Source organism: Quercus lobata, chromosome 3 (genome assembly GCF_001633185.2).
Source record: "Quercus lobata isolate SW786 chromosome 3, ValleyOak3.0 Primary Assembly, whole genome shotgun sequence".
In the NCBI taxonomy this organism is placed as follows: domain Eukaryota; kingdom Viridiplantae; phylum Streptophyta; class Magnoliopsida; order Fagales; family Fagaceae; genus Quercus; species Quercus lobata.
The window spans coordinates 49,650,199-49,721,779 of record NC_044906.1 but is presented as its reverse complement, the minus strand read 5'-3'; the positions used below and the strand labels follow the sequence as shown (position 1 = coordinate 49,721,779).

The following is a 71,581-nucleotide window of genomic DNA, read 5'->3' as shown; positions in this document are numbered from 1 at the left end:
CCTTGTTGCACTTATTTGTATTTTGCTAACGAGTGGTGATTTCCTTTGCAGTCTAAGCGCAAGTCTGATCACAAGAAGGGTAAGAGCCAATCTTCTGGAGACGACGTGGTATATGTGTTCCCCCCTTTCTTTTGTTCTTTCCCTTTTGTTCTGACATTGTGTTGTTAGCATTTCCCGCTGTTGTGTTTTTTTTTTTACTTGGCACTGCCTTCTCCGCTTCTTCTTCCTTTAGGTGGAGGTATCCCCTCCTATGACTGACAAGGCTCCTGGGGAGGAAACTATCACAGCTCTTTCTGTTGTTTTTCCTGCTATGGGGGAGGAGCCCCCTACTGGTGATCCAGCTGAGGAAACCGGGCAACCGATGCAAGGTTCCCAGGATTCTCAGGATCCCAAAACTTCTAGGATCCCTTCATCTCAAAGTCCCCATCTCGAACGCACTCCTAGTCCTATCAGGACTGTGTTTCCTCAATCCTTGTCAGATAAAGGTGCTTTGGGAGACACTCCTTTGTCCAAACAAACAGGTAAGCCTTGTTTCCTTGAAATAGCGTTATATTTTTTTATTTTCTTTTCCAGTTTTTTTTTTTTTTTTTGAGTTCCTCCTTTTCTTTTTCCTTTTAGGTCAAACCAGTGAGAAATCCGCTCCCAGTGTTGCCTCTTCTTTAGAATCAGAAAGTTCAGAAGGTGAGTGCAAGCTACTCCCATCGTGTTTCCTTTTCTCTTTTTCTTTCCTTCGCCCTTCTCTTTCCCTTTTTTTTTTTTTATATGGCGAAGCCCCCTGCATCTATTCCTTCCTTTAGCCACTTTGCCATTGGCCCTTCACCTTTTCTTCAACTTGCCTTATGTTCCTTCCCAGAATCCTCGGGGAAGTCAGGGTATCAGGAAGAAGAGGTTCTGCCCCAAGAAGCTGGAACTGGTTTGTTCTTCTTTTTCCCCTTTTCTTTTTTTTTAAAAGACTAAATCTGTCCTTCCTTTTCTTTTCTTCTTTTTTTGAATATTGACACAGGCTTTGCAGGTTCTGAGCCTGTTATCCCTGAAGGAATTGTGAGATCTGTTCAAGTTGCTGACCTTCAACCAGAGTGAAAGGCTGCAAGTCCTCCTGTCTCTGCAAGTGGTGACACAGTGATGGGGAATGCCTCGAAAATGGCTGCCTCAGATCTTGATTCAAGGCTTTCCTCCTTCCTGGCTCGCTTTGATCTCTTGGAATTCAACAGTCTTCCTGCTAGCCACTTCCATGTTTTTGGGTCTTCTTATGGCAGCTTCCTGCGCTTCTCTGTTCCTGTGGAAGGCCTGTCGCTGCTAGAGAGTCTGCTCAAGAGTCACGGGGATTTCACCAGTGGCTTCAGGGGAGGCGTTTTTCTAGGAAATATTTTGATGGAGTTGCTGTGTGCTGTGCTGATTTCCCTAAGGAATTCCTCTGTAGATTCTTTGTCTGAGGAAAAGCTTCTGGAGTGGAGAGGGGTGGTGCAAGACCTTCTGGAGGCCAAGTTCAATTTGTCTTTTCTGCTGGATCACTTGCGTCTGCTGGCTCATATGCTGTTTCAGAGGCAATCATTCAAGAGTATAGACACTGAGATAGCTGCTGCCGAGGAAGCTTTGGCTCATGCTCACAAGGTTTTACAAGACTTGAAGGTCAAGCGGCAGAGGATCCTTTCTACTTTGACTGTGCCTGTTATTTCTCCGGATGCCTACCTGTTGGCCGGCCTCATTCCTTAGCTTATTTTAGATTTACATAAACAATTTGGGGTTGTATAAGTTTTTTTTTTTGAACATTGCTCTACTCTTTGCTTTCTTTTTTTTTTTGTGTTTCAAAACTGGTTCTCATTTCTTAGTATGTGAATCTGTCTTTTTTCTTTGATATATTGCCTTTTCTTTCCTATGACTCTTTTCTTTCCTGAGTCCTGGACCATGGTTTCCATAGGTTTCACTGTAAGTTCTGGTCCAGGTACCCGGTAATCTATTATGCAAGCACTGAACTGGGTACACTGGTATCCTTTCCTATGTATATTTTTTTTTTTGAGATACGGTCCCAGTTCATGAACTTTGACAGGTTCCCTTTTTGCCAAGTGCTAGGCTAGGTATCCTAGATACTTTTACTGTGATCCTAGACCTACGCACTTGGAACTGTTTGTGGGATATCTGAAATTATTTGTAGGATGGATCCTGGGCCATATGTAAAAGGGTATTACATACTCTCTTTTTTTTTACTCAGGTATCCTTCCTTAAATCTATCCAAATTTGGTCTTTGCAGTATTTAAAGAAAGACTTAAATGTTGAAGAAACAGGAACTTCATTAAAGCATGGTCATTTTTAAGGAACAAAGAAAAATCATTTGGTGCAGTATTGACCACAAAGTGTCAATCTATCACATGTTCCTGAACAAAATTATCTTAGACCAGAATTCATGATAAAGGCTGAAAAATAAAAAGATAAAAATAAAAAAGAACTTAGCAGATAGTGAAGCTGGTAAAAGGACCCTGAGGTACCGGGATCCCCTTGTCCTTATGCATAGTATTGCTTCAGCCATTTCCCGTTTATGGGTTCTGTCAGGACTGTCCCTTCTTCTTTGGCAAGGTAATAATACCCACTCTCATGAGCTGCATTGATGATGTAGGGTCCTTCCTATTTTGGAATGAACTTGGAAGGCCCTGACAGGTTCCTCCTCATGTGCTCCGCCATCCTTAGTACTAATTGCCCTTTAGTGAACACTCTTGGGCGTACTGCTTGTGCATATGCTTTGGTCATTCTTTGCTGGTATCTCTGGCTCATTTTCTTGGCCAGCTCTCTTTCTTCTTCTACTCCTTCCAGATCTGCTAGCCTCTTTTCATTGCTTGCATCCTTACTCTCTCCTTGATTTTCCTCCAGAACTACCCTTGGTGTAGGAATGACTAACTCCACAGGGCTGATGGCTTCTGTTCCATAAACCAGGGAGAATCCTGTGGCTGTCTTTACAGAGCTTCTACATGCCCAAAGCACATCTGTCAAATGGTCACTCCATTTCCCTCCATACTCATGCTTCATTTTCTTAAGGATTTTCAATATTACCCTATTAGTAGCTTCAGCTTGGCCATTTCCTTGTGGGTAGTATGGGGTAGATCTTCCATGCTTGGTGTGGTATACTTCAGTTAATCCTTTCATATCTTTGTTTATGAATGGGGTTCCATTGTCACTGATCAATCTTCTGGGGATCCCGAACCTTGTAATGATGTGGTCTCGAGTGAAATTTGTTACAGCTGCTCCAGTAGCTTTTTTCAAAGGGATGGCCTCTACCCATTTTGTAAAGTACTCCGTTGCTGCCAGGATCCATATATAACCGTTGGATGGAGGATTTATAGGCCCTATGAGATCGAGCCCCCAAGTATGAAAAGGCCATGGCGTCGTCATATCCTGTAGGACATTTGGGTGAGTGTGAATTGCATCTCCCAGGACTTGGCAAGCATGACATGTTTTGACCAGCTCCTCAGAGTCTCTTTTCATCGTTGGCCAGTAATATCCCAACAACAATAACTACTTGTACAGCCTTCTCTTCCCTGGGTGACTTCCACAATCTCCAGAGTGCACTTCACTGACTACTTCTCTAGCTTCCTTTGGTCCCAGGCACCTGAGGGGATCCCCATGGTATCCCTTTTTGAATAAAATGTCATTCTGCAAAAAATACCTGCACGCTAGCTTTTTGAGCTTGTGGGCCAGTTTCCTGTCGGTTGGCAGGATCCCCTAAGCCAGGTATCCTATGAAAGGAACCCGCCAATCTTCTGCAATAAACACCGCGTAGCTTTCTTCTTTATCAATTGCCAAACGACATTCCTGGCATTTTCCCTGTATGATCGCTGCTTCCTTGTCCATGTCTGGCCAGTAATACCCCATGCGTTGCATCCTTCTGTATAGGCTGACCTTTTCTGCAACTCCACATGCTTGGGCATGTAATTCTTCTAGTTTCGACTTTCCTTCCTTCTTGGCGATACATCTGGACAATATTCCTCCTGGCAGCCTTCTATACAATTCTCCTTCTATCTGAGTGTAATCCATTAGTTCTTTAATGTTCCCTCTAGGGCCTACTTCTTTCATTTTTTCTTTGACTTCATCCCTCCAGTCCCACTGTTTGGACTCTCCGGGGTACATTCCTTGGAGGATCCTTACAATAGAATGTTCCTGCCTTCCTATTTTTATCAGCGTATCCCTCCTATTAAATGGTATTTGGGATCCCAGGGTGGCGAGCGCATCAGCAAACCTGTTTTCACTTCTTTGAGTGTACTCTATGCTGAAGGTTTGAAATTCCATCTCCAGCCTTTGTGCCCAAGTCCTGTAGGCTGCTAAGCTTTGTCCCCGTAATGCAAAGTCACCTTTCACTTGGGAGACTACAAGGTTGGAATCTCCCAACACTCTCATATGTTTCACTCCTATGCTGAGTGCTATAGTCAACCCAGTTAAGTATGCCTCATATTCAGCTGCATTATTAGAGCATGAGAAACCAAGCTTGAAAGACAGGGGCATGATATCCCCATTTTCACAGCTTAGTACAATTCCTACCCCATTTGAAGTTGCTGTAGCCGACCCGTCAAACCTCATGGTCCATTTCTTCCCTGGGATCTCCATCACTGCTACCTCACCAGGGATTTCTTCGCTCAGCGGGCCTTCCTCCTTTCCTGGGAATTGAGCTAGCAAATCTGCTATGGCCTGACTTTTGACAGCCTTGGGAGTTCTTATACCTATATCATATTGTGAGAGCAACACTAGCCATTGTGCTATCCTTCCTGTGAGAAGGGGCTGGTGCAAGAGTGCTTTTATGGGGTGGGACTTGGTTACCAAGAGGATTTGGTGAGCTGAGAAGTACCTCTTCAACCTTTGGGATGCATAAATGATCACTAGGCAAGCTTTCTCTATTCTGGGGTACCTGGTCTCGGTATCCTTGAGTGTTCTGCTTACATAATATACGGGCTGCTCTTTTCCTTGGTCATCTTCTTGCGCCAGCAAAGCTCCTATTGCCTGAGAGTTTGATGCTAAGTATAGCAACAGAGGTCGCCCACGTACCGGTGCCTGGAGGGTGGGCAAATGATTCATGATGCCCTGAATTCTTTGGAAGGCTTCCTGGTGCTCTGTCCCCCAGGTAAATTCATTCCCCTTTTTCAATAGTTTGGATAGGCCTGCTGTAGCTGAGGCTAAACCAGGCACAAATCTCTTAATATAGGAGACCCTTCCCAGGAAGCTCTTGAGTTCCCTAACAGTAGTTGGTCTTCTCATTGTGGCAATAGCTGTGGCCTTGGCTAGATCCACGTTTATGCCGTTGTGATGTACCAGGAAACCAAGGAACTTTCCAGCAGACACTCCAAAGGCGCACTTCATGGGGTTCATACGTAACTTGTACTTCCTGCATCTTTCAAAGACTTGCTCAAGTACTTGGAAATGTCCTGTTCTGGTTTTTGACTTGACCACAATATCATCTACATAATCTTCCATCTCCTCATGCATCATGTCATGAAAAATGGCTGTCATGGTCCGCTGATACGTAGCCCCCGCATTTTTGAGGCCAAAGGGCATTACAGTGTAGTAAAAGTTCCCAATCGGAGTTCTGAATGCCATCTTCTCCGCATCTTTGGCTGCCATACGGATTTGGTTGTATCCACTGTACCCATCCATAAATGAGAACATTGAGTTTCTTGCGGCTGAATCTACAAGGAGGTCGATATTGGGCAAGGGGAACTCATCTTTAGGACATGCCTTGTTCAAGTTGCGAAAGTCTACACAGCAACGGATCTGACCATTTTTCTTCTTCACAGGTACAATGTTGGAAAGCCATTTTGGGTGTTGGATGGGTTTGATAAAACCAGCTGTTAGCAATTTCTTGACCTCTTGAACTATTTGAGCTTCTACCTCAGTGTGGAAGACCCTAGCTGGTTGGACTACTGGCCTCATCCCTGGGTCCACATTAAGAGAATGGACTACCAACCCTGGGTCTAGACCAGGCATCTCATCATAGGTCCATGCAAACACATCTCTGTATTTTTGAAGCAAGGTTACCAGTTGTTCTCTTTCTTGAGCCACCAATTGACTGCTAATGAAGACAGGTTTTCGGGATCCTGGTTCTGTCCCCAAATCTATTTCCTTTAATTCTTCCTCAGGCTAAATCTAGGCCTCCTTAACTGGTTCTTTTGGGATTTCTTCTTGGGCCATCATGCAGCTTGGTGGTCCGGGACCTTCCTGCACAATGCATTCGGGTCCCGCGCACCTTCACAAACGATAGATTAGCCTTCCTCCAGGTTCCCGTACCACCACACATTCTCGGGATCCTGAAGAGCTGGACTCACTCTTTTGTCTTTTTCTTTCTAGAAGGTTCCTCAGGTCACGGGTGCCCCTCCCTCCTTCTTCTTCTTCTAGGATAGGTGCCCCTGGGGTCCCCGGGGTGGGGTTCTCATCATCGGGCTCCAACTCATCATAAAACATCGTTTCTGCAAAGTTCACTTCTCCCTGGCTGAAAGGATTATGGTTGGCAGGGATCCTTATGGGCCTCCCATTCAGTCTTCCTTTAATGCATTGATAGAACGTGAATGGAATAAGACGATGTTTATGAAGCCACGGGCGTCCCAGCAACACGTGATAAGAAACTTCTGCATTAATCACATGAAACCTTGTCAGAGCTACTATTGGCCCCACCCTTAAGGCTAGCTGCACGTATCCTTCTATTGATTCCACCGATCCTCCAAATCCTGTTATTTCCATGGGAGCCCCCAGGATCATTCTATCAACTAAGCCGACAGCTTCCAGGGTACTCAAGGCTATGAGATTGAGTGATGCCCCTGTATCCACCAGTGCTCTTCTGACTTGAACGCCGTTTATGGTGGCCATTAGATAAAGGGGTCTACGGTGGTCTAGGTGCTCAATTTCCATGTCTTCATCAGTGAAGGTTATTGCATTGGTTGTCTCCAGGAAAGCTCGACTAGCATGTGACTCAACTGTAAAGCATTCCATCCCTGAATCTGCTGCTATGCTCATGAGAGACTCTGTGGCCACCCTTCTTGCTTTTGGTCCGAATCCTTATTGATTGAATAGTGACTTGAACTTAGGATTCTTCTGAAGGGTCCTGACTGTGCTCGAGTGGAAGGATCCTTCAGATTCTCCTGCTTCTGCCGGGTTCCCATGTATTACTACTGCTACCACCCCTTTTCCTTTGTGGTTAGGCAAGGGGTTCCTCTGCACTTCTGGCTCCTTCTGAGTGAGCTCCAAGGTTCCTTCTCTCAACTTTTTGTGGAAGAGTCTGTGAAGGGTCCAGCAATCCTTGGTGGAGTGCTTGACATAATTATGGATTCTGCAAAATAAAGGATTCTTCCTTTCTTCTTCAGTTGGTGGCCTGGACACAGTGAATGGCCTAACAACCCCATCTCCAATCCATTTGTCTAGGACATGGCTTAACTCCTCAGCTGTACATGGGATCACTGGTGGTTCCTCGAACACCTTCCCATCTGGTCTCTTCCTTTTCTCTCCTACTGATGTTGTCATAGCTTGGGATGCGGGCAGCCTTTTTGTTCTCATGGTTTGCGCCGTCCTTCTGGTTCTCTGTAGCAGGTCAGCAAACTGTGTGATACATAGATTTTCAAGGTTGAGCCTGTAATCAAAAAGCATGTTGGCTATACAGGTTTCCACGAGCTCCTTTTCTTCATGGTCTCCATAGCAGTCTAGGGACACATCTTCGAATCTTTTAATGAATTGAACAGGATCTTCTCCAGATCTTTGCCTCACCATTTGCAGGTTCTGGAAAGTGATTTTGTCTTCACCAGGGTAATATTTGGCGCAAAATTTTTCCATCATCTCATCCCAGGTTTTGATGGACCCGGGTCTCAGCGTGGTGTACCAAGTGTATGCCCTATCCACTAAGGATTTGGCGAATTCCCTTAGACATAATTCTCTGTCTCCTGCATAGGGGCCCATAGTGTGGACAAACCTACTCACATGTTCCATGGCACTTCCATTCCTCCCATCGAAAGGATGGAACTTTGGGGGTTTGTACCCTTTAAGGTATGGTTTGCCAAGAAGTTCTGGAGGGAACGTGGGATCTCGAGAGAATTGCTTGGGGATCCCTGAAAGTTTTTCCCTTTCTTGCTCCAGGAGGGCATTGACATCTGCCAGTGTCAAGTACTGACGGTTGGCTCTTCCTCCCACTGCTGACCCTCCTTCTGGTTGCGTCCCATCTTGGTGGCCAGTAGGGGGAACATTGTCTCTAATTTCCTGTGTCCTGCCCTCTTTGAGAAGACGAACTTCTTGCTCTAGATCCTTTAACATTGCTGTCATCCTGGCTATGAGGTCTGGTTCCTGCCTTGCGTGTCTTTGTTCTGACACAACCTCCTGTTCTACCAAGGGTATCCCACCTCCTTGCTTGGAAGCTACCTCGTTTTCTCCTACGGGCTCAGAGGCCGTAGGTGGCACATTAGTTCTTTTGCTGTTTCTTTGTCTTGGAGACATTCTCTGTGAAGGGGTTGCTTCTTCCTTCTTCTTTGCCCAGTCCCCAGTGGAGTCGCCAAAATGTGAGAGTGCCTTTTTCGTTACACTCAGGCCCAAGGATCCCGGGCCTAAATGAAAAAGGAGGATTTGGTGGACCGGGCCTTGACTCACCGCAGCTAACGAGCTGTTTAAGAATCAAGTGGATGCAGAGAATACTCCTGACAATATAAAGAAAATAACAAACAAGGATATCGAAGAATGCCAAAAATTAACAAGGTAAATTCAGAAGGAAAGAAACAGGATTAGCAAAGCGATAAAAATTAGTGCTGTGGGGATCCTGGGAAATATGAAGCAATGTTTCATTAATACGTTGTCTGTTTGATTACAGAAAGCTCACTAGGACGTGATACAAGGTTCAGTCAAGCTCAAAAATTGCAGTCTTGAATGGCTATTTCAGCCTTCAAAACTTGCAAAGTTTGATTCTCGTTGAATCCGAGTAGGTGCAATAGTGGCTTTTATAGGATGCCGGGAAGCAATCTTTGTTTTTACCTGAGTGTTTTCTTTCTACACAGATTTTTTGATAGTTTTTCCTAGAGAATTTCTTCTTTCTTGTGTTTCTTTCTTTTTTTCTCGCTGCCTTCTTCACAACCCATCCCCTCCTTTTATAATGGAGTTTTCTGGACTTCCCGGGGAACCGTTGGTTCCCTTGTTTTGCTCTTTTGCAAACAGAGCATGTTCTGTCCCCATCGTCTCGGTAAGTCCCTTTTCCATTTTTTCTCATTCTTTCCTTCTCTCAGTTCTGATTCTTTTGAAAGCTTCTGGTTAGCAATCTTCTTCGGGACGTGCTGAGGTATGCCCTTCTCGGCATCCCCATTTCTGGCGTCTTCCACTTTTCCCTTTTCTTTCCTATTTGGGCGGAATCCTGTTCTGCCATTTTGAAAGTCATTTGTTATCATTCTTCTTCGCTGTCCTGATTCCCCGAGGCCTTTTCTGTCTGTGCCATGAGAGGTCGCTCGCGTTTTTTGCTTTTATTTCTTGTTTTCTTCTTCTGTCTTCTTTCTATCGATCTGTCCCAGTCTTCCTTTTTCTTTGTGCCTGAATGGATCCGTGCTTATTGATGGTTCCTGAGGATCCTTGCTTCTTTATACTTTGCCGTGGTCTTCTTTTTTTTCGGATGCTTCTTTTTTTTCTGGGCTTCAGGATCCTCTGGGCCTTTCTTTTATTCCCTCATGGGTCTCCCATATCTATTACTTTGGGCTTAGCCTGAATTTTTCCTTTTGGGCTTGACTTGTTCTTCTTTTTTTGGGCTTATTTCACTATGACCCTTTTTAGACCTCAACAACTGCTAAGTCAGTAATTAATTTTTTTTAAAAAAAATTTATAACTAACAATTTTAAATAGGTGGAAGTTTTTTAGTGGAATAGTGGACCGCATCAATTGTCCACCATGTGGATCTTATAATTTCTCAAGAATAAGGCTGTAGATAAAGAAAATCTTGTCCCTATTATCACGGACTTAGAGGTGGGGAATTCAAAATCCAGTATAGGGCCTGTACAAGAAAAACAAATTGATGGGCTGAATGGGCTAAACTCCACTAAGTCAAAATCCACATGGACTAGAATTATTAGAATGGACTATGGGCTTGGTGGAATAAGGGCAACAGACATACCTCTATTAGGGAAAAGAGCTTGTATGCAAGTTGATTCCCTTTCCAAACTTCAGGAAGAGGAGACTGCACAGACTATGAAGAGAGAAAGTGGATGGGGGAAAAATGAAAATTGATGAAATATCGGCGGGGGTGGACTGCCACCCTTGCCGGAAGCAATGAGGCTCCTAAGTTGGAACTGCCAAGGGCTTGGGAACCCTTGGACAGGTCGTAACCTTCGCAAAATTGTGAGGGAACAAGCTCCTATTGTCTGTTTTTATGGAGACACGATTAGATAAAGAAGGATTTGAGAAACTGTATGGTGAACTACCTTTTCCTAATAAAATTATTGTTAAACAACCTGACCAGGGAGGAGGTTTGGCATTAATTTGGAAGAATGATGTGCTGTTGGAATTAATAAATTTCACAGCAAACCATATTATGGTGAGAGTGCCAGAAGATGATGGGTTTATTTGGTGGTTGACTTGTTTTTATGGTTGGCCCGACGCTACTCAAAGACACAAGTCATGGGAATTGTTGTCCCATCTTAAATCTTTTACGGAAGGCCCATGGCTTTGTATTGGAGATTTTAATGCAATACTTCAGTCCTCTGAGAAGCTCAGTAAACGACCGGCTCAAGTGAATCAGATTGATGCTTTCAGAACAGTTTTGGAGATTTGTCAGCTTGAAGACTTGGGATATAGGGGTTATCAGTATACTTGGAATAATAAAAACCCAGGCGAGGCAAACACTAAACTTCGATTGGATAGGACAGTAGCAACAAAGGCGTGGAGAGAAAAGTTCCAGCTTAGTACCGTGACTCACCTCTCTCCCCATTCCTCAGATAATCTTCCTATAATTCTCCAAACTCAGAATTATAGAAAGAATAGATCAAATAGTGGAAGCGGCTTTAAATTTGAGGAAGCTTGGTTGTTATTGGAGGACTATGAGGATGTAGTAAAAGATGCATGGAATGTTAATGGGAATGATGTAAACGGGCTAGCCATGATTAAAGAGAAGATTGAAGCTTGTGGGGGTTGTTATTGGAGGACTATGAGGATGTAGTAAAAGATGCATGGAATGCTAATGGGAATGATGTAAACGGGCTAGCCATGATTAAAGAGAAGATTGAAGCTTGTGGGGAAGTGCTAAGGGTGTGGGGATCTTGAAAAACAAACCCGAATATTGATGAGATTAAGCAATTGGAGAAGCTAAACATGGAAGAACCCACTGAGCAATCGAAAGCTGAATTTTTACGGGTGAGTAAAGCCTTGGATGAACTACTATTGAAGCAGGAGATATTTTGGGCTCAGAGATCTAGAATTTCTTGGCTGAAATATAGGGATAAAAACACTAAGTTTTTTCACTCTAAAGCAACACAACGAAGGCAGCGAAACTACATACAGGGAGTTAAAAATTCAGATGGTATTTGGGTTGAAGAGACGAAAGAAATAGCTAACATGGAAATAACTTATTTTAAGAGTTTGTTTAATGCAAGTACATGTGATCAGATTGATGATTGTTTGAGTGCAATACAACAGAAGATGACATACAACAAATATTTTCCAGTGATTTTACAACTAATGAGATTAAGGAGGCGTTGTTTTAGATGGGGCCAACTAAGGCTACTAGACCTGATGGTATGAATGCTCTCTTCTACCAAAATTTTTGGCATGTTGTTGGTGATAATGTAGTTACTGCTGTATTGGATTATTTGAATTCTGGTATCATGAGTCCTAGTATTAATCATACTAATATTGTGTTGATTCCTAAAGCGAAGACACCTGAGAAAATGTCTGATTTCTGGCCTATTAGTCTTTGTAATGTCATTTATAAAATTATCTCTAAGGTGTTGGCTAACCGGTTGAAACAGATCCTCTCGGATATTATCTCCCCTACTTAGAGTGCTTTTGTTCCAGGGCGATTGATTACTGATAATGTGCTAGTGGCATATGAGACTTTGCACACTATGCACTCCTAGAAAAAATGTAAAAAAAGGGTCACTAGCATTGAAGCTTGACATTAGTAAAACATATGATACGGTTGAATGGCCTTTCTTGCAGGGTATAATGGTTAAATTGGGTTTTCCTGAAAAGTGGATCAATTGGGTGATGGGGCTGTGTAACTACGCCTTCTTTTTCTGTCCTCATTAATGGTAAACCCTATGGCAATATCTATCCAACTAGAGGGATTTGCCAAGGTGATCCTTTATCACCATATTTATTCCTTTTGTGTGCTGAGGGGTTTACATCCTTACTGGCAAAGGCAGAAGTGGAGGGGCGTATTAAGGGTGTTTCTATATGCAGAAGGGCGCCCAAAATTTCAAACCTTATGTTTGTTGATGATTCTTTGCTTTTTTTTTTCCAAGCCACAAATAGTGAGGTTGTTGTGGTCAATGAGGTTTTGCAGACTTATGCCAGTGCATCTGGCCAATGTATTAATATGGAAAAGTCGTCAGTCTTTTTCAGTAGTAATACCCTTACTAGTCAAAAAGTGGAGATTGTGTCAGTCCTAGGCATGAAGGAGGTAGAGCGGTTTGAATCCTATCTGGGATTACCAACTTTGGTGGGTCGAGCAAAATACCAAACCTTTTCTTTTTTAAAGGATCGAGTTTGGAAAAAGTTGCAAGGTTGGAAAGGCAAGATGTTGTTTAAGGCTGGAAAGGAGGTGCTCATTAAGGCGATTGCTCAATCCATTCCCATTTATGCTATGGGAGTTTTTCAATTGCCATTGAAGTTGTGTGTTTTTCAATTGCCATTGAAGTTGTGTGATGAGCTAAATGCTTTGTGTGCTAAATTTTGGTAGGGAAAGTGGGGGATGAGAGGAAAGTTCATTGAAAGATCAGGGATAGCTTATCACAACCAAAGAATGATGGTGGGATGGGGTTTAGGGATTTGAGAAGCTTCAATCTTGCTATGCTAGCTAGGCAAGGGTGGAGACTACTGCAAGACCATGATTCACTCCTTTTTCAGTGTTTCAAAGCTAGGTACTTTTCAAGGTGTCATTTTCTAGATGTTGTGGACTCGCCTAATAGTTCTTATGTGTGGAAAAGTGTGGTGGCTGCACTACCAATTTTGAAGAGTGGCTATTGTTTAAGGGTAGGGAATGGTGTGTCCATTAGAGTGCATAAGGATAAATGAATTCCTAACTATCCAGCTAATAAAATTATTCACCCAGCTCAAGAGGAAAGTGAGGAGTGGCTGGTGTCCGAGCTTATTGATTCAGTATCACACTATTGGAGGCGTGATGTTATTATGTCTAGATTCCATAGGGAGGATGCTGAAGCTATTTGCAAAATTCATTTAAGCTATAGACAAGTATCTGATTCTGTGGTGTGGCTGCATAATAGGAAGGAAGTGTATTCAGTCAGGCTCGGGTAGTATATAGCAAGAAGGGTGATGCGAAAAGAGGATTGGGCAGAGAGTTCAAGGGGTTCTAGTGGTTTGCAGATTTGGAAGAAGTTGTGGAAGCTATGGGTGCCTAATAAAATTAAGGTTTTGGATAAAGGGCCTGCCATGAAATTCTACCAACTCATGTCAACCTTGCTTGAAGAAAAATCATATCAGATTAGATGTGTCATTGCTGCAAATCTCTTCCAGAATCTACTATTCATGCTATATGGGAGTGTGTTGTTGCTCAAGATGTGTAGGCAAGAAGCGCAATCAATTTGCAAAAGTGCTCAACTAACCAATGTGATATTATTCAGCTGTTTCAATTTCTTTTTGACAATTTATCTTATGCAGATTTTGAGATGTTTCTTGTTCAATCATGGCTTATATGGAATCAAAGAAATAAGGTGGTGCATGGGGGACAGATGGTGGATCCAAGGTGTTTAAACAAAAGAGCACTGGACTACCTTGATGAGTACAAAAAATCACAGGTTCAGCTAGCTGCTATACTAGCCACAACACCTACTAGAATTTCCTAGAAACCACCACCTCCGTCAGCATGCAAGTTGAACTTTGATGCAGCAATTTTTTTGATTTGAACTGCTTTGGATTTGGGGCAATTATTCGAAATGAAAAGGGTGAGGTGATGGCTGGGATGTCGGTCAAGGGTCCTTGGGTTCATAACAGAGCATAAGCTAAAGCTTTGGCATGTAGGAGAGCTGTTTAGTTCTCCATTGAAGCTGGTTTTTCAAGATTGGTCATTGAGGTTGATAATGCATTAGTGATGAATGCAATATCTTGCTCTGAAGAGAACAACTCCTTGCTGGGACACATCTTTGAAGACATCCAACACCTTGTTCGTGGGCTGCAACATGCTTCAATCAGCTGCATTAAAAGAGGTGGTAATATGGTTGCACACTCTTTAGCTAGACATGCTAGGACTATTAGTGATGAAACGTATTGGATTGAAGACTCTCCACCACCTGCTGTGGATGCTTTGTATCAATATTTTTTACATATTAATCAATGAATGAAGTGTTTGGTTTCAAAAAAATTTCCATGCGCACAATAAAGAGTCCTAGAGAGAAAAACAAGATTTTACGTCATAACATTTTCTGTAGTTTTTGTTTTTATTTTTTTAAGAAATAACATTTTTTTATTTAACACTCCCTATCACAAGAGAAATTATTCATTGTATAAGGAGACGACCTTATTGGGAATGTCTATTTATTATTTTTGCCTATCACATCTCTTTGTGTTATTACTTATAATTAGATCTACACGTTGATTTTTGCTTAATCACAAAAGTAAATTGTTAAAATATATCCAACAATCTTAAAGCAGATTTCGCTTATTTTAATTTATTTTTGTGATTGTTGTGTGTATCAACATGTATTACTATGTTATACTTAATCTTTGAGTCCTGGGCAGTTTTGTCATTTGTTTTATGATTGTGCGAGATTGGTTAAAAGTTTTTATTCGTGAAATTTCTTTGGGCTTTTGAGTTTGAATTTGTTTGGGTTTGTTTCATCACATATTCACCTGTTACAAGAATAACATCCATTCGGATGTTGATGGCTTTTGGTCACGAACGAAGTTTTCTCCTAATCAGCTTCGTGCATTCGGATTTGGTTGTACCCTGAGAAAGCGTCCATAAAGCTTAGCAACTGGTGTCGAGCCGTTGAGTCTACTAGGACGTCGACCCTTGGGAGGGGATAGCTATCTTTGGGGCAGGCTTTGTTAAGGACGGTGAAGTCCACACACATCTGCCACTTTCCGCTAGCTTTTTTAACCATTACTACGTTTGCCAGCCAATCGGGGTAGTATACTTCCCTAATGAAACTCGCCTCTTGTAGCTTGCGGACTTCTTCTACTATGGCCCGATCTCGTTCGGGGACGAACACTCTCTTCTTCTGTCGGATGGGTGGAAAGGAGGGCGATACGTTCAACCTGTGCACCATGACTGAAGGGTCTATTCCTGGCATATCTTCATGGCTCCAGGTGAATACATCTCGATTACCTCTGAGAAAGGTTATGAGCTCTTGACGGATTGCGGGGTTAGCGAGTGTTCCAATTTTTGTCGTTCGGCCAAGATCAGAACTGTCAAGGGGTATATCTTCTAGCTTCTCTACTGGCTCCGTCACCGTCCAGTGTTCTTCTATATTCAAGGCCTAGACCTGATCCTCCATCTCCATCATGGCCACGTAGCATTCGCGCGCGGCCATCTGATTTCCGCGCAGCTCCCTTACTCCGTAGTCGGTAGGGAACTTAATCATTAGGTGGTAAGTGGAGGTTACCGCCTTCCACGAATTGAGCGTGGGTTGTCCGAGGATAGCGTTGTAGGCAGACGAGCAATAGACCACTAAGAATGTTACGTCCTTGGTTATCTGCTAGGGGTAATCGCCTACCATTATGGACAATGTGACCGCGCCTAGGGGGAATACCCGGCTCCCTCCAAAACCCATGAGCGGGGCATTTGTCGGAATCAATCGCTCCCTGTCGATCCACATCTGCTGGAACGCCGGGTAGTATAGAATGTCTGCTGAACTGCCATTGTCGACCAACACCCGGTGCATGTTGTAGTCTTCTACCCGTAAGCTGATGACGAGCGCATCGTCATACGGATGGTGAAGGCGTCGCGCATCCTCTTCTGAGAACCCGATAATGGAGCCTTCTCTTCGCGCTATCTTTGGCACGGAACCTGTCAGCTGAACATTTTGTATCATCCGAAGGTAGGTTTTGCGGGCCTTTTTGGATGACCCGGCAGCAGCCGTTCCTCCTACAATCATCCTTATGTCCCCTATCGGGGGTCTCGGCCACTTATTATCCTGTCGGAGGTGTTGGTCTTGTGGCGGTGGATCTGTTTTCTCCTTGCTAACAAACTTCTGCAGTTTTCCTTGTCTGATAAGGGCCTCGATCTGCTGCTTTAGGTCATAGCAATCGACCATATCGTGACCATGTTCATGGTGGAAGCGGAAATACTTATCCCTAGAACGTTTGTTAGGATCACTCTTCAGCTCTCCAGGGAATGTCAGAGCCACCTCGTCCTTGATTTGCATTAGGACTTGATCTATCGGGGTGGTCAATGGAGTGAAGCTTGTGAATCTTCCCCCTAGGGGCTTAGGGCGTCTTTCAACCCTTCGGTCTCCCGTCCTTGCCTTCTTCCGGCCTTGGTCTTGCCGGGTGTCTTCCTGCCTTTCTCTTTTCTTGGGCCAATAGCGCGTCCTCAGCGTTCATATACTTGATGGCCCTGTAAAGCACTTCCGACATGGTTTTCGGGTCGTTTTTGTACAGGGAGAACAAAAACTTATCCTTCTTCAGCCCATTCATGAATGTTGCGACAAGTATCTTATTGTCGACTTCGTCAATCGATAGTGCCTCCTTATTGAAGCGGGATATGTAGGCCCTTAACGTTTCCTCCTCTCGATACTTGATACTCATCAAGCAAGCCGTAGACTTTTTGTACCGATGTCCTCTGATAAAGTGTGCAGTAAATTGAATGCTTAGCTCCTTGAAGGTGCTGATGGAGTTGGGTGTCAATCGGCTGAACCAAATTCTTGCTGCACCCTTCAGCGTCGTAGGGAAGGCCCTACACATGATCGCGTCTGCTACTCCTTGAAGGTGTATCAGGGTTTTAAAGGTCTCTAGATGGTCTAGAAGGTCCCTGACTCCGTCATAACTATCTATCTGTGGCATGCGGAACTTACTTGGCAGAGGGAAGGAGTTGACGGGTGCAGTGAACGGTGAGTCAGTTTGGTTAACGAGGTCGTCAAGATCGCTGGACACTCGTCCCTTGAGAGCGTTCATCATAACTTCCATTTGTTCCTTCATCGCCTGCATCTTTGTGATAATAGGTGGCGGAGCTGTATCTGCGAGAGAAGGGAGGCTCACGTTCTGACGCTCTGGCCTATTTGGGGTGTTACTGGCCTGGGGTCCCTCTTGATTCCTTCTGTTAGCGCTGGTTCCTTCTTGATCTACTCCTAGGTTGTCCGGTGCTGCATTTTTCTGGTGCAGCTGTTCTTCCAGGTTGCGATTTTGCCTGGTGAGGCGTTCCACGGCAACGGCGAGAGTTTTAACTTGCTTCTCGAGGGCGGTCGTGGGTGGTTCCTCTTCTTGAATGTCATTAGCGGTTGCCATTGAGTGGGTGAGCACCATGCAACTTTTGTCCGGGAAGTGGTAATATGATTTTACACTACACGTTCCCCCTAGACGGCGCCAATTGATGATGCCGAAAATATCACCAGTAAGCCACATGGTCCTCGCGCGCTCCAAACAACATCTGCACAGCAAAAAGAAAGGACCTAGCAGAGAGCACCGGTGTGGTGCCAGCCAAATACCCTCCGAAGGTCAAGTCAGAACTATTCTCACAACTCTAGAGTGCTAGAGAGGGTAAATTATGCGTACCTTAGTTCGTGAGGGTGCTTGGGTTTTTATAGTAGTAGGGGTTGACTCATTTTCCTTGGAGTAGAAGTCTTTTCCTTATAGGAGTCTTCTTGGGCGTATTTCGCGGGATCCTTTCCGTATAGGAATCCCTCTTAGGTTTCTCAAAACGTGGAGGGCAAGTCATTTCCTTATACACGCAAACGTGGTTAGCAAGCATTCTTTGACTAATGCCATCAGCTTACATTATGCCTTCAGTCTTGGTCCCGTCGGCTTCAGAATCCCTTCAGCCATATGACCCCGTCAGCTTCAGGATCTCTTCAGCCTTAGGGCATGCCTTGCCAACGCTTCTCCCTACATATTCCTTTTGTCGAGTCTTTAAATGGGGGCTGACGGGTTCAATTGTATCTGTCCACTTTTAACCGTCGGCCCATCTTATTGTGAGTAATCTTTATTTTATCCTTATCAACTCCAGTACTAGTAATGGATCCTTTTGTATGTTTCCATATCTACAAAATTAACCTCTAAAATTAATTCCCATTAACTTTTATAGACGGAAAAATCACATGATCACTTAAAAAAAAAAAAACTCATCAACTAATTCATGCCACTAGCCACGTGATGGTCAATTAATATTTTTGTCCACATGAGCTAATAAAAGTTAGTTCTGGTGCTCAATTTAACCGCTATGAAAATCTCAAGGAGTTTTAACAAAGAATTGAAACTCCAAGAGGTATTTTTGTGGCTAACCGAAAGATTTGAAACCTATAGTGTTTTTGCAGCCAATTAAAAATATAAATTTGTATAGAAATAAACAATTAAAAGTTTTTGTTTTTACTATGCCTGAGTCCCGCCTGTGACTCGAAAAGCATAAATAGACTGATCCGGTGGTGGTGGAATCTACCGTGTCTGTTTGTCCAAAATCCAAACTGGAAAATAACAAAAGATACAAAAAAAGAAAAGAAAAAGAGAAATAGTGACTTAGGTCGTGAAGTCGACAGCAAATCTGACGGTAACTGATCGAAAATAAAGTAAACGAACTACACCGTCAAAACAGTCAACTTAAAATTATTAAATTACCGAAACAAAAGGACCTCCTCCTCTCTCTCACATCCAAATGGGAGGTTCAAATTCACTACAATAAACACAGAGCAATATATATATATATATATATATATATATATATAAATGTCGTAGCCTTCGATTTAGAAATTTATTTCCTAAACCTTTCGTAAAATTGAAAAAAATAAAATAAATAAAGCTTGTTAACTTGTGAACGTTCGACTCCCCAAAACCCTGCTACTCTGAATTCAACAAACCCTATTCGTCGACACAACAACAACAACAATGGCGTTGCAATCACACGGTGTCAAAATTCCGTGTCAGGGATTCACAGCGAGCTCGGATCTGTCGCGCATGGCTATCTCGTCGAACCAGCTCAGCTTCTCGAATTCTAGAGGGATTGAAGATTGTTGTAGGAGTTGGGGGAGGAGGAGGAGAGCGAAGGCGATAAAAGTAGCAAAGAAAGGAGGAGGAATTGAAGCAGTGTTGAAGGCTGAGGAAGAGGAGGACGAGGAGCGATTCTTCTCTAATGGAAATGTGGAGAGTTTCACGAGCATAATGAAGTTCGGCGGATCTTCTGTGGCCTCCGCTGAGAGAATGAAGGAGATTGCTTCGCTCGTTCTCAGCTTCCCTCATGAACGACCTGTCGTTGTTCTCTCTGCTATGGGAAAAACCACTAACAAACTTTTACTGGTATTTTTCATTTCCACCATTCTTGCTTTTTGCTCAATTTTGTTTGGTTATGGTTAAGAGGAATACCAATAATGATGATGGAATTGAATGGCTGAGATGAAGGCTGGAGAGAAGGCTGTGAGTTGTGGTATCTCTAATGTGTCGGAAATCGAAGAGTTGAGCTTTGTAAAGGACTTGCATCTTAGGTTTGATTTTATTAATTTTCCTTTTTTGTTTTTGTTGTTTTAAAATGAGATTGAAATGGAACTCTGTAGTTGAATATTCTGATAAGCTAAGTGTTGTTTTTAATTTATTCAGGACTATACGTGAACTCGAAGTTGATCCCTCTGTTATCTCTGGTAAGAACTCTTCAAAGTGCCTAAGAGTAATCTTTCCTTTTGTTTATGTAATGTTTAGTTGATAAATTATGTCTTGTACTCGATTTAGAAGCGGCAGTTGCTGTTTATAAATTTATGCTGACTAATGAGTTCATTTCAAGGAAATATGAAGAGAAGGAATTTGAATTCATGCTTTCAATATTTGACACCCCAATTTGATTTGTTAATTGGATTATTTGGGTGCTGTGGGTTTGTACATTTAACAGCTCACCTAGAAGAACTGGAGCAACTGCTGAAAGGTATAGCTGTGATGAAAGAGTTAACTCCCCGCACGAGAGACTATTTAGTATCATTTGGAGAGTGCATGTCCACGAGAATCTTTGCAGCATATCTCAATAAAACTGGTGTTAAAGCACGCCAAGTACGTAAATTCTTCTTCACTTGTGTATTCTTTGTTTGTCAAAATGCCAAACCGTCAATTTTAGCTGTAGCTCACAATGTCTCTACTTAATTTTGCAGTATGATGCGTTTGATATTGGTTTCATAACCACAGACGATTTCACAAATGCAGAAATCTTGGAAGCAACTTACCCAGCTGTTGCCAAGAGATTACATGCTGATTGGATTAATGATCCTGCAATTCCCATTATCACTGGCTTCCTTGGAAAGGTACCACTGAACTGCTGCTGCATCCATTTTCCTGCTGAGAAGCTACATAATTTAGTTTGCTTAAATCAAGTATATCAGCATGATTTGCAATGATAAAGGAGTATGTGTTTCTCTTATTGTAGGGTTGGAAATCTGGCGCAATTACCACATTGGGTAGGGGTGGTAGTGATTTGACAGCTACGACCATTGGCAAAGCTTTAGGCTTGCAGGAAATTCAGGTCAGAATTAGACCGAGTTCATGTACTGCAAGAACTCATATGCCCGCATGAACAGAATCATGCATGTTTTCTTATCTCACTCTCTTCTGGAACTTACTTTAGTATTACTTTTGGTTGGGAATCTTACAAATATACCAGCTTAATTTACAATTTAAACAGGTGTGGAAAGATGTTGATGGTGTTTTGACTTGCGACCCTGGTATTTATCAACATGCAGAACCTGTACCATATTTGACATTTGATGAGGCAGCAGAGCTTGCATACTTTGGAGCTCAGGTTAGATTTCTATTACTTCCCGCTGTTCAGCAATTGTCAGTGAATAGTGTTAGAAGCTGGACTGGACCAGTAGGTTGAATTTTCATGTCTTAGTTTGTAGGGTCCTCATGCTAATTCATTTTAATGTCAACGTGTATGACACATCAATCCTATACAAATACTCTTTTCAAATGTAAGGGGTTTTCCAGAGTATATTAATTTATTATGGATGCAGAGATACTTATAGCTTTAACATGTACATATTGAATGTTTCCACGATAATCTTTTTGCCAACTCCTCGTTTGATTCCTCAAGTAATAAATGCGTTTAAGTGCTCTGCCACCATTTTTGGGCTGGGCTTTTTGTTGGAAGAGCAGGGCAGTTAGTAATATCCCTGTTATACTTTAATTTGTACTTGTATATGGATTTGTGATGAAACTAAATTATTGGGACTCAGCTAGCATTTCCTGACACCAAAATATTGTTATCTAGAAAAGAGACTTAGGCGTTTCTCTTATTTTTGGTGAAAGTGAAAATATTCATTTTATCCTGTATGCAGGTCCTACACCCACAATCCATGAGACCAGCTAGAGAGGGTGATATCCCTGTCAGGGTTAAGAATTCATACAACCCTAAAGCTCCTGGTACTCTTATCACTAAAGCAAGAGATATGAGCAAGGTTTGTAGCAGCTGAAACTTCATCATTGGTGTGTTTGGAGGAATTCAACAGTGTTGACCATTTTCTTCACCTAAATCAATTACAGGCTGTGCTGACCAGCATAGTTTTAAAGCGAAATGTTACAATGTTGGATATAGTTAGCACCCGCATGCTTGGTCAATTTGGCTTCCTTGCAAAGGTAAGAGATTGTTTCTGACTTAATTTTGTTCTGTCACTTGTTGCCAATGTGGCTTATGCTAGTTATAAATCCTACTTGCTTTATGTTTTCCTCCAAGTAGGTGTTCTCAATATTTGAAGATTTGGGCATATCCGTGGATGTTGTTGCCACTAGTGAAGTTAGTATATCTTTGACATTAGATCCATCTAAACTTTGGAGCAGAGAACTGATTCAGCAGGCAAGTGAATGATTGTCTATTCTTATGTTATTATTTTTCTCTTACTTCGCATTTTACATAGTTTTATATTAATTTTCCTGTCAATCATGTCTGAGGTGCTTAGTATGACGGGCCACAAAAATGCTTTCTGGTTCAGTATCTAATTAGTGTACCACATCTGGATGATCTATTGGTGGTACTTTATAGTTAATTGGTATTCTCGGATTAGGAGTGTTCACAGTTCGAGTTGGTTCGGATGGGGTATCAACTCACAATATCACTTACTCTTCTCGAGTTGGGGACTTTCCCACCTGCATCCAATCAAACAATCATTTGAATCCTACAGCTCACCATTTTTGGGTTTAAAAAAAGAAAAAGGGAAAAACAATGTTGCTGGGCCGATTCAACCAGCCATTTGTCAAAACCTTCTGCGGCCTTTCAGGCCAGTCAGTTTCACTGGACCCCACCAGTTTGATGAATAGCCCTATTTGGTGTTCTCAAATTTGATAGGGAACTCTAAATAAAGTGTCACATTGATTATTTGGTTTGATTGTGTAGGGTGAATGCACCACCAGCTTTATAGAGTTTAGATTTTATATCAATGGGCACATTTACATTCTTGTTTAAATGGCTTGGGATTCAAATGATGGTGGATATTCTGAAGATTTTTGTTTCAGCAAGCTATGTTTTAAAATATTCTTATTCTTATGCTCAATGCCATGCAATATAGAACTGTGATAAACTATTTCTTTTTTTTTGATAGGTAACTGTGATAAACTATTTCTTGGCTTAATCAATGCAATTACTTGCCCTGTTGAAACATTTGTGTGTCTCACCTTCTTGGTCTAAATTGAGTCCCAGAGGATTGCCTGGTAAAATATTAAATCCATTTGCACCAATCTCTTATCTGATTAGGAACTTGACAACGTAGTAGAAGAGCTAGAGAAAATTGCAGTTGTGAATCTCCTGCAGCACAGATCGATCATCTCTCTTATTGGCAATGTTCAGCGTTCCTCGTTGATACTGGAAAAGGTGTTGTATTTTCTTGTGCAATTTAATGGAGATTACCTTGAACTATATTCCCTTTCAATGTTTGATGTACTTATAAATCATTGGGACTTTTGAATTGAGTAGATTTTCTCTTTCCATCTTTTACATCAGATTTTAATGGCTTGATGTTTGGCAGGCATTTTGTGTTCTTCGAACCCAAGGTGTTAATGTCCAGATGATCTCACAAGGGGCATCCAAGGTCATTTCATCATGATTCTTATCTATACTAATATTTTATTTTTCTTCTGTTGCCAAACATTCTCTTAATAATTTTGGTATCAACCAGGTGAATATTTCATTAATAGTAAATGACAGCGAAGCTGAACAATGTGTGAAGGCCCTACACCACTCCTTTTTTGAGAGTGGTGATCTGTCTGAACTAACAGTGGATGGTGAAAACCGTGAAATTGGAAATGGCTCAGCAATGAAGCTAAACAATGTGTGAAGGCCCTTCGCTACTTTTTTTTCCAGCGTCGCAATGATTCTTTTGGTTTCCCAACAAACATATTTACTGGCCATTTCCATCTGTTAGGCTTGTTTGAATTTCAATGCAAATGCAGCATTTAGACAGTGTTTGGTAGACAATTTCAAACAACAATTTTCAGTTTTTAAACAACATTACATGTATTTTCACACTTTTTCACCCACATGTATTCTCACATATGTTGTCAAACAACAAAACACATGTTTTTAAATGCATGTACCAAACACCCCCTTATTGGTCCTAAGGACACAAATTGAGTTGCATTTAATACTTCATTATAAGGACACAAGTTGAGTTGCATTTACTTTATTAAAAAAAAAAAAAATGATGTTTTGATTAAACGGCTTAGCAATGAGTGAATTGTGGAACAATTCTCAAGAACCCTCCAAAATTGATGGCACCTTGTTTTCCTACATGGTTTTCACTTTTCATAACCTGTGGTGGCGATACAAGTTTTTTAACATTTTTCATTTTTGTGCCGCCCAACTGGAGCCGTTCCGGTTGTTGATATTTTGCCAAACATTCTAATAATTTATTAATCTTTGAACAAGTGATGCAATGCTGCCAGATTTGGCTTTAAAGTAATGGTACAACTTTTGTTTTTTGGAGTTAAATGAAGTGATACAATTGTTTTTATTTTTATTTTTTTTGAGTCTTCAACCTCTCAAAAAAAAAAAAAAAAAAGTGATACAATTGTTTGTTACACTTAAAAATATATAACTCCTCAGCAAGTTGTTTACGAGAATGCTATAAAATTAAATAATTAAATGTCTATAGGTATCGTATTTATAAAAAGACTATGTCAGTTGCTAATACGTTTTATTTGGAGGCAAAAAACAAATTGTTTGATTTAAGATTTGGCAATGAGTTGTTAGGTTCAAGAGGATGAAGAGCTGTCCACCGGTGTTTTTTTATTATAAAAATTTTTAACAATGCATAAAACCTACAATTTATGTTTACCAAAAAAGGGCTACAATTTATAGACAATAACTACAAGCACGCATGGAACAGACTTAGAAACACAAAGCAAACACAACAGATACAGACACTGACACACTTTAACAACTACTAGGAAGACTACATTACTAATCCTATTATTAAGGTTATCAAAATTGAGATCTTACCTAAAATCGAGGGAGGTAGGTGGAATCGAAAATCGTAGAATCGGATCGTAAATTGTAAAATCTTACATATTTTTAAATTTAAAGCAAAAAACACATTAATAATGACTTTGTATGTTAAATAATCATGTAAATTGTGAATTTATCCATAAAAAAGCAAAGATTTGCATCGTAGGATATAATTTGCATGTTACATATCACTACGTCTATACTAATAAAACAAATATCTTTAAGTTTTGACTCAATGTATCTAAAAAGTGCAATAAATGTTTAATTAGCAACCAAATTGCAAAATATTTATCAACACATGGAAATATTTTTCAAGTTCTGAGTTTAAAATCCAAAATAAGTTATCAAATGGTTTAAAGAGATCCACCATATGATGTCCAAGTTACAGAATTGGAGACATTTAATGGGTTTCCAATTGGTTGCAATGTGGACATTGTTGTAATTGGGCTGGAAGATCTTGAATGGTGAGAGGGGGCACATCATTTGCTGCAGCTGCCAGAGGCCTTGATCCGTCTAACTTGGTTAACAATTAATGTAATATTAGCTGGTAGGAATTAAAGAGCGAATAGGACCACACAATAACCAAGCATTTGTCCTGAATTTAATGTTCATACCCTGGCCTATTTGCCATTGAAGAAGGTTAGTTTTTCCAATGGCGATTGCTTGCCACGTATGGGAATTGGTCCTAGGTAGGTTTACAGGCTTCAAGGAATATTATTTTGAGGAAAGTACCTCTGCTGGAAGCCCAAAGAGACTCGGGGTTAGTCCATAGTAGCCAAGCCAGGTTCATAACAAGGGCGAGGTTGGTTTTAGTTATAACTTGATTGTATTTGTTGATGGTGACCCTTGGCTCGAGAGATGGTACAAAAGAGAGGAGCACTCTTTTTGTTTCTTTGATATCTTAATTATACTAATATTCTCTTACTACTATAGAGAGATATACAGATAGGGATCCTTTACTCTCTTATTAGTATTCTCAAAAAAAAAAAAAAAAAATGGTGATCCTTCACTCTCTATTATGCTCAAATCTATCATAGAAACTAACATTCAAATACCAATCGGTCTTTCCATTTAAAAAAAAAAACCAATTGGTCTATTTTGTAATTTGCGTTTTACTCTTTGGTGTCATTAGATTCCCTAGTTAAGCATGGCATACCCAACTCCTCCAAAGCTTCTCATCTTTTGTTTCATACTTATTTTCATTAACTAGGGTCTGTATATGCAGCCTCATCTCCAACAAAAGCCTCTTGGTCTTCTCTTGAATCTTGATGACACTACTTTTTTTCCCCTGGGTTTTATTTATGATGGATACAAATGATGAATGCAATCAATGAAGATGAGCAGTCAACACAAACAAGTGAGGGATTGTTATTTGGACTTATTGTTGAGGCAGAGGAGCCCAGATCAATTGAGTTCAATTACTTGATAGTGTCTAAATTCAATAAGGACGTGTAAAGCCTTTTATTTACGCCCTCCAATACAATTAAGACACATCAGTATTTCACAAATTAATCAATAGAGCCTACCACACTCAATCATCCTCATTAATCTCCTATTTCAAAAAGTCAAACTAAAAACCCATCATGCAATGACTAAAGAACCATCGAGCCTCCAACAAACCTGAGGCGTCACCGATGAGAGAAGCCGACAAGATGTTGTCAAAATCTAGAAGAAGGCACTAAACACAATTTTTAAGGGCAAGTAAATGAACAGTACAAATCCTCTCATCAATCTCAATTCCATTATTCTTCATATTATAAAATACTTGTTAGAAAACAAAGTGAACATCTCTTTTTCACAACAAATTTTATAAAAGTCTAATTTGGTCAAGCCCGATTTTTTTGTGGGCCAAATTCATGTATTATAATTTATTTTATTATTTTAAACATGGTCAAAGTTCATGAGACATAATGAGAATTTGAGAGAGTGGTTTGGAAGATATGAGTTCACTTTTTTTGGACCTTTTGCATTAGATGAGCCTGAGCTATGCTCATTGCTGAGTGGACTGGGGACACTTACAGCACCTAAAGCTCATGTAAATGGTTAGGTACCCAAAATTTTCAACTAAATTGAGACATGTAACTCTTGCTGAATGTGGCTGAAGTTTCAAATATCCCCATTTTAGGCTCCTAAAATAAGTTAACTTCTTAGCCAACTTTTGATGCATTCTGCCACAAAGAGGAGCTCCCTTGTGGGCTGAATCAGTTAGGAATGTGCAGCCAATTAGTTTTGGTCAATGAATTTCCTCATTCATGACTAAAGCTGCTTCTCCCTTTACTAAGTTAAAGCAAATCTAAAGCTTTCCACTTGTTTAAGAACATGGAGGTCAATAGCTTCACTCCTTATATTGAGACCTTTCCCTAAGGACATCCCAAGCTTGATTTAAAACCCCCCCTAATCAAATCAAACACAACCAATTCATGTTTTACCCTTAGAACTCTAACTTTAGAACAAAAGCCCATACAACCAAGAAAAAGCAACAGATTTTGATGCCTATGGGTAAAAATTAGGGGTAGCAAAATTAGACATGACACGCGAACCTGACACGATACAACACGACATGAAATTAACAGGTTATAGGTTGAGGCTTAACGGGTTCATATCATATTCGGGTTGACACGGCTGACACGTTTAATAAACGGGTTGAGTTAGTGTTGAACATATAGAACCCGTTTGACCCATCAGACCCGTTTAATTAAATGACATTTTACCAATATACCCTTCAAACTCTAGGTATATAAACTTATTAGTTGTTGTGATTTATTTTCTTTAACATATTTTGATCGATTGTTTGTGATATTGTGATATGCTTTAATTTTGAATGATTATTTGTGATGCAATTATTTGTTAGTTCTAAATTTTATATTAAAAATATTTATTTGTTTGTTTTTTCATAATTTTTTTTTCTTCATTTTGATAAAATCTGATAAATAGGTCGACACGACCGACCCGTTTAATAAATGGGTCATGTTAGGGTTGAGGAATCTTGACTCATTTAATAAACATATAGGGTTAGTATTGACCTATATCATCGAATATTCATGAATTAACATGACACGAACCCGACATGCGAATACAAATTGCCACCCCTAGTAAAAATAATGGTACCAAGGAATCTTCTCTCTCTTCCTCACCACCTCTCTCAAATTCCTCTTCTTGTCGTATGTGCAAAACAGTTCCAAATTTAGTGTATTATGCACATTTTCCATCTCTTTGTTGTTTCGCACTTCGATTCTATTCTTATGATGCACCACTAGCCTCTTTTCATTTAATATTGGATTTTGGGCTTGAATATCTCAATTTAAATGAACCCAATGGAAGTTTTGGGCTCGTTCTTGTTAGGATTAATGCCCTTAAATCCTATTGTATAATGATATGTATGACTTAATGTTGTAATTAATAAAATTGTTTTATTATTATCTAAAATAATAATAATATGAATATTTGGACATTATCATATAGTCCATGAAATGCATAGTATGTGATTTATGTGAATTAGTCACAGAAAATATAAATCACAAGTTCTTTGTAAACTCAGAATTTTAGTTCATAGACAGTGATGAAATAGGGCATTTCATCTGCGAAGACTATAACATATCAAATAAAATGATTTGTCTTAATCACGGAAGTTGAGACTTCTAGTTGATATGTTGATATGTTTTAAGAGTTAAGACATATTGAATTGAATTGCTGTGAGATTTATTATTCTCTTAACGATTGTCAAATGAATAATAAATCTCACGACTTCTATTTACATGAACCCTTAATCCTGAGAGAATAATGGACCTAATCATGAAATGTAGGTTGCTTTGATATATCGGGAGTGAGATCTAAAATCACAATCAAAACCTCAATATGTTGGGTAGCTACATTTAGTATTGATAGAACATATATTCTCAAGATGAAATTCATAATTTCTTAACAGAGATATAAAATATTCTCTTGAAATAAGTTTAATAGGTTTGGTTATTCAAAATGTTAGGCTTAACTACTTTAGTTAGAAGTTACTAAAGTATCTATTTATGAAATTGGATTTCATAGATATATGATGAATAATTTAATGGACTAAACCGGTTACTCAAAGATTAAAATGTAATAATCTTCAAAGTGGCAGCCAACCTACATGACTTTGTATTACCACGAATATTTTATGAAGGAGTTCCATGTATAATAAAATCTTGGGATATAATTTATTAATAAGGCCTAGAGTGCAATTATATTTATATAGTGGTATTAAATATAATTGATGGTAATTTTGGACTTGTCAAGAGTTAATAGAAAAGCCCAATGCCTATTGGAGCTAGAGCCTTATTTGTTCTCTTTTGGCACTCTAAGCCACATACTAAAGCCCAATTGAAATGGCCCAAAAGGCTAGCCCAATTAGATAATCAGTTATAAGGAGAGAAACATACAAAATTTTGTAAGATAGAATGAAATGGTTTGTATGTGAGTGTTGGACATTCTCTTATTCTCCCTTGAACACACACATATAAATTGATTGAGAGACCGCTCTTCTTGGGCACAAGTGGAATTAGAGTTAAGATTAAAAGTGTTCACAAGTTTTTCTAATCTTTGGTTTTGATTTTCACCGCACCAAGGTTCACTCTCTTGTTCTTATATTCTGAAATTTACATAGAACATGTTATCAATTGCGAACAAAGTAGATCCGTTAATTTTCCGCTGCATATGTTTTGTATGCGATACAAACATGTGTTTTTCCAACCGTTTTAGCATCTTGGCCATTGTCACAAAAACGTCCCCAACACCCTTAAGAATAGGATTGAAAAACATGACTATAACTTCTGGATTTGCAACAATTCACAAATAGAAAATGGGTACCTTGGATTTGGCCAACCAAGGTAGATCTAAGAACCCTTTTTTTCCCCCTACGAAGCCTGCATATTAGCTCAAGTGGGCTTACATTTAGAGGATTTTAGATTTGGGTCAATGAGAACATGGAGGAATCTGGTGGGGTTGAGATTGAAGAAGAAACTAGAAAGTGTCATTGGGAAGCCTACCCAAACGGAGCTCTGTATAGCCAATTGAATCTTCCTCTCTATTGAGGTCCAAAATGTAGAAAGAAGCTAGGCCCGTAAAAGCAAGAAAGATCCAGCCCACGAAAATGAGAAATGGAAGAAGGCTTGGCCCTTAAAAATGAAAAAGGAGAGCTTGGCCTATAAGAAGAAGAAAGTAAGTCTTGGGCCCTAGAAAATGAGGGATGAGGAAGGCTTGGCCCAAGGATGTAAAGAAGTCATGATACCTAAGAAAGTCCAAAGGAGTGAATAGCATCTGGGCCCAGATTGCACAAGATCCGCTAGCCTCAGAGAGTAGATCCTCGAGAAAAGTTGGAAGACTCCAACTAGGACATAGACAGCTCATGATATGACATGCCCATGTAAAAAGGGACATGAAGGGTGAAGGAGGCCCTGTCAACATTAGCTTCCTATGACCCAGAAGAGAGTGATAGAGAGTAGAGACAAATGGTGATTTCAGGGCCAGCACCTATTGAAGGAACTTAGGACCTTGGGCAAGGCAGAACAGGTGAACCAAGAAGAAAGGTGGCCAAGAGCCTTTCCAGCTACACCATTAGCAAAAAGGAATCCACCCAATTTTAGGGAAAGAAACAAGTTATGAGTCAACATCAAAACCTCAAAACTTTGAGGTGTCCTTTTTAAGGCCTTGGGGAAGGAATGAGAAGTTTTGACCTTGGAGAAGAATTTGGACTTACTCAGAAATGATCTCTCTACAAGAGGAAAGTTAGCAGGTGGGCTTTTAGCTATCAGACCCCAAGAAAGTGAAATAAGAAAAAAGAAAAAAGAAAAGAAAGGACCAGTTATTAATGTTTCAGACATAACATTGGTTCTAGTACCCAAAGCACCAAATGGGTGGGTTGTTGATTTGGAAGAATCTTCAAATAGCACTATAAAAAGGGGTAACACCCAAACCAGAGGGATTCATTCAAACAGAAGCACTCAAGATACAAAAGAAAGCACCATAAAAGAATCTTGAGCTTTTTACTTAAGATAGAGTGAAGACTGAGGTGTTGTAGGAGATCCTCTTGAGGAGGCACTCGGATTCAAAGGAATTTAAATTTCACAAGTCTTGAAAGCCTAAGTAGAGTTATTCAAGTCTGTGACCTTTGAACTTTATTGAACCTTGTGATACATCCTAGTAAAGCAGGACTCAATGTACTCAACACTAAACAGAATATAGCATAACCCCATTCTATTTTAGAAGATTTTTGTCATTCTATTTGCTATATATTTTTAATTGCCATTTCTTAATTATTCACTCAACCAACATATATATATATATATATATGCATACTTGTGTTGTGGGATCCACGTCTTGTGCATAGATTGGTTCGTAAAAACGGCCCAACAAAGTCGAGGTGAGCCACGCCTAGTCCAACTGTAAGGTTGAATTTTATCAACCATCTTGTTGGCTTTATTCCGTGCCAAATTTTCTTGTATTTTAGTAATTAGTAACCTTGTATTTAGGTGGGAATCATGTAAGGATAGTGAGTAAGAGAGTGTGAAGAAATGCTTAAGATTGTGCAAGGATGCAGAGACTCGCAATTGGGACTCGCGGCTGACTCACGACTGGCAAGCCACCAACTGCAGCACACGTGTGAAGCGTGCAGGAGAGCTGAAGAGTTATGCCGGCTGTTGCACTACAGGACAAAAGTCTTAAGCTGGCCAGGCCGTTAGCTCACGGCTTGAACTGGCTTGAACTCGCGACTCAACCCAGTCGCGAGGTCAAGTCGCCAAACCACCTTGTTTGGAAAAAACTGACTTTTCACATTCCTTCTCACCCTTCTATATATATACCCTTATACCCACGATATTCAGAAAGATTCCAGAGAGAATTTTGAGAGAGAAACCCTAGAGAAAAACAAGATTGATTCATTCCCAATCTTCACATAGAGACTCTTCAAACTCCTCTACTCTCTTCCTCTCCATTGTTAAATCCTTGAGAGGTACATTACAAAAATCTTTTCTCACCATACCCATATCTGTGAGAAGGCTATTTGGTGTTTGGGAAGCAGTTAAGAAGGGACTAATTTCATATTGGTTGATGCTATGGTCAAGTAGTGGAATCCGGTAAGTTAAAGAAGAAATAGGTTCGACGAGATCTCGTTAGAGTAGGAGCTTGGAGAGCTTAGGTACATTGGGTAGATTAGGCTTGGAGGGTCTTCTGCTGTTCATGTATCTCAACTATATTCTTTAGTGGATTGTTTATTGCTTAGAGGGCGGCAGAGAGGTTTTACGCCAAGGGCTTCAGTTTCCTCTTCGATAACACATCGTGTGTTGTCTTTGTATTTGCATCTCTCTTCCCTTAATCTTTTCCATTTAATTTCTGCTGTGGATGTGATTTTATTTTGTCTAGATTGTTTATCAATTCTGTATTAAGTTTATGTTCATATTCCACACATTAATTGTTTGACATTAAGTTTGAATTGGTAATTTGTAAATTGGGGGTCTAAACATTCATAGTGTTTTATACACTAATTGAACTTTCACCAACCAACAATCAAGCATCCATTCTTGGACGCCCAGGATCCTTTGTCATCGTTTGGCCTGGGTACCATCCAAAACAGGAATCCACACTCTCCATTGTGAGAACACCTCACAAAACTCAGCCACACAAAATGGTTGGAGGATACAATAGTTGCCCAATCAAAGGCAACTCTTTAAACGAGACCTAAACTATTTAAATTAACACTCTTTAAACTAATGCCCAATCAAATTAACACCAGTTGCCCAAACTATTTAAATGAGATTGTGATTGTGTGTTTTAGGTCTTGTGCTTTTAATTGAACAATATGATGTGGCATTGCCTAATTGGAGGTTGTAAATATGGACTTATACACCACATCTTTATTGAACTTATTCTCTAATTGATATTGATAACGTCGAAGACGTCAAGGATTTGGCTGAAGAGTGATGTTTCCTTTTAAAGTTGAGAACAGAACGAATGAACTTTGAAGGAAGCATGAGTGGAGAAATTTTACCAAAAAAAAAATGCCCACAGAGGCGGAATTTGCAAATAGGATTGCCCTTACATTCTTGCTAGAAGTCCCTCGTGAAGTTTTGTAATTTCTTATTATGACTGACACCCAAAGAATTTTATTTCACAAAAATTTAAGTAAATATATGTGAATTACGTCCATAAATTCACTATCCAAGTAGGTTCAAGTTAAAACCTCTTGTGAATAAAAAAACCTCATCATAAGTTTCAAATCCCACTGTATCTTTTCTTTTTCTTTTTTTAATTAAAAAATTACTATCCAAATGCTCGGTGATCATCTCCTATTAGACAATCCAGCAATTCAATTGCAGAAGAAAGCAAGTCTATCCATTTTATTGCCCTAAGATTGGGCTTGTAGTACTTTTTCTTCCCTAGAATTTTTAACACAGAACAAATTCCCTAAGAGTTGAGGTGGTATCTCATTCTCATGTATCAATTACATGCAACATGTCTCTCACATTGTGTAGATCTCATAGATGCATGTAACTAGTGCATAAGATACTTTTTTCCTAGTCAGCTTTCACAGGTCTATGTTATACTAGTCCTCAAGGACAGCAGCCCCTTGAAACTAATTTTCAGAAACCATTTTCCAATCGCAGCAATTCTCTGAACTTAAGACAAATATTAACAGCACGATCCATTATTGGGTACTCGTGAAGTTCACAGTATATATAATATACTTTATTGGCTGGTAATATGCTTAAGCCAAAAAGAAACCTCTAATTTAATGCAAGGTAGTTGTGAAAACCAAAGCAGAGAGAACAGAATTTAAGAATCCAAGTATTAATTAATCATCAGAGGGAAGAAAAAACAAGGGTTGGACCGGCAAAAAGATCATTACAAAGATCTAAACTACTTTCTTCCTCTTGCCTACACTATTACTTGAACGTGAAAGTATAAGCAATTCCTAGTTAATACATGGCAGATTCAGAATGTGAAAACTTCTTTACATCAAATACGGCAAGTTTCCTTAACTTACCAATTTAAAATATCTCTCTCCAATGACTAAATAGTATACTGCCATGCATAGATTGCCAAATATATGGGCTTCAAAGCTGCCTGATAGTGCAAGTACATCCCAACATTAACAATCTGAGTCCAAGAATATGCATGAAAAAGCTCCCCCCCCCCCCCCCCCCACGCCCAATACACACTTTTGAAAATACGTGAAATCGACTCGGATCAACTCTTGCAACCTACTTAGAAAACCTTCTCTACTCAGCGAAATCAACTGGAACAATTTCCATTTAGATAACCTCCTCAACTTTGCAAACTCCCCCCACCCCCTTCTCTTCTCTTTTATAGTGAAGGAAGAAAAATTCTGGTTAACTTTAAGAGCTTAACCAAACTTTCAATGGGTGAGTTATTTGGAAGGACAACATTCTATAAGGTATTATCAACAAAACTAGAGTTATGCACTCTAAGCTTATCGATGGCCATGAAAAGGTAGGACCAAACCTGTTTTAGGACTCAGTCCCAAAACTGTCAATCAATCAACTTACTTTGAACCCATCTTGTGGTCTGTAACTGATGAGCTTTCATTGAATTTTGGATTCTAGGATCGTGGATGCATCTTCTGTACCTCCTCTCGAGTGTAGACAGAGATATCTTGGGCCATGCTACAAAATTCTCTGCTTCATACAAATTCACAAAAACATGATTGAAATTAAAAAAAAATTATAGAAACCCAATTTTCCCAAAATTATGGAGTGAATTATGTAAGCAATGATACATTAAGGTGTGGAGCAATTTCATGATTGAGGGACAAATGGGGGAAAAAAAGCCAGAAGTTCTAGTACTTACTGCCAGGGATCATCTCCAACAAGCATCAAATCACCGTCATTATCAGTAAAAACTACCAGCCACTTCTTGTTGGGCGCAATTAATTCACCATTAAATTCAAAAATATGATCCAACTCTGCTATCAATTCATTGTAGCCATCAAACTTAGTAAGTTCCAAAGACCGCCCAACTGCATCCCCTTGCTTATGAACCTGTTTTTATAGATGTTAACAGAAAGAAAATTTGCATTTATTCGTTTAAAAAGAGAAACATCATTCAGAATAACATTGCAAATTAATGGAACTTAAATGGGTAAGAGAAAACCTTGATGCAAGTTCTGGTGGGACTGCCCTGAAGCCTGCGGTGGAAATTCCTAGAAAGCTGCTCTAAAGCTTGAAAAGGCTTCCCCCATTCATCATCTCTAATTTTTATCTCTGCAGGCTTTGCACACTCTGCTTGCTGTGACTGTGGGTTGGATACCAAATCTTGCAGCTGGTATGACGAACAAGCAATTTGCCTTTGTGGCCTATGCATAAAATCAGCATGTAGCATGGCTGGTTCTGTTGCCTTATGATTACTAATAAGGGATATACCAAAGAGTTTACAATTGTCATCTCCTTTAGATTTTAAAATTTCATTTTGGAAAAGTAGAGGTTGTGATTTCAGCATTGATGGACAAGGAGTATCCTCCATATTTGTTGTTGACAGAAGAGGAAACAACTCGCTTCCTGGATGCTGGTCAACTGTTGCTGCTGCAGGAAGCTTCATGCTGCGTTTCAACATGTTATTGAAGGGATGCATCATGGACTGTGAACATCCTGGGAAGTTGGATCTTTGATCCTGATCTAAAACATGCTTCTTCAATTGGTCAGCATTTTCAGGATTTTGATCAATAAACGACCAGTTGAACCCATATGATTCGTGCAAGTTATGAGAACCTGAAATTGGATTCATTTACTTCATTTCATGCATTGGTTTAGAAACAATGATCTGGTCTCACTCTTTAACTAAAAATTCATCATGTTTGATTCTTACCTTGTGATTGAATCCGTAAAGCAGGGTTTTGAGCAGTGTCTGAGTCATTATGCTCAGCAAAGACACCTCCAATGGTTGAGATTGCTTGACCTTGCACAGTCCTTAATAACCCTTTATCTGGTGAAGGGTCTGTATTATTTTTAGACAAATCTGATCATATAAACATTGGGCTTAATATTGGTGTCTCAAGTCTCAACAAACTACAAGCACGGTATTAGGATGAAAGAAGGAGAAGAATAAAGAGTTGTGAAGCATGTCAGCAAGTTGCTTCATACCTTCCCTTGTAGAAACAAAGGAATCAGTAGATGATGGTGCCATGTTTACACGAGACCTCTTCGGTCGGCACACAGGATGGGTATCTAGAGTGGGAGTCGAAGCAAGTTCTATTTTCCAAGGGGAAACTCTCTCTGGACGATCAGCAGAAGGTTTTTCATCCCATTGAACCTGCAAAGAACACAAGGTTTTGTATGTAAAGATCATGTATTCATACAGGCTTATGCACCATAAGTAAGTACCTTCAGGCATCTCCATTTTGACCCAGGCCACCTAATGGGGTTAGCATCCTCAGTTCCAATAACTGTGCCTGAGAACCTAGTCCATAAAGACAAGTAGGTCAGAAAATCAACAAAATTTTCTAATAACATTTGCCCCTTCTTTGTTGTTAAGATTTCAAGAAAAAACAAAATCATAAGTAGGATTCATGAAAAAAAAAAAAAAAATACCTTTGTTCTGGAGCTGCCTCACCTTCAAACCTCATCTTAAACCTCATCCCTATAGAGTAGTTGATCTTGACAGACTCCATATATTTATCAAAGGGAACTATAAACTCAGCAGGGCTAGTCCTGCAAGAATGCCAGTTAAGAACCATGTAAAGCTCAACATTTTACATGGGCACAATGTTGTATTCATTGATAATGCGTACAATTTAGATGATATCAGGATATCAGAATTCCCAGTAAACCCTTAACAAAAATGCTCCCCAATTACAGACTGGCCATTAATTTACTTAAAATGGATAATTCTGACATAATTATTGCAACCAACGATATTTTCATTGTCTATTTCAGCGCTTGACGTTGGCGGTGAGGCTCTAGACACATGAATTCCAATTATAAGAGTAAAATGTAAAATGTATGGTAAAAGAAAGTAAATGGTAGGTCTATTTCTTTTTGAGGTATTTAGGAAAAGGACAAAAGGTGGGGGTTGGGGGAGAGAGAGAGAGAGAGATAGAATGTAGCACCATTCTGTAACATTTAAAAAATAAAAATAAATTATATACCCAACAATCAAAATGAAAGGTGCATGTATATGTGAGTTTTGCTAGAGAATCTGGAATTTAACAAAAACCTTACCAACTCATTTTTCCTTCTAATAAACGAAGAGTATATAATTAGATAGAAGTATATATTGTTTGAAGCATGGACAGAACCGCCTTTCTTCCAATGGTCTGGCAATTTAAAAGAGTTTTTTTTTTTTTTTTTCCCTTGAAAGGCGGTCCTTTTCTTTCCCAGGACTGATGCTCACTTGTAAAGTTATACAAGAGCAGAGGCAACTGAAGGAAGGGCACTAACATGCCCCAGCAATCTTTCTAAAGAAGCACAAAACTTGATTTTGAGAGAGACATGCCTTATATTATAATATTAGTGGATTAAATTGCAATACATCTCTTCAATGAATGGTATAAGAAATTAATTTGCTCCTATGTGAATGTAGGGAAAAATTACACACCTTGGTTTGTAGTAGACGATGAACATTGTATTCGATTTAACGGCATGCCATGCTGTTGCCAGGACAGCAATATGCATGCTGTGACTAGATATGACAGAAGATGGAACATTGATTGAAGGACTCATAGCTTTTCTTACCCCAACACGAAGTTCCCCAGTTTCATCTCTAACAGTAAAAGGATTCAAAAACCATATAAGACATGAATGATTAATCATTAAATAAACTAATTGACATGCCACATACCCCATGGTTACAACAAGGCACAATTAGTAGTCATTAGTGAAGAAAAAAACAAAGAGTTTGACTAGAATTTACAATCATGAGAAACTGGTTGAACATGAAGATGATAGTAAACCTGAGGAAGATAAAAGCATCCCCGGCAACAAGCTTTTTGGAGCTGACGAAGAGGCTCCAGCCACTTTGAAGAAGATGCCTCTTTGGTTGACCTGGCATTTAGAATTTGTATTTCACATTTTAATGAGAACAATGCATTCAAAATTTTACAAACTATAGAAGTTTACAACAATGGAAACTTTAGCAATGCCATTAATTAAGTATTGGACTGCAGAATCAAACAATTACTTGGACGAGTTTCAACAAAATGTGGCTAATGATATACTTAAAATTCACCTCGAAAAATATGGCGAAAACGCCACTCATTTCCATGCAAATCCTTGGTAATTAACTCCTGAGTGGGAGGTTGCTTGGACATGTCCTGCAAAAGAGACCAACCAAACAAAAGACAGGTACTTTTATCATAATTATTATTATTTGACAAACACTTCATTTAGGGTTGTTTTCCCCATATCACATCCATGTCATATTGGTGTTTGAATCTGTCATTTTATGTTATAATTTTTCAAAAATTGATCCATGTCACCGTGTCTGTATCCGTGCTTCCCAGTTTATGAAATAAAAACACAAGAAGAAGAAAGCCTAAACTAACCAGCGGAGGCAGGCATTCATCGGCATGGCGTCTCAACACGGAGAAACCACCATGAGTGCTCGTATCTGATGCCGTAAGTGTCTTACAAAAGGAATGCACACAAGGCCGAGGAGGGGAAGGAGCCACAACCTCCTTCTCCACCAAATTCTCATCTTGCTGCTCAAAACTCAGTCAAAACGACATTAATTCATTTCTCCATTATTTACTTCCACTAATTCCGTAAACATTCACAATTATAAATCCTAACTCCAAAAGAGAGAGAGAGAGAGAGAGAGAGCATTCATACTTGGTGATGAGGAACCAAAGTCACTTGCGCATACACTTCATCAGTGTCTACCTCAGCCTTCAATCAAATTCAAATTCAATTCAGCAAAAGAATAACATCATCAATACCAATAAAAACAAAAAACAAAAAACAAAAAATCTAAACAATTAAGAAGGTGATACGAAATTAAAAGCAAGCTAAGTTTACCTTCAATTGAAGATTGAGCACGCGACATAGGATTTTAGAAGGAAGATCATACGCTGGCAATTGTTGCTCAGACACTTGATTCGTCGTCGCCTCAACCTATACATATTGTAATTCAATCCAAAAAAAAAAAAAACCACCATTAATAATCAAATATATATAAATTTGTACTTTATTGTATGAAAAAATATAATAAAAACTAGCATAATCGCACGCGCTACCTGTTCGATATGGCCTTGAGGAAAATAGAAAACGAGTTCTCCTTGACGAGGAACAGTAACCAAAGGTCCGGCACAAGCATGCCATAGCTCCTTGTATATCGCATCCTCTGAATCTAAATCATACACACCGAAAATTTTACATTACAAATTCAAATGATTATTCAGATTGCAAATTGATTCAAAATTCAAAACCCTTGGAATTTAGACCAAAAACTTTACCGGTGACAGGAAAACTCGAAGAAGCCATTTTTCTCTCGAAGAAAATTCAACAGCAACTGATATTGATATTGATATTGATCGTCACCATAAAAAAAAGAGTCTAATAGGTAATAATAAAAAGTTTCAGAGCGAAGAAGAAAAAAAAAGGAATATGAATCTGGTGGATTCAGGAGCAATCACTTTTTGCGATCCTTTTGGCTTTAGTTGCATCATCATCCGCGTCCTTTTTCTCTGACTCTTCAGAAACCATTTCTGAAATATTACTGCTAGTCGCTGCCATTACTATTCGTACTGTTTCAGTGGTGTGGTCTCTCTCTCTCTCTCTCTGTGAAAGAGTGGTACTGTGTTTGTGTGTGTGACTCTCAATGCTGCGTCAGATTCTGTGTTTTGTGCAATTATTTCAACCTGTAATGGAAATTGGAATTATTGTCTAAAACTTGGTAACCGGTACTACCGGTTACTTGTACCCTCTACTATGGCACTCTCTGACCGCTTTGTCCTCTAGTTTCCCGGCAAATGGAGATGCTAAAAATGGGTTATAACGGTTTTAGTGTTAACGGCGTCATTTGTTATGGGGTAGGTTGTCGAGGTATGGTTGGGAAGCATGAGACGGCGTTTGTTAGTTGGGATGACGGAAAGTTGCTTCAGTTTCGGGAAGAGGATCTGTCCTCTGATTAACAGGCAGAATTAGAGGGATTTTATTTAGGCAAAAGTTAACTGATGTCAGTACCCGATAATGAAAAACATGAGACACAGAATATTTGTAATATTTTTATAATAATTTTATGGGTTCAGGATTTGAATACTAATTTTATGGGTCATGCTAATGAGTACTCTTAAAGTTTTTATGAAAAAATAAGAAAAAAAAATTTAATGTTTTGATAGCTTTTTTCATTTTCTATAAAAGTGATATCAAAATTTTTCTAAAATGGATTCTTAACCAATGCTGTAAGGGCACTCATTAGAATTTTCCTAATTTTATAAGTAATAATACTGTGTTTGTTTCAGTGTAAAATATTTTCTGGATATAAAATATTTTCAGGTGAAAATATTTTCTGGAAAGGAAAATATTTTCTAGTGTTTGGTTATATTTTAAAAATTATATTAGAAAACAATTTTCAGTGTTTGGTAACATTCTGAAAATACTATTTTCTCACAAATTTTTTACATTTTCTCAGCTTCCAAACAAATTTTATATCAGAAAAAACCACCATCACTCCCACAAACTCACCTCAACAACCCACCTACATCAACAAACCACCACTTGCCACCACAACAACTCTGATTAAAAAAAAAAAAAAAAAAAAAAAAAAAAAACAACCAACACCACCACAAATCCACCTCAACAACCCATCCACATCAATAATGGCTATCAACAAACCCACCACAACCCAATAAAAACCCACACAACTAGCCATAGCCCACAACCCAAGGACCCACAACCCAAGGACCCACACCACCGATCCCCACCACCACCGACTCACAGGCCACAACCCAACGATCCATTCTCTTCAAATTGGAGTGATTGGAGCCATCAATTTCGTCGAAAGAGAAGGTAAAGATCGAAGCTTTGGAGGAAGAAAGGAAGCCATCAATTTCTTGGCGATCTCAGCAGGACGATCTAGACTTTCCTTGTGGCACGATCGGTCATGAGCTAAAAGGCTCTCTACTCTCTCTTCTTTCTGGGTGGTGAGGCGGTGTGATCTGGGCGGTGGTGGGAGTGGCACGATCTGGGCTGGCCGGAGCTTGGCTGGGCAGCCACCTGTGCTCTTTCTTCTGGCTCACTCTCTCTCTCTCTCTCTCTCTCTCTCTCTCTCTCTCTCTCTCTCTATGCGCGTCTGAAGTCCGAAAATGGTTTGAAGTGAAAATAGAAGTGTAAAAAAATTTCTAGGTCAAAGCATTAATTTTTACGGTCAACTGAAATGTTTTTCCGGAAAATGAATTTTCCATGCACAACCAAACACATGGTGAGGCGTAAAACCATTTCCTGAAATGGTTTTACGCCAAAACAAACGCAGTCTAAGTTTTTATAATATTTGCAATATTATAACGTAACATTATACGTAAAAAATAAAAAATTTAGTAATAAGTTTAAATTAAAATTAGTAATCAGTTTTCACATAAAATTTATTGTAAAAAGTATTGTGAATGTAGCACTTTTCATGAAATATTTTTAAAAACTTTTACAAGAAAGAAATTTCTTTGAGAGCAGCGAAAAGTTGCTTTAATCTCGAGAAAGAGTTGTCCTATAGACAAGATTAAAAGGATTTTATTTATGAAATATGAGAAATGCTATGTTTATAATATTTTTTATAATATTTTTACAATAAATTACGGTCTGTTATTGGTGAGTAAACAAATAATTTCGATAGTGAGCTCAAAATAAAACCATTAACAAATTACTACTTATTATTTGATGTGAAAATATTTCAAAAATGTTGTGGACGTAACACTTGTCAATAAATATTTTTAGAGACTTTTATGGGAATGAAATGTCTTTGGGAATGAGGAAAAGTTGCTTCCGTTTCAGGAATAGGATTTGCCTTATAGACAGAATTAGAAGGATTTTATTTAGTGTTAACTAATGTTAGTACTCGATAATGAAACATGAGAGAAATGGTATATATGCAACATATTTATAATAAATTTTAAGTGTCAGGTTATTACATGTTATTATTGGTGGAAAAAAATAACAAGCGAGTTAGAATTTGTTACGAAAATATCGTAGAAAGTGTTGTGAACGTAGCAATTTTCATGAAAAATTCTTAGAAACTTTTTATAGGAAAGAAATATCTTTGGAAGTGGCAAAAAGTTGCTTCAGTTTTGTGAAGAGGAGTTGTCCTATAGACAGAATTAGAAGGATTTTATTTAGGAAAAAGTTAACGGATGCCAGTACTTGATTATGAAATATAAAAAAATGCTATATTTACTATATTTTTTTATACTATTTTTACAATAAATTTTAAATGGCAAGTTGTTACAGTTTGTTATTAGTGGGTAAACTAATAATTTCAGTAGTGAGGTCAAATTAGAACCAATGACAAGTTACCACTTATTATTTGTTATGAAAATATTTCAAAAATGTTATGGACCTAGCACTTGTCAAGAAATACTTTTAGAGACTTTTATGGGAATGAAATATCCTTGGGAGTGAGAAAAAGTTGCTTCCGTATTGGGAAGAGGATCCATCCTATAGACAGAATTAGAAGGATTTTGTTTAGGGAAAAGTTTATAGATGTCCTAAGAATATTAGTTTAGAAAATATTTCTAGAAACTTTTTATGAAATTAAAAAAAAAAAAAAAAAACAACAATTGATTTCTATAACATTTTCACAATAATTTTATAACAAATCTGAGGTGGCAAGTTGTTATTGTTCTAACCTGAACTCATCACCTTTTAAACAAACTGTAACAACTTGCGACCAGTGCCAACTCATTGGTATAAGCAATTGATGCAGTCGCCTAAGGCCCAAGTAAGAAAAAGACCCCCAAATTTTAACAAATAGGATAATTTCTATCATTGTAATGGTAATAATTAACATCCTAGGTGTTAAGTTGTTACTGGTTCTAATTTGAACTCACCACTAAAATTATTTTTTTGCCATCAATAACAACTTGCTACTTAGGATTTGTAATAAAATGTTGTGAAAAATATTGTGAATGTAGCACTTCTCAAAAAAAAAATTAAAAGCAACAATATACAAAAAAAATTCACAACATTTTTCGCAATAGTTAAGTTGACAAATTTTTGCTAGTTCTCATTTTGATCTACTACTAACATCAATGTTTTACTTATTGCTATCAATTTGCCACATCAACAGGTGTGAGAAGTTTTGTCAAATTTTTTGTGCTTATAGACATTTTTATTAAAAAAAATTCTATGTGGTTTATGTCAATTAATAGTAATTTTGTATTTAAAATAAGATAATCAAACCGCCTCTGCTTGCGACCTAAAAATTATTGTGAAAATGGTGTAAACCAGCATTGTTCTTTTTTTTTTCTTTTTTTTTCTTTTTTTTTTTTTGTGGAGGAAAAGCATTGTTCTTTTTTTTATAGTACTAGTAAAGACCTAAATAAAAAACAAAAAACATTGGGACTTAGTAACTAATGAGATTTATATGGATTCTCCTAGAGGTAGATCACCAGCCAATCAAAGTCTCTGCTTTGAGTTTGCGTGGAAAAGAAGTTCAAAAAACAGTTGGCAGCTTTGTCATTGTGTAGGAACAAAGCCTTGATGCTCGCCGTTGCTAACTTAAAAGTTGAAATGACCAAATTTGGCAAAGAACAAAGTTTGGGTTTTTCTTTTGGAATATAATTGCGTTTACGTTAGGTTTTTTGTAAGGACCAGTTTTGTAAGTCTTGTTTTTTCACTCCTTCATTCTTCATTTCCTGTGTTTTCTATTTATATTATAAAAAAATAAAAAATAAAAAACCGTTTGGGATGCATTGCCATTTATAAGCTAACTAACTTTTTTTTTTTTTTTTACTCTTTTGTGAGTCTCACACGAGTCACTTATTTATTTTATTTAAATCTTATTTTTTATCAACAATATTTTTAGTAAAAAAATTTTAATATAAAACTAGATAAGTCGTTCCTAAACAGACGTGTGTTTGATTTATAAGATTATTCATATATATTATTTAACGGGACAAATTTATGTGACTAAAATTATATATAAATGATCTCTTCAATTGTCATATGGTAGATTGAAAAAAATAATAATAATTTCAAATCTATTTGAAGCCAAACTGTATTCTTTAACAAAAAAGAAAGTACAACATAATTCTTATCGCAACATGGTCACTTGTAGCTTAAAAATCACACACACACCAACCATGAAATTATAAAATAAGAAAAAATTTGTCTCGACTCTAATACTAGTACATGTGAATGTGAAAATGATTGTTTGCTCTTTACTTCGACAATTGTGATAGTACGATTGGAATAAAACTAAAGTTATAACTTTGACAAAGTGTGATAGTATGATTGGAATAAAACTAATGTGGTAACTTTGTTACCGTAATTTTATAAGGGTTGGGTTAACGGCACCTTACTGTGCCTATTAACAACAACTTTTTTTTTACTTTTTTTTTGTAGTTCTTTGTCTTTTTTGCAGTTTTATGTCATTTTTGTCAGTATTATAAGTTGTGGGTCCAGCTTCATAAAGAGAAAAAATATTAAAATAAACTATGATGCTACTTTTATGTCTTTTTCTTTCATTTATCTAATATTTTTATTAAGTAGGACCCACAGTAGGGAAACCTTAACAAGCACCGCACGGTGCTTGTTAACATTTCCCATTTTATAATAAAGTGGCAATTCACTAATGATAGATAAAAAAGTGATGTCAATAAAAAAACATGAATTAATAACAACTTGACTTTATGTTTAGGCGAAACTACATTGTTGGTCCCTCAAATTTACCTTGTGAATGCAATTAGTCCCTCAAGTTTCAAGTAAGTGATATTAGTCCCTCAAGTTTGAAAGATAAATGATCTCTTCAATTGTCATATAGTAGATTGAAAAAAATGATAATAATTTTGTAGGGGCTTTTTGTGCGTATTGTGTGTTGGGTTGGGCTGCCTCCTGCAGTAATGGGCCCGAATGTTTCTGTTTAAGGGAGTTGAGGCCGGTCCAATTGTAACTCAACTTGGGCCGGTTTGTGCACAAACTTATGCCTTCTCTGCTAGGAGTAGGCTTACGGCAAGCAAAACTGTTTCAGATGAGTTACGGCAAGCAGATATAATAATAATAACCAAAACAGAGTATTCTGACTATTTAAATAAATGGCTATGTAATCCCTATTTATAAAGCATGATTACAGTCGTGATAATGTCATTCACAGAGAAAGTAAAGGAGAAAGAAAATAATATGAACTAATCAAGAATGGGCATAAATTAAGTTTTAAGTTTGGTCCGCCGAAGCAAAGCCAAAGAGGGGAGAACGCCTCCTCTCAATGCAAATAATCTCCCAGGAAAAGATCCTGCCGTGAGGATTAATGGCTTTGAGGGAGTCGGACCTAAATGGTTATTGCCCAAAAGGGATCATTGTTACGTTTTGAAAGAGAGCAAGATTTGAAAGGGGAGAGAGGGAAACTAACCTACTGGTGCATGCCCATTATACTATCTCTCTTTTTTCCTCAATTTCCTCTATTTTCTTCTCTGTTTTCTTTCTTATCTTTTTTCTTTTCTTTTACTTTGTTTTCTTTTTACTCCGTGAATGCTCTGTTTTTCGATCCTTTTTTTAGGGCACGGCAAGGGCCCTTTTATACTGCCTGCCGTAGCCAGTTTTTACCACTTTGCCCCTTAACCGCCTTTATCTGGTCTAAGACTACTTACCGACCACCAGGTCTGTGTGACATTCATCCTTACCAGATAAAGGCAGATTTGTTTCGTTCCTCAGTCCACCGTAACACTCTTACCTGCCACGGCATAAATGCTTTCTCTCTCTTTTCCTCAAGGCATGCACCTAACGGTTTCCCCCTCAACCTTGTCTCTTTTGGGTGGTCTGTCATCCCAGCAAGACGTACCTCCCAAAAAGGCTTGGGCAGGAGCTGCAAAATAGATCTTTTCCCTTCTCTCCCCACCACCAAATCATACCCCCTTTACCTCTTACCTTTGGTCCATGACCCTACCACGTCTCATATTGGCTGGGTACAGGCTGGTGGTATTTGGGCCTTGCGCGTGCTTTCCTTTCAGATATGTCCAAAAGTCTGCCTGCTGCTCATGCGTTTGCCGTGATCTGGAGGCTCTCCGTCTGTGTTTTTTGACCTTTTATGTGGGCTTTTCTTTGGTTTCCTGCTCCATTCAAGAGTTGGACTTTGTCTGGTGATAGGTCTTACATTTCTTTGGCCCACATCTCGATTTTCTTTATTTCTTATAACGTTGTACTGTTATTCTTGCCGTAATAACTTAATCCTACTGGGCCTCTTTTGGGCCAACCGTTTATTCCTTCTCTCAGTGGCCTGTCATGGCCACTGTTTTACTTTTACTTATGGGCTCCTATGTCCCTTTGGGCATCCATGGCCCGTTTGCTTTCTTTGGGCTTCCTCGGCCCATTTGCTAATTCCACACTCCCATGGGCTTTTTACTAACTTCATTGGGTTTCCTTGGCCCAATAACCTTATTCTCATCTTTGGAGTTCATGGGCCTGCCATAAACCCCTTACTCTCTTAGTTTGCATTGCCTTAGGCCTGTGGCGGTCCTTTCTCGCTTTTCTTTCTCATACACTGCCCATGAGATGCTATTTCTTTCTTTCCGAGCTTCTTTGAACCCATTTGCTTCTTCAAGACCCATTTGTTTATTTGTTAGGCCTGTGATCCATTATTCCTGCCGCTTGGGCCTAATGGTTTTTTCCTATCTATTTTGTCAATTCCTTGTTGCCCTTATTATTGGGCTTTCTTCCTGTCTGGCTGGGCTCTCACAAATGGCCCTCAACAAATTTCAAATATAATTAAAGCCAAACTATATTCTTTAACAAAAAAGAAAGTACAACATAATTCTTATCGCAACATGGTCACTTGTAGCTTAAAAATCACGGTCACACCAACCATGAAATTATAAAATAAGAAAAAATTTGTCTCGACTCTAATACCAATACATGTGAATGTGAAAATGATTGTTTTCTCTTTACTTCGACAAATTGTGATAGTACGATTGCAATGAAACTAAAGTTATAACTTTGACAAATTGTGATAGTACGATTGGAATAAAACTAAAGTGATAACTTTGTTACCATAATTTTATAAGGGTTGTGTTAATGGGCACTTTACAGTGCCCATTAACAACAACTTTTTTTTACTTTTTTTTTTGTAGTTCTTTGTCTTTTTTTGCAGTTTTATGTAATTTTTTCAGCTTTATAAGTTGTGGGGCTAGCTTTATAAAGAGAAAAAATTATTAAAATAAACTATGATGCTACTTTTATGTCTTTTTCTTTCATTTATCTAATTTTTTTTTATTAAGTAGGACCCACAATAGGGAAACCTTAACAAGCACTGTATGGTGCTTGTTAGCATTTCCCATTTTATAATAAAGTGGTAATTCACTAATGATAGATAAAAAAGTGATATCAATAAAAAAAACACGAATCAATAACAACTTGACTTTATGTTTAGGCGAAACTAAACTGTTGGTCCCTCAAGTTTACCTTGTGAATGCAATTAGTCCATCAAGTTTCAAGTAAGTGATATTAGTCCCTCAAGTTTCAAAGATAAACACTATTAGTTCTTTTGTTAACTACCGTTAGTATAAATGTCTATGTGGCTAACAAAATAGTGATGTGGCATCTTTTTAAGTGATGTGGTAATTTTTTATAAAAATTATATGTAACACACTTAACATGTTAGAAGCTCATGAACCTGCGGACCCATTTCCTAACTGGTATTACCCAAATCAAGGGTTGTTAACCCTCTGCATAGCCATTGATACTCCATCGCTCATCCTTCCCTCTTCGGCCAACCCTCTCAGTTATTGCTCTTTTCCTCCCTGCTCATCGTCTCCTCTCTAGCCAACCCTCTCATCCTCCCCTCTTCGGCCACTGATACCCACTGCTCAACCTCCCTCTTAATTGCTGGATCTACCTAGATTTGTTTTTGCTCTCTTTGATTTCTTATTCTCTTTTAATTTTTAGGAGAAATATTGTCCAAAGGGCCAATGGAAAGGTTCAAAGAGTGCAAGTGCCAAACCCAGCAAGCAACAAGTCAACTTCAATATAAATGTCGGATTGTTGGGTTATCTGGAAGCCCACCATGGTTTTGTAGATATGTTTATATCTTTTTCATTTCTATTATAATCAGTGAGATTGTTTGTTTAAGAGCATCCACAACAGATGTGGTATAAAAAATGTCATTTTGGCACACCAAAAGCCTACTTTATTATTTTACCACATCATTTTACAACATCTCATTTATCAGATGTTTTATCATTCAATTCTATACATTAAAATAATATTTACTACACATTAAATAATATATTATTTCCTCCCCATTATCATCAATAGCAGTAACAACATCAACGGCACAACCACCAGCCACCAATATCCACTGCCGCAACAACACCTCTACTGTAAACCAACCACCACTATTACTCACCAATATGGCAATATCAGATCAACCCAAATTGCAGCAAAAAAAAAAAAAAAAAAAAAAACCCACAGATTGAACAGATTGCAACCAAACCCATTCTATTCCATTCGATCCGATCCGATCTAAACCCCAACTCCACAAGCCCGAACTGAATAAAAACCGGGTTTCACCGTCATTGACAAGCATGATTGTGACGAACACTCCGGCGGCGGACCTCACCCTCACGAACCTCGCTTACTGCTCACACGCCGATCTTCATGGCTTCGCCGTCCCTGGCACCAAGCTCTACCTCGCCTCCATCGCCAATTCCTTTGTTCTTTCTCTGACAAGATGAAGATCTGTTTGGTTTATGATGATTCCATTTCTGGGTTTTGTTTTGAATTGGGAACTGAAGTTTGATTTGAGGCGCAAAGAGAGAAGAAAGAAGATTTTTGGGTTTGATTTGAGGTGCAAAGAGAGAAAGACATTTAAAGTTGAGGAAGGAGTTGGGAATCTGAATTGAAGAGGAAAGAACACCGGTTGGGAGAGAGAGACAGATTGTAAGGAGAGAGAAAAAATCAATTAAAGATGTGAGACGAGAGAGAAAAGTCGAATAAAAAAAAATAAACGCAAATGCCATATTTGTCCGTACCGTGGCAAATTGCAACGTTACTATTCAATGTTACAAAAGTTTGACACATTTAACACATCTGATAAAGCTCTGTTTTTTATGTTTGGTATGCCATATTATAGCATTTAGCACAGATACCACATCTGTTGTGGATGCTCTAATCATCTAGTCAAGTAGACGGTGTAAAATGCATTTGAACACAATTTGAGAATGCAATCTTGGTTGTGGTTTTTTTCCTAATAATGGCGTCACGTGTTTAGTAAAGGAGAATACAGATAACAATATAAAACAATCTTTCACTTGTAGCATGAAGAGAGGAAAAGAGCAATAGCTGAGAGGGTTGGCCGGAGAGGAGAGGATGAGCAGTGGGGTATCAGTGGTTATGTGGAGGGAGGACGACATAATACTAGTTAAGAAACAGGTTAGGTAATTGAGTTCATGTGTTTTTGACATGTTAGGTGTGTTTTATAATATTTTTAATGAAAATTACCATATTACCTTAAAAAATGTCACATCATTTTTCTGTTAGCCACTGGACATTTATACTAACGACAATTAATAAAAAGACTAATAGTGCTTATTTTTGAAATTTAAAAATCCAATAGCACTCATTTAAAACTTGAGAGACTAATTACACTCATACGGCAAACTTGAGGAACCCCTAGTATAATTTCAACTTATGTTTATTATGAAATTGTAAATTGTTATGAAAATATTGTTTTGTGTCTACTTTTATGATAGTAAAAGGACAGGTGTCATGGAATTAGGTGACGAATCCTTCGTGTGCTGGTTGGTGGGTACAGACTACAGACAAAGGACACACAATGAGACGGCTCAAAACACGCACGACGGTCTGGTCTGGTCCTCTCTGAGTCTCTTGTATGCGTTTACCTGCTTCCATAATTTATACTGCTAGCTTTGTTAATTGTGACTTTAAACAAGTATAGAGGCTTAAAATAAATAAGTTAGTTTATTCCAGAATTAATTACTTAAATCTCTTTTTTTTTTTCTTTTTTTGTGGAGAATTAGTTTAATAACTATAATAATCTACTTTAGCTCTAATCCTTGCTTATTGAGTATATCGCCCATGTGAACGGTACAGTTAGTTTATTAACTTTATTTTGTTTAAAAATTAAAACAGATAAAAATATAGTAATTGTATTTAGAATAATTAAATTTTGAAAAGTTGTAGATAAATTAAATAGGACAAAATTTAGATGCATTTCTTTAAAGAGCACGACTTAAGTACAGTACTTCGGTACTATTCTTTAGGTTTATCTTTTAAGATTTTGCTATGTGGATTTTTTCTCATATAAATGAAGTGTATTTTTTAATTAAGTAGTCACATGGTTGAATCTTAAGAGTGGAACTTAAGGAACAGCACCTAAGATACTGTACCTAAGTTTTGTTTTTCTTTAAATGTGATGTGTTAAGATAGTATTGCAGCATTGTATTGTATTAGTCCATACAACCACAGTTGAATTTAATTGTGAAATCCAATGTACATCATTTAATTTAAAATTTACTTAAGTTCTGATCAATTAAATAAAACAAAAGGGATTTTGTTAATAAATGTCTTAAAGTGCAATGGTTAAAGTACATTTAATGTTTTATTAAATAATATTTTTATAAAATAATAATTTTTTTAATACAAGATAGAAATTTTACTCTAGCATAATCTAAGTGTATATGTGTGTAAAACTCTTTCTTGAAGACTTGAACTCATATTTATGGAGTGACTATCACACTTATACTTGTGCACATATATCCAAAAAAAAAAAGTGTACACAACAAAATGAATTTGTGATCGTAAACCAATGAATCATTAATAAGTGTATTTCTTCTTTGAACAATATGTATTATAACTCATAATTAAACATTTATTAATTTTTAACTTGTGCCCTTGAGACACTCCCTAACAAGACCCAATAACTATCATTGTAGCAATGTCAAGCAAACTCTATGTTTCTCAATAATTTTCACAAATTTATTCAGATTTTATATTTTGATTAAAACATCCTCACTTTATGATATCACTTTTATTATATATTAATCAAAACAAAATTTTATCTATAATTCTAAAAAAAATTGTAAAAAAAAAAATGAATTTGAATACTTCTCATGCAAGCATAATGACCAAGGCTTCTTCTTTTGAGAGGAACACTATATTGTTGATTAAGTTAAATGAATAAGGTGATCTTCTTCTAGCACTAGTGTTCCATCATCATCAACCCGATTAGGAATCTAGATTTTGAAACATATCACTTTACCAGCTGTTTAGGCACATAGTTTAGTAAAAGCACTACAAGAATATCAATTTGAGTTACATCGTTTTAATTTATATATCCTATTATTGCTTTATTCTCGACTATGATTATGAGGAGACTCCTACTTTTCAAACAGTCTTAAACTATTAACCTCTGTTTGTCCATTATTAAAGTCTGAAGCATCGAATGGTATTACATTTTTGGCTTTTTGCTTGTGGGGAGGGAGAATAAGATTTCGAATCCTACGAACTAGTAAAGAAAGAATAAGCAGTGCAGCGAAAACCCGAACTTTTTATTTCACTTTTTAATCAAAGGGAGAGATCTCTATACTCAAAATGCTAGACTGTTTACGCGGCTCATTGTTATTTGTTAGGCATACGATTTAGTACTTGTTGATGGCATTTTTTCATATTTATGGACACGAAAAAATAATCACTTAAAAAAAAATGGTAAGAAGTATGTGATTAAACAACTAAATTTATCATATCCTCCTAGCTAAAGTTTTTGGAATAATTAATAATTTAACATGGTATCAAAGTAGATAGTCCAAAGTTTTATAAAATAAAATTTTCATATTTATCCTATTAAAAGGTAGTTTGGGAACTATGAATAGCTTTGCACATAGGCTCTGAATGCTTGCAAGACTATGAGAGTTCATGAGAGGTACATAGCACATAAATAAACCGAGTCACACAAAAAATCTCACATGCTGAATAAAATAGATTTTTCACATTTATATCTTATATTTGTTGAAAATATTGCAAAAGGGTTTGGAGAATTTTGAAAACCCATAAGCCTATGAATAACCAACTATATAGTAGCTAAAACATACACATAAATATTCTTGCATCTGTTGGGCATGAGTTATTCTCGTCAAATAATAAATCCGAAAAAATATTAGCATGATCATGGTTAAAAATTCAATCAAGCTGTTACTTATGCGTGCGCGCACGCGCACGTACACAAAAACCTCAAAATCAATTAGAAATGTCCTACCCAACCCAACGCATGGGTTTTTAGGAAATCTAGTCCTACAAGTTAACCCATCCTTACAAGCTACCTTTGGAGTGCCTTTAAAGATCACAAAATATGAGGCTGGACATAATATTGGGACACAAGGTAGAAGGAAAGAGGAGAAGAAAACACTATGTAACTCTTTTAGAGTAAAAAGAAACATAAACATTCCTCACAAAAAACTTGGACGTTCATTTTAATTAGAAATGACAACACACATTTTCTTTAATTCAGCAGGTTGAAAAGATAATCATTCAACAACACTCTCCAAGCATCCCTTCTCTCCCTCTCTCACCAATCTCCTACCATCTTCTATATTTCACTTAATTGTCTCACAAGAATTGGTTTGATTTTTATAATATTCACCGTATTTTCTTTTGCACATCACTAATGTGGTAGGAGACTTCTAGGGGCTGTTTGGTAACGTTGTTCTAGTAACATTGTTTGTATTTTTTGGAAATATCTGTGGGTGAAAAAGTACGTAGAAATACGTGTAATGTTGTTTAAAAACTGAAAATATATGTTTAAACACATGAACCAAACGGTCCCTAATGTTTTTAGTAGAAATATCTAAGATTCAAATTTCCACTCCCCAACTATTGAATTAAAAAAATAAAATAAAAATAAAAATCAGTCCTTACATTGTGGGCTCAGCGGCTCATTATTTGTTCCGCTCCTTACAAGACAAGGTAGGTAGGCTCACACGGAGTTAAGAATCCTGATCTGTTGAGACCCCGAGCTTTAAATATTTGGGCCAATTATACTGTCATCTTGGTTTTCGGGCCAACCCAATTATGTTACTGTTTGCCTAGACTTATAAAATAAATAAATAAATACCTCTCAAAAAAAAAAAAAATAAATAAATAAAAAAGATTTGGTACTATCTACGCAAACACCTGAAAGAGTTGAGAGAGTTTGAGCTAAACTCTGTGCAAAATGGTAGAGAGATTCTTCTTGGCGAGTCAAATGGAGCAGCCCGATAGCCACAACCAGTCCGACCTAGACCCAGACCCAGACCCAATTATGCTTCTCTCCGGACCTCCTTCCTGGTAATTTATGTATGATTTTTTGTGTTTGAATTTTGTATTTGATAAAAGGCGTGAAATTTCAAATTTTGCAGTGGAAAGAGTTCGTTACTATTCCAGTTTGCATTCAACTCCGCAATAGATGGAAATAGGAATGTTGTGTTCATATGCAACCGCCGCAAGTTAGAAAGCAACCCTCCTTTTCTCTCTCAGGTACTAACTACTTACACATTATTATTATTGTTTTCTCAATCTCATAAAAAAAAAAAAAAAAATCTTTTTTACATGAGGACTCAACTCCTCTTAATTTAATAAGTAGAGCCCAAGAGATAGCATTTTTAACCATAGATAATGAATTTAGAAATTTTGAACTTGGGAATTAGGATCACTTGCTTAGCTAATAAACAAAGCTATCAAATATCCAAAATGTGGGAAATGAAATGATGCATTTAATTATTTAATCAGCTCTACTCCAAGAATCAGCATCATCTCCAAAACAAAAAGTAATTGGGGGGGTACCTCTTCCCACACAATGCAAAGCAAAAGTAGGAATTTTGTGCACCAGAATTATTCTAAGTAAATTTAAACTCTCTCTCAAAGAGTATGGCCTAAGATGTGGATTTTTTTATTTTTATTTTTTTGGTTTCTGTTTTCTGACTTAGAGATTTCAGACAGGATTAGAAGTTCAAACTTATGACTATTTGGTTTAGAAAAAAGAAAAAGAAAATGAAATGAGAAATTTATCATTATTTCAATAGCCTTTCTACCAAAAGGTATGTTCTTCTCTCTAATGCAACACCCTGCACGCTTTCTTCAATTAATACTTCAGGGCATCAATCCATCCTCAGATACCTTTCAGTCTATACAAATGAAGTAAGTAACTATTTTTAAAGAGTGTAAATTATAGTGATAAATATTATTAAAATCTTAATTTTTTTTATTTTTAATTCTATATAGATTTTGATTTTCTGAAAGATATGTGGATGATGATGAAGGAATCAAGAACTATTTTGCTGCATTCCACCTGCATGATACATTTCCTGCGGCAGTTGTTGTCGATGATTTTGGGGACTTCTTTGAGGACAGGTAGCTTGTTTCTAATGTCATGTTTTCATGTAAAAGAATCATACATAAACTTTTTTTGCCTTGTAATTTTTATTTACGGTTTAATTGTTGTATACTCAATATAGTTTGAAATTTATATAAAATTTTCCTATCTTTCCGATTTGCTGACATTGTCAACAAATTCTAAAGGAGCTGCCAAGAGAAATATAATAATCCTCGTGGAAGAGACTTGGCAATGGTTCGGACTTTAGCTTTATGTCACAATGCAATTAATCATGCTAAGTGAGTGACCAGGTGGCCATTACCATTCGAGTGTTTAGCTTAATTTTCTTTTAGAACAAGTACTAACAATATTTGTTTCTTAACTTCTATGGTAGCAAGACGATGCCTTGCAAGCTTCTCTTGTCAGATACACACCACGGAGACTCCCCAAGGTTGCTTTTCATCTATAAGAGATGGGTTCCTACTATTTTTACAATTAAAGGTTGGCTTTATTTCATGAACATTTTTGGTCATGAAAGCTGATTCCCTGATTGTCCATTTTTCTCTGATTATGCACTTTTGTGTTGTTTGTTGAATCTCATTGTAACTTACATGATTGTATTGGGATGTTGTGCTCCAGGTGGTGGCTCAGGATCATTTATTCTGAAAAGCAACAGCAATTCAGGCAGTGGCAGCTCAGTGAGGATCAGAACTGCAAAGTACTCCATAGCTTTGCAGTATCTGATTTTGGAGGGGATAACCGAAGACAGTGAACAGTAACATTGTTTGTAGATTCAGTCTATGAAAATATAGTTGTTAAATTACTCTCTGCTGAATGAACTGAAGTGTCTGAGTTCTACTAAGTCATTCTCATTTTTGGATAATTTCTGTCACAATGTAACTTCTAGTTGTTTAGAAATACTTGAACTTTGTGATATTTATATCTTCTGGTATATGATATGAATCTCAGTATTCAAAATTCTATAAGCAGGGGTATTATGAATTCAGCTCCAATTTTTGTTTGTTGTAATTGTGGAGCGCATTTTTAATATTCAAATGGATTGGATGTCCCTTGGGAAGAACTAGTAGAAATCAGGTCATAATTTCTTTAATCCTGCTCTTTTTTGGTTTGAATCATTTTTACTATGTAAGGTAATGGGCAGTTTCAAATCTATCTCACTGAGTGTTTCAACTTGCATCTAATTCTGGATAATAGAAGCTTAATTTTCATGTTATGGTGCCGCCGCAAGTGAAATTGCATCATAGGACCAGAACTTCACAGCACTTTTTATTATCTAAAACTTAAAACTGAAATGCATGTATCGAATCAAAATAGGCAGGCATGCAGGCTAAAACTTTTTAATGCATGATAACAATCTATAACTAGATTTCCCATTACCACTGAGACACCAAAATGTTAGCTTGACTCGTTAATGATATTATTCTTCTGAAGGAGAGTTTCATAATTCGCTTGTAAGTCAAGTGCATCATCATTATTTCAAAGCTTAATACACTGCAAGTTATAGTTATTCACAAGATAAACATTGGAAAAACGTCAACAACAAAACCAAGAAAGGAAAATAGAATATGAGTAGATGACCCTTATTGATCTATCAACATCACAACCTTCCCTTTGTTTGTGTAGTTGGAAATTGAAGTTTTCATCACTCAGGTTCACAGATAAGATCATCACAAGCCTCTGCTGGGAATACCCGTAGCAATCATAAACCCTTTTTGCTCAAATATGTCATTGCAAATTAAAATTCTTAAACTGCAGATCTGATCATAAGATCTTACGTCTTTGGCTCATTGCACTCAAGATACTCTCGTTCAACAGCCTCTGAAGAAGTCTTGGCTGTGTGTATCTCACCTCTGGTTTGATCTTCACTTCAGGGTAGATTTCAGCATCACAAGCTTCTCCCCAACTGTCTCACAACTCAAAAGCCTCTGCTGGAAAAACACTTGGGAATTATGCAGAAAACCAGTAAAACAATGCTGTTAATTCATGAGTACGAGCTACTTAAACTATTCAAAGCTTAAACCAGAAGGTAATGTTGGATGGGCTTACGAAGTTATGGAGCTGTAATCAACGGCTGAAGGGTCCCCGGTTGTTCTGATTAGGGTACATCGGGGACTCTGTAGTCTAGGCATGGACCTACATGGCAAGCATAGGTGGTGGAACCAAGTGTGAAGATTGTGAACCGGTTCTCTCTCTCTCTCTCTCTCTCTCTCTTTCTCTAACTCATTCATTCACTATTTGGCTAATGGGGAGTCCGGAGTTGAAACTTGAGAGACTCCCAATACTTGGACAAAAGAAAGATTTTGAATGCAAAAACCAACTTTGTGAATTTTTTGGCTCAAAATCTTCACGCTTGGTTCCACATGCCTCTCCCAAATACGAACTGGTTCACAATCTTCACACTTGGTTTCACCACCTGCCACAAATTTGGTGGTTGTTACGGAGGCAAGGGTGATGCAAGATACAAAACTGCCTGCATTTTGATGGGTTATGTTGGGTTGGTTCTTTTTTCGCTACGCTATGTTAGGTTGGTTCTAATATGATATGAGAATTGTAGACTTGTACATTTGTACTTAGCTAGTGACCTGAAGAGATAAGACTTGTGTCTACTCTAAAAGTTACATATTTTGACGGTAACTATAATGTTGGTGTTTAAAATTTACCTATTGAGTATTTTTAGTTCTTGAAATTTCAAGTAAATATTTTTTTTTATTTTTTTATTTTTGGAGAAAGAGTGCTATTGGATCCTGAAGTTTCAATAATGAGCCTAATTTTTCCATTGACTTCCATTAGTTTCTTTATCTATATGTTTAACGGAATAATGACATAATAATTTTATTAATGATGTGACAATTTTTTATCATTAAAAAATTACACATCAAAATAGGATTCAGCTTGGTTCTCCCAATCAAACACAATTCTATTTGTTTCTTACGCTAATTTTCTTACTAACTAAACACTGACAGAACTTCTACTAACATTCTCCAATTGTTGAGATCTGACTTGCCAAATTTACCACCGCCTACCTTCTTAGTTTCTAGCAATTAGATTCCCCACCGCTTGGCAAGCTGTAGTACTTGTTGAAAATCAAATACATATTGAAAACATTCTCAAGGTTTAGAGATTTAACATCATAGTAGTAATAATTATTAGGATAATGAAAGAAAAACCGCAACTCATATAATTCTCCGAAGAACATGGGAATCTTCAAGATCAGTTAGTCTAACATCAACATTTGGAATTGTTCAAAAAAAAAAAAAAAAACATCAACATTTGGAAGGCATCTCCCTTTATAATATATTTTCTAGTGGACGATCAAAAGTGTATCCCTGTCTTTTTCTTTTATCGCATGAAGTCTTATTCTTGTTATTTTTTCTTTTTGATTCAAATTGGGGTTTTGATTTTAAATTCTTTTGTTTTAGAGAGAGTGGGGTAGTACTACAGCTTGGAGAAGGGAGAAGGTCAATGTACGTCTTGTAAGATGCGAATTGCTAAGAAAATTGATGTAAGATCCAAGAATAATTAGTTTTATTTCTATTTTGTTGCAAAGAAAATCATCGTACAGACCCACATGGAAATGGGTTTGATTTGAGAAAGTCAGATCTCAATGATTGGAGATTATAAGTAGTAGTTTTGTTTGGTTAATAAGAAAATCAATGGAAGATCCAAATAGAACTAGGCTTGATTTTGGGAGAATCAAGCTAATGTGTAATTTTTTAATGATAGAAAGTTGTCACATCATTAAAAAATTGCCACATCATTGTTCTGTTAAACACATAGACAAAGAAACTATCAGAAGTTTATGGAAAGACTACTAATACTTACTGTTGAAACTTCAAGGACCAATAACGCTCACTTGAAACTTCAAAGACTCAAAGCACTCAATATGTTAATTTTAGAGACCAACATTATAGTTTAGATCAGAATCCTAGACGATGGAACGAGTAGTGTCCATTGCATACTCATTATCCTTTACCAGCGAAGGAAGAGGAGAAGGGGTGACAGGGCCTTGGTAAGTCATAAGACCTTTCCCAACCTCATGGCGAGGAGCGTTAGCAACAACCTTGCATATCTCCAAACGAGTGGATGGGCCACTGGCACCTTTTCCCGACGACTGAACATCAGAAGCATACTTCCTCTTTTTTGAGACATGAGGGGGCAAGGTCGACGATCCCCCACCTTGAGCCCTTAAGGCGACGGCCTTCTTGATCTCCTCCTGCCTATTCTTTGCAGCTTGTTTGTTCTTCAAGGAATCCATCTCTGAAACCCACAAATAGGTTAGAAAGTGTACAAGTTCAAACTAAAGCAAAGTAAAAGTGATGAGTAAAAAAAAAAAAAACACTTACAAACTCTCAAGATGCGATCCAATCATCAGGCTTCCTCAGAAGGGACGGGTCCACCACAAAAGGCATGAAGTGTGTCCAAATTGACAAGCTTCTTCTAGGACCTCTCCTCAAAGGGTATCTCAAAAACCCTTTCCAAGAATGCCTCTTGCTCAAGAAGGATTGTCGGGCAAACTGTGGCTGAGACAAACAAGAAGACTACGTTAGTCAAATAAAAAACACAAACCAATGACCCAAATAGTCTCGACGACTCACCGAACTTATTCAAGAGCCCCCAAGAGTGGTCATAAAAAGACCCTATGTTATCCTACTTGTTGGGGCGATACACCCAATTAATCCCTTGCACAAAGAAGAACCTAGCCTTCCACTGACGATTAGAGTTAGGCATATCAAATATCAATCTTAGGGCAGCCCGATGACATACAAAATTGTAAAAGCCCTTAGGTCGAGGGATCTCTTAAGGTTTGTAACAACAGAAAAACTCCTCTAAAGTTAAGGAGCGATGACCTCCACTAAGCTGACCCCATAACAGCTCAGCCCCAATGAAGATCCTCCAAGCATTAGGGGCTATCTGATTAACAGATATAAGGAGGATAGGGGCAGACAAAACCCTGTTATTAGGAGTGAGCAAACATCACTGAAGCCTACCCAACTGACCGGCGCCAATGACACCGTCTCAACTATACTGCCTACCGAATAAGCCGAGGCTGGCATTCGGAGGGCGAAGCATATTCCGATGCCTGTGCAGTGCTACCACCAGAGCTGCAAATCCAAAACCGATTTCATTCCCGAACTGACCGATACATTTTACTTAGCTTTTTTTTTTTTTTTTTTTTAATAACAAAATGTGGTCGTTTCACTTAGTAATTTAACCCAAAAAAAAAAAGCCATCAAAACAGTGTAGTTTTAAGCTAGGTTTTCTGATTTCAGCCCTAGTATAAATATATATTTTTCTCATCAGATCACTTAAGTCTCTCAATCTCAAAAAAAATCTATCAGTCTTAGATGCCTCAGTCTTTCTCTCGCTCTTGCATATTGCCTCTCGTTGCTCTTGCCTCGTTGGCTCACCAGTCACCACTAGCAACCGCTAGACCACTGGTAACTCTATTGCTTTTAATCGTTCTCTATTGCTTTTAATCTTCAATAACCACTACGTGGGTCATGGGTGAGTGCAAGCAGGAGATCAATGTCAAAAGTGCTAGTGAGTGCAGGCAGGAGATCAAGGTCATGGGTCCACGCTTGTTTGTAGTTTCTAAATTTCTAATGCATCTGCTTATGTATCAATTGTTTTCAAGTTGAGTTATTTGGGCAAGGAGCTGTTTAAGTGTGAAGATGGACAAGGTTTTTTTATGTGTAAACTATGAATAGGTTGATGTGTGAAAATTTTGTCAATTGAACATTACGTGAAGTCTTGAACATGTTCTGTATTGATATTAGGCTTGAAGCCCAATTTTTTTAATTAAAAAAAAAAAAAAAACAGTTTTATGTGTGAATTGTGAACAGGGTTTTTAAAAAAGAAGTTTGTATAGATGGACATGGTTTTTTTTTTTTTTTTTTTAAGTGTGAACTATGAACAGGTTGATGTGTGAAAATTTTGTCAATTGAACACTTTGCGTGAAGTCTTGAACATGTGGTGTTGATATTGGGCTTGAAGACCAATTTTTTTAATTAAAAAAAAGTTTATATATATATATATATATATATATATTCAAACCAACCAAACCAATTAAACTGACCACAAAAACCACACCACTATAGATCGGAAAACCAATCGTAGTCAGTGTGCATCGGTTTCAATTATGAAAAAACCGATCTCTATCGGTTCGGTAATAAATTTTAGAAAAAACCAAGTCGACCGAATTGCGCACACCCCTACTTGCTATAAAGGCAGTCTCATAAAAACCTATATCAAACAACCTCCCATCATAACACTTCTCCCCTAGGTCACCCTTCCTTATGGGCACATCATCAGGTATTTGGAAGTGAGGCCTCAGCCTACTAAAGACCTCGTCCCTTATTTTGGCTAGAAAATCATGGATGGACTAGTTGTCGGGAAGGAAAATCTCCCTTGGACGTCACCCAGAGGGACTAGCTTCCTCCAAAGGGGGATTAGACGCTAACTCCCTATCGAAAACCGATGAATCCTCTGACGAGTACTTAAGCCTAGAATGACTAGACAATTCATCGTTCGAACCCATGCAAACTGACGAGGTACGATCACTCATCACTTCACTATCTTCAGACATCTCTCACCTTCAAGCGACGAATGAAAATTAAGATTCCACTCTACCTCCTATGTATGTAACTAACAAAAAGGAGGGAAGAGGAAAAAGAAAAAAAGAGACCGACAAAGCATACCTAAAAACAAACGAACAAGAGAGACCAACGAAGTAAAAGGGCCGACGATTGGGCTCTAGGATCAGAATGGAAAATTTTCAAGTAATGAGGACAATAACAGCATTGAACTATTTATAGGACGGAGTGGCATGGAAAACGAAGTGTCATGACGCTTGGCTCCTCAAACCAAAGAGTGACACGTGTCTCTAGCCTTGTTAGAAGGACATAATTACCCCTATTTATGATGCATGACACTAAGGTAAAGCATTTATGGCAACACTCCGCGACCCATCGGCCACCCTAACAACTCAAGGAGTATGGGGCAACTGATGATGATAATTTTTGATTAATCGATATGGGGGTGCCAAACCTCCCTGACGATCCCAAAGGGATGACCGACTCCATGGGCCGTCGAATCAGGCTAGCGATCCAATCCCCATTCCTGACAACCCATCACCATAGGGTTTCATGGGACTTGCGTAGGGCCCACTCTTACATTCTTACATGGAAATTACTTGCACATCACAACTAAAGACCCTACCACGCAATCAGATCCCCTATACAAGGAAAGGTGATCTCGAGTATCTTGGGATCCCCATCCCTACAAGGAAATTCCCTCGTATCAAGGGATTCGGATTAGCTCTCTACCACTATATAAACCACAAACCTTACCCTTTTTCTAGGTATGTGAATTCTCCCTAACTCTCGCACTCTTGAGTTCTTGAAAATTCTTCTATCACTGACTTAACCTTCGGAGGGTCTTTGGCTGTTGCCCCACCGGTGCCCTTTGATTGGTACTTCTCTTTTATTCTTCAAGTACACTCATTGGCACATGTGTGAATGATCAACTCACTAACTTTTTTTGTGCAATTTTTGTGCATCATCAATACAAATGAAGTAACTTTTTTAGTAAGTGTAAATTATAGTGATAAGTTTTATTAAAATCTTAATTTTGATTTTTAATTTTCTATAGATTTTTATTTTCTGAAAGATATGTGGATGATGATGAAGAAATCAAGAACTATTTTGCTGCATTCCACCTACATGATACATTTCCTGCGGCAGTTGTTGAATTTTGGAGACTTCTTTGAGGAAAGGTAGCTTGTTTCTCCTGTCATGTTTTCATGTAAAAGCACCATACATAAACTTTTGCCTATGTAATTTTTATTTACTGTTTAATTTCTGTATACACAATTTAGTCCGAAATTTATATCAATTTTTCCTATCTTTCCTATTTGCTGACACTGTCAACAAGTTCTAAAGGAGCTGCCAAGAGAAATATAATAATCCTCGTGGAAGGGACTTGGCAATGGTTTGGACTCTAGTTTTATGTCACAATGCAGTTAATCATGCTAAGTGAGTGACCAGTCATTACCGTTTGAATGCATGATGACAATCTATAACTAGATATCCCTTTACTACTGACACACCAAAATGTTTATTTGATTCATCCATGCTATTATTCTGCTGAAAAAAAGTTTCATAATTAGCTTCTAAGTCAAGTGCATCATCATTATTTCAAAAAATTTAATACACTGCAAGTTATAGTTATTCACAAGATAAACGTCAACAACAAAACCAAGAAAGAAAAATAGAAGATGAGTAGATGACCCTTATCGATCTATCCACATCACAACCTTCCCTTTGTTTATGTGTGGTTGGAAATCGAAGTTTTCATCACTCAGGTTCACAGATAAGATCATCACAAGCCTCTGCTGATATGTCATTGCAAATTAAAATTCTTAAATTGCAGATCTGATCATAAGATCTCACTTCTTAGGCTCATTGTGCTCAAAATACTCTCGTTCAACAGCCTCTGAAGAAGTGTTGGCTGTTTTGTATTTCACCTCTGGTTTGATCTTCACTTCAGGATACATTTCGGCATCACAAGCTTCTCCCCCAACTGTCTCACAACTCAAAAGCCTCTGCTGGAAAAACACTTGGGAATTATGGAGAAAACCAGTAAAACAGAGCTGTTAATTCATGATTACAAGCTACTTAAAATATTCAAAGCTTAAGTCAGAAGGTAATGTTGGATAGGCTTACGAAGTTATGAAGCAGTAATCAATGGCTGAAGGGTCCCCAGTAGTTCTGATTGGGGTACATCAGGGACTCTGTGGTCTTGGCATGGACCTGCATGTACATGGCAAGCATAGGTGGTGGAACCAAGTGTGAAGATTGTGAACCGGCTCTCTCTCTCTCTCTCTCTCCCTCATTCATTCACTATTTGGCTAATGGGGAGTCCGGAGTTGAAACTCGAGAGACTCCCATACTAACATAGACAAAAGAAAGTAAGATTTTGAATGCAAAAACCAACTTTGTGAATTTTTTGGCTCACGCTTGGTTCCACATGCCTCTCCCAAATAGGAACTGGTTCACAATCTTCACACTAGGTTTCACCACCGGCCACAAATTTGGTGGTTGTTACGGAGGAAAGGGTGATGCAAGATACAAAACTGCCTGCATTTTGATGGGTTATGTTGGGTTGGTTCTTTTTTTGCTATGTTATATTAGGTTGGCTAGTGACCTGAAGAGATAAGGTGGCTAGATTTTTGGTGATAAGGAATGTAACAAAAAGACTGGGCTGACGTGTGTCTATTCTGAGATAAGGTCGCTAGATTTTCGCTAGATTTTTGCTATGTTTTATACTATGATTTAATCTATAACTAAAAACTTGATTTAAAGTCATGTTTTCAAACTATAAAAACACACGTAAAACAGTAAACAAATGTACCTTTTCAATTTTTTTTGGTGTACATAAGAACTTTTTTAATCTTAATTGGTTTACCAACACTCGTCTCAAATTATTGAACAGTAACTTTGAATAATAAAAATAGGAATTTAACAATATTTTTCGAAGTAAAGACTTGGATTGATAAGGAGGATATTACAGTTAGTCAGAAAAGATTACAATTTATTTGGTTTTTGGAGAATGATTACAGATTGGACTACTGAAAAACTAAAAAGGAAAAGATCTAGAAATGTTTACAAATGGAAAATTCTTCTTGGTTTTTTGCTCTATTTTCACCGTCTTTCACATAGTGCTTATTATTGTGCTTGTCTTCTTGCGTTAGTGAAGGATTCACATGATATCACTATGCTTGTCTTCTGGGGGATTGTCAGAACATTATTGCTACATGCTATAAAAACACTGCATGATATCAAAACATTATTGCTACATCTCATGCTTTCTGGCTATTTGTTAGGGCATTAATCATTATTGCTGGGTATCATATATTCTTGATGAGCATCATATACAATACATTGAAATTGGTCACATTGTTTCACATTCTTCCAGAGGAGGAGGGGCCACGTTTTGTTGAATTGCTGATAATTAGTCAGCAATAGTCAATTGAACAAATCAATCAATCTTGATCTTATGAGCCTTGAAAGTAGAATCCAGGAGCTCCATTGGTTGGATTTCTAGGGGCTGCACTAGAGCTTCCTTGGCCACTATCACTGTCATTCTCACCACTGAGTTGTGAGAGAGCGTCCTTTAACTTTTGCTTTAGTTCTTTCTTGGAAGATGCTTGGTAAAATTTAGATTAGATCTTTGATTTTTCGATTAAAAATTAACTTTTGTTTGGGAGGATATATATCTTGTTGTATTGAATTGACAGTTTTAGCAATTTTGTATTTATCCCACCATTTCACCATAATTTCTCTTGAGATCTCATTAATTTGAAGGGGAATCCGGAATGATCACATAATCCCAATGGAGAATCCAAGGGAGCGTAAAGCTTAGGTATAATTTAAAAAGAGAGGGCAGATTTTTGTCAATTGATGAGGGGGCAAATGAGCCAAAAGCCCATTTTTGAAGAGCCACGTTAAGATCGTGGGGTAAAATTTCTTGAATGAGTCCAAAAATAGTCCACCATTCCAAGAACAAATTAGGGAGAGGAACATTGGGCATTCTTGTCTCAAAATAATAGAACCAAGAATGACTCATTTCTTGATTTTAAATTTAAAACATTTTGAACCATTCGTCTACATAATCCCAGTAACTGTAATATTGAGGATCAAATGTTCTTGAGAACATTTTTTCACTTTTTTGGTATCACCCCAGAGAGATGGAGTGGGTAATTTTTATGGTACACTTGGAGTGAGATATTTGGTATTGATCACTTGGTTTTAGATTGTGATTAAAGATTGCAGAGTCTACATCAACTAGAATAAATTCATAAAATTTTTGGTTCTTTTTAAAATCACTTGGGAAGAAATGGCAATTATTTGGGAGATACTTTTGGACAATTTTTCAGAGGGTCAAATTCAGACGTAAGTTCTGGCTCAATTACAAAAAAAAAAAAGGGTGATTGTATGGTTTCACTTGATAGCGAGATCTAATAGGTCGGTTAAACCTGGATGACTACTATTGTGGAAAAGAAGACATTAGATGGAGGCCTCAGGCCCAGTCACTTGAGAAGATGACACATTGGATGATACTCGAGCAAAAGTTGGGGGTTTAGAAATATTTCCCAACACTTGAAACCTATTTGAGGAGGATACATTGGAAGATCTAGGATTTGAAGATGAAGGAGGAATCTCTTGACAATGGTTTGTTTTCTTTCTGATTAGACATTCTTTCCTGAAAATCATCATTTGAAAGTTTGTAAAGATCAAATGATACACTTTATAGTTTGAAAATTTATGGGCAATTAAGCCCTGATACTTAGTACCCGTTTGGATTGCGCGTTTTACACGTCTGCGTTTAGTGTTTTGGTTTTTTTTTTTTTTTTTTAGTGCATGAACTGTAAAATCACATGAATTTACTGTGCAAAGTCATTGTTCACGCAGTAGCAGTACTGTTCATGCAAAAATATTAAAAATTAGTCCGATGGCACTATTCACACATTTGAAAATTATTTTGCTACAGTGTTTTCAGTTTTAGCAAAAATAAGTTCAATCCAAACGGACCCTTAAGTTGTGATTTTGGGTGGAGGAAAAGGCCAACCAGGTATAAGGTGCATTATATAAAGTTTTGCTAATTTTAGAATTAAAATTCTTAAATCTTGGAGTAAATCGTCAAAACATGCCATCTTTTCCCAGGAGAAATTTGCGAGTAAGAAAACCTAGAATTGAGTTTAAATCACCTTTGATGTTATATTTGAAAATCAAATGTAGATAGAAGAGCTGGCCAGCTTGAAAATATTTGTTTTGAAGCAAAAATTTTGACATCTTTTTGTAGAACATCTTTTGCTACAGTGTTTTCAGTTTCAGCAAAAATAAGTTCAATCCAAACGGACCCTTAAGTTGTGATTTTGGGTGGAGGAAAAGGTCAACCAGGTATAAGGTGCATTATATAAATTTTTGCTAATTTTAGAATTAAAATTCTTAAATCTTGGAGTAAATTGTCAAAACATGCCATCTTTTCCCAGGAGAAATTCACGAGTAAGAAAACCTGGAATTAAGTTTAAATCACCTTTGATGTTATATTTGAAAATCAAATGTAGATAGAAGAGCTGGCCAACTCGAAAATATTTGTTTTGAAGCTAAAATTTTGACATCTTTTTGTAGAACATCTTTTGCACTTTTGCAATCAAGTCGGATTAAAAATTCTTGATTGATCAAATCATCTTGAAAGTTTAAAATGCACAACACAATTGATAAAATTTATTTTTTGATAGTTGAATATTTTACTTGAGTTTAATTCCAAAAGCCAAAATGGAATCTAAAAATTTTCTCTTGGTTTTCGACCTTTTGTTTTAAAATACCTCCAAATCCTAAATCTTAGGTAAGTTTGGATTGGGTAATCCTAAACAGGGTAGGGTCTTCTAATGTTGCTTAATTTTCTTGATAATTTTAGTATGTTCTTTTGTCCAGGAAGGAGGATTTCTCTGTAGTCTTTGAAAAAGGCTTGCAAATTTTTCTAAGATCTTGGTAAAAATCTTGTAATTGATTTTTGTCTTTTATTTCATCTAAAATTTTTTCACCAAAACTATATAATTCTATCAATATCTTTGTTGGTAATATACATGTGAGTGAAATCTCACGTTGAATAAGAATAACAAGAGAGAATGGTTAATGTAACATAATTGGGCCCAAACTTATAGGCTTAAGTTTTTTGGGTTAGATTGTATCCTTATATGTTATATTAACTACTTAATTTGATTTCTTCTCAAAAAAAAAAAAAAAAAAAAAAAAAAAAAAAAAAAACTACTTAATTTGATTAAAGGGAAGTTAGAAGAATGAAGTGAAACTTAGGCTATGTTTGGCTTTATGTAAAATATTTTTCGAGTGTAAAATATTTTCAGCGTAAAGGAAAATATTTTTAATTGTTTGTTTGTGCTATGGAAAATATGCCAGAAAATTATTTTTTGTGTTTGGTTTTGCATATAAAAACCAATTTCCATAAGCCCAGCCACCACAATCACCACCATAAACCACCACATAATGAATTAACCCTAAAAAATCAAAATAAAAACCCATTAATCTCAAAATCAAAATCAAAACTCATCTACCAAAACCCACAACCCACCACCATTGAAACCCACAAACCACCCCGACATCGATTCAACACCCCTTATTGACCACCATCAATGCTAGAACTCACCCCCAACCCACCTCCATTGAAACCCAGGAATCACCCCAACCATTGATCCTCCAAAACCCAAGGACAATATATTATTTACAATCAAACAAAAGAAGAAAAAAAAATCCAAAGAGGAAAGCCAAAGAAGGCAAATCAGTGTGGGGAAGGGAGGACAAAAAGGTAGAGAGAGGAAGTCAAATCGGTATGTTAGGAAGAAGGAGAATGAAGGATGGAGAGGGAGGAAGAGGGATAACGAAGTAGGAAGAGAGAGGAAAAGGGCTTCGGAGTCTACCTTGATCAGTGATGACAAGCACGAGTCTAGTGGCGGAGCCAGGATTTTAGTTCCGGGGGGGGGGGGGGAATTGTAAGATGAAATTAACTTTAAAAATATTAATCAATATTAAAAAAATAAACAAATAATTGTTAATCAAAATAAATAACAATGAAATTTATCATTTCTTAATTTCATATCATCAATGAACGAAAATAATCAATTTATTGTTAATAACAATCAATGTAAGATAGTAATCTAAATTCATACATTTTAAACATCTAATTTAGTTCGTTCAAATAACTTAAGCCTTGTGGTTGAAGATTACTAAGAAAGTTAGGTGATTAGCTAGAAAAAGTGTAATGAGACTATGAGTGATAATAAGGGTAAATTTGGCATAAGGCAAAAAAAGCATAGGACAAGATTGGTATGATATAGACTTTGAAGTGTAAATACTGAGTAGTAACTTTTTTTTCCTTCTTTTTGATGCCAAGTTTCACTATTCCCAAGTCTGGAGTGTTTTGTTTTATTTTTTTTTGTCGTTGTTCAAGTGTGGACTGTGGAGTGTTTTGTTTTTTATGTCAGGGAAAAGAGTAATTCTGGTGACACAATCATTTGCATAATTTTGTGCACAACTCGTCCACGTGGCGAGTTATGGTTGGTAGAAGGGTAATGGTGGGTCACTCCTCCACCAACCACAACTCGCCACGTGGACGAGTTGTGCACAAAGTTGTGCAAATGGTTGTGTCACCAGAATTACTCCAAGGAAAATATGTATGTGAAATTTCTGGTAGAGTTAGGGGGGCCAGTTGCCCCCTCTCGCCCCACACGAACAACGATGGACCTGAGCTCGAGTTTAGGAGGTTGGCTCTCTCTCTCTCTCTCTCTCTCTCTCTCTCAAGTAGGCCTGTAAAATCAATTTGAAGGTAAAATTGAAGTGTAAAATACACACTTTAAGCATCCCCATTTTATAGTCGAAGCAAATAATTTTCAATCTGGCCAAATTCTCTGACCATTCCAAACAGTAGGCATAGTGTAAAATATTTTTCCAATTTTCTTTACAGTTGAAACAAACACACCTAAGAGAGTAGGATTTGCATCTTAGTAGGACTCAGCATTTTAGCCTTGTGTACAAAAAGTACGGATTGAGTACAAAGCACTTGTCATCTCACTTTTTATTAATCACATACTTAGACAACACTGTACTGCATATTTCACTGGCTACAAATTTTGTGGGCTCAGTGCCTCATTATTTATTAGACTCCATATAAGACAAGGTGGTCTCACACAGAGTGATGCATCGAGGTCTGTTGAAACCCGAGCTTTAAATATTTTGGTCCAAGTATACGGTTGCCTACTTGCATCTTGGTTTTAGGGCCAACTCAACCCAGCCACGGTAGTACACTACAGACCGCTGCTGATCTTACCATGGTTGCGTTTGCGAAGATTCAAAAAAGAAAAAAAATGGTACTCACTGCTCAGTAACTCATTTGCTAATTAAGGCTCCGTTTGTTTCGACTTCAAACGGAATTCAGAAATTCTTTTCCGGAAAATAGCGTGTTTGGTAGGTTAGGAAAATTCGGTCAAACTGAAAATATTTTCAGTTTGACCGTAAAATAAGGCTTCTGAGGCGGAAAACGATTTCAGTCGTTATTTTCACTTCAAATGAATTCCGTGGCTTGCAAAACGCAGAGAGAGGGAGAGAAAAAACAGAACACAACACGCGAGATTGTCACACCCAGTGCTCCGATCCGGCGAACGATCCGGCGAACGAGCGATCGAACCTCACAACCAGAGCGCCGCGAAGATCGCGCCGTCGCGAGATCGCCTTCGACCGAGATCGCGATCGACGGCGCGATCTCGCGATCTCGCGACGCGTCGATCGCGATCTCGCGCCGTCGCGAGATCGCGATCTCGCGACGCGTCGATCGCGATCGACGCTTCGCGATATAACCCAGATTCGTCGTCCCTGATCGCCGCAGTCGCAGCACCAATTCGTCGTCCCCGATCGCGATTTGACCGGAATATGATTTTTTTTTTTCTGGGTTTTATTTGTGTTTTGGTGTTCTGTATGATTTTGATTTTTGGTGTTGTTGGGGAGGTGGTGTTGCCGGAGTGTGCTGCCGTGAGTTTGGCGGAGTTTGTAGGAAAATAACATTTTCAACCATACAATCAAACACCAGAAAATATTTTTCACAACATTTTCCATAATGCAACCAAACACTTACAAATATTTTCCTTTCCGGAAAATAACATTTCCGGAAAATAAATATTTTCCGGAAAATTACTTACATGAAACAAACACAGCCTATAATGGATACTAGGGTGTCATTAACCGACTTCATTAATCTTAATAATATACTGATCCATAAAACTTAAATAATACATAAGAAGGGTTAATTTTATGCATTTAACCATTTTATTGTCTTTGTATCGCTCTTTTTTACATCAGGCCTCAACTCCTCATGACAAGTGGAGCCAAGACGTTGTATTTTTAATTATAGATAAGAATTTTAGAAATTTTGAACTTAGGAATTAGGATCACTTGCGTACTCAGTGCTAATATAAATTCTATCATTTATCCAAAATGTGGAGAATGGTGTTTTTAATTATTTGACTGGTATTTCCCGTTCAAAATATATATATATATATATATATATATTTGACTGGTATGATTTTAGGAATCAACCTCTCAAAATAATATTATCTCAAAAAAAAAAAAAAAAAATCTCAAAATAATAATAATAATAATAACAACTGGACATGTATAAGGCTACTTTCCAATCACCTCAATACATCCTGCAAAAAAATGGGGGGTTTTATGCACCGGTGAATTCTAACATTAATTGGACCTTTTTATTCTAACATTATTCTTTACATGTGAATTCAAACTAAGAATTTAGACAGGATTATAATTTTGAACTCATTATTATTTGCTATGAAAACATGAGAAACCACCACTAATCCATAAAAGAAAAATTATAAATTTGTCATTATTTCCAATAGCCTTTCTACTAGAACATATCTTCTACTCTCTAATGCAACACTCTGCACGCTTTCGTCTATTGATACTTCAGGGCATCAATCCATCATCGGATTCAGTTCAGTCTATCCAAATGAAGAGCAGCCACATCTGATGTGGATTCAAACTTTCCTTCTATTTTGTACAAAAAAAAAAAACCTACTTTTTCTATTTCACATATCTATTTTTATAAAACACCTACATCTATTTATCTATTTTACACATTTATTCAATAAAATATTCATTCTTTTACTGCTCCAACTATCTCTCATAGACATTAGACCCAATCCGAAACCCATCTCTCCCTCATTGCCCCTCTCTCTCTCTCTCTCTCTCTCTCTCAGACCCAATCTGCCTCTCTCTCACTTTCTCATCAACCAAACATCTTCGAAGAAGAAGAAGAACCATTCCTCTTAAACTCGCTTATTAAACCAGTGAACACTTTAGAACTCGTACTCAGAACTTGTGAGTTCAGCTCCAAAACCAAACACCCACAACCAGTTTTCTCTCTCAAGTTCAACCTCACGTCGAACACAGTAGCTTCCTTGTCAGAAATCTCAAGTGGGGCTCGAAAGCTTTCAGGTTTCGGGTCGGGTACAGAGGAATCAACGACTGTGATGATTTCTTCTGGGTTTTCTTGTTCTTCTTGGATAATGGAATGGATGGTGGGACTGTGAATAAGCAACACCATGATCTCCGACAAGCTTGTGACTCACGCCGTGACGACGACCTGGGTTTCCGCTGGGTCGAACCGCTCATTTTGGGTGATACTGATGATGATGCAGCTCATTCATCGCCTCGTTGCTTCAAT

The 71,581-nt window shown here is 37.8% G+C and overlaps 3 protein-coding genes and 1 long non-coding RNA gene across 7 annotated transcripts; 2 read left to right on the top strand and 2 right to left on the bottom strand.

Moving 5' to 3' along the window:
* Positions 1-18,987: 18,987 nt before the first annotated feature.
* On the top strand, positions 18,988-23,743 carry LOC115982061 (aspartokinase 1, chloroplastic-like). 2 transcript variants are annotated; one of them, XM_031104552.1, is made up of 13 exons: positions 18,988-19,596; positions 19,699-19,781; positions 19,894-19,934; positions 20,180-20,334; positions 20,433-20,582; positions 20,705-20,800; positions 20,960-21,076; positions 21,615-21,734; positions 21,820-21,912; positions 22,013-22,129; positions 23,024-23,140; positions 23,295-23,357; positions 23,445-23,743. In XM_031104552.1, the coding sequence occupies exons 1-13, from the start codon at positions 19,189-19,191 to the stop codon at positions 23,601-23,603; spliced, it is 1,719 nt and encodes a 572-aa protein (XP_030960412.1). In that variant the 5' UTR covers positions 18,988-19,188; the 3' UTR covers positions 23,604-23,743. The 2 variants fall into 2 exon arrangements, with proteins under 2 accessions (XP_030960412.1, XP_030960413.1); XM_031104553.1 differs by lacking the exon at positions 23,445-23,743 and having other exon boundaries at positions 23,270-23,359.
* A 9,827-nt stretch (positions 23,744-33,570) lies between these two features.
* Positions 33,571-39,598, bottom strand: LOC115982060 (auxin response factor 2-like). 2 transcript variants are annotated; one of them, XM_031104550.1, is made up of 15 exons: positions 39,204-39,598; positions 38,985-39,097; positions 38,767-38,862; positions 38,581-38,637; positions 38,295-38,450; positions 37,979-38,063; positions 37,704-37,794; positions 37,349-37,513; positions 36,343-36,462; positions 36,136-36,211; positions 35,896-36,064; positions 35,621-35,770; positions 34,910-35,523; positions 34,607-34,797; positions 33,571-34,434 (listed from the first exon to the last, which is right to left on the bottom strand). In XM_031104550.1, exons 1-15 carry the CDS (start codon positions 39,229-39,231, stop codon positions 34,359-34,361), a joined length of 2,187 nt encoding a protein of 728 aa, XP_030960410.1. In that variant the 5' UTR covers positions 39,232-39,598; the 3' UTR covers positions 33,571-34,358. The 2 variants fall into 2 exon arrangements, with proteins under 2 accessions (XP_030960410.1, XP_030960411.1); XM_031104551.1 differs by having other exon boundaries at positions 35,621-35,749.
* A 13,437-nt stretch (positions 39,599-53,035) lies between these two features.
* LOC115979099 lies at positions 53,036-55,279 on the top strand. Of its 2 annotated transcripts, XM_031101062.1 has the most exons (7): positions 53,039-53,226; positions 53,298-53,415; positions 54,032-54,075; positions 54,178-54,288; positions 54,457-54,549; positions 54,645-54,751; positions 54,890-55,279. In XM_031101062.1, the coding sequence occupies exons 1-7, from the start codon at positions 53,114-53,116 to the stop codon at positions 55,027-55,029; spliced, it is 726 nt and encodes a 241-aa protein (XP_030956922.1). In that variant the 5' UTR covers positions 53,039-53,113; the 3' UTR covers positions 55,030-55,279. The 2 variants fall into 2 exon arrangements, with proteins under 2 accessions (XP_030956923.1, XP_030956922.1); XM_031101063.1 differs by lacking the exon at positions 54,457-54,549 and having other exon boundaries at positions 53,036-53,226.
* Positions 55,280-62,426: 7,147 nt separating this feature from the next.
* LOC115981512 lies at positions 62,427-63,487 on the bottom strand. The gene is made up of 2 exons (XR_004089369.1): positions 62,995-63,487; positions 62,427-62,887 (listed from the first exon to the last, which is right to left on the bottom strand). It is a non-coding gene; the product is annotated as an uncharacterized LOC115981512 (long non-coding RNA).
* Between the last annotated feature and the right edge of the window lie 8,094 nt (positions 63,488-71,581).

Bases quoted from the DNA above. Each gene is read 5' to 3' on its own strand.
- LOC115982061 (XM_031104552.1), top strand. From the start codon at position 19,189: ATGGCGTTGCAATCACACGGTGTCAAAATTCCGTGTCAGGGATTCACA. The intron at 21,077-21,614 runs GTTAGATTTCTA...TCCTGTATGCAG, and splicing joins TTGCATACTTTGGAGCTCAG to GTCCTACACCCACAATCCAT. The intron at 21,735-21,819 runs GTTTGTAGCAGC...AATCAATTACAG, and splicing joins AAGCAAGAGATATGAGCAAG to GCTGTGCTGACCAGCATAGT.
- LOC115982060 (XM_031104550.1), bottom strand. From the start codon at position 39,231: ATGGCTTCTTCGAGTTTTCCTGTCACCG. The intron at 39,098-39,203 runs GTAAAGTTTTTG...TGTATGATTTAG, and splicing joins TTCGAGTTTTCCTGTCACCG to ATTCAGAGGATGCGATATAC. The intron at 35,771-35,895 runs GTATGAAGCAAC...TTATATGATCAG, and splicing joins CTTTGTTTCTACAAGGGAAG to ATTTGTCTAAAAATAATACA.
- LOC115979099 (XM_031101062.1), top strand. From the start codon at position 53,114: ATGGTAGAGAGATTCTTCTTGGCGAGTCAAATGGAGCAGCCCGATAGC. The intron at 53,416-54,031 runs GTACTAACTACT...TTAATACTTCAG, and splicing joins ACCCTCCTTTTCTCTCTCAG to GGCATCAATCCATCCTCAGA. The intron at 54,752-54,889 runs GTTGGCTTTATT...GTTGTGCTCCAG, and splicing joins TACTATTTTTACAATTAAAG to GTGGTGGCTCAGGATCATTT.